General features: G+C 36.4%; 1 protein-coding gene, 1 long non-coding RNA gene and 1 pseudogene across 3 annotated transcripts; 1 reads left to right on the plus strand and 2 right to left on the minus strand.

Moving 5' to 3' along the window:
* Positions 1-12,164: 12,164 nt before the first annotated feature.
* On the plus strand, positions 12,165-19,678 carry LOC18422606 (small ribosomal subunit protein eS25). Its single transcript, XM_006878434.4, has 4 exons — positions 12,165-12,231; positions 12,339-12,413; positions 12,663-12,797; positions 19,360-19,678. Exons 1-4 carry the CDS (start codon positions 12,229-12,231, stop codon positions 19,471-19,473), a joined length of 327 nt encoding a protein of 108 aa, XP_006878496.1. The 5' UTR covers positions 12,165-12,228; the 3' UTR covers positions 19,474-19,678.
* Positions 19,679-26,904: 7,226 nt separating this feature from the next.
* On the minus strand, positions 26,905-27,765 carry LOC148782871 (uncharacterized). Its single transcript, XR_016052500.1, has 2 exons — positions 27,557-27,765; positions 26,905-27,414 (listed from the first exon to the last, which is right to left on the minus strand). It is a non-coding gene; the product is annotated as an uncharacterized LOC148782871 (long non-coding RNA).
* Positions 27,766-61,829: 34,064 nt separating this feature from the next.
* Positions 61,830-65,988, minus strand: LOC105420812 (alpha carbonic anhydrase 7-like; annotated as a pseudogene). Its single transcript, XR_016052501.1, has 7 exons — positions 65,800-65,988; positions 65,414-65,630; positions 64,003-64,112; positions 63,711-63,813; positions 62,377-62,544; positions 62,195-62,254; positions 61,830-62,037 (listed from the first exon to the last, which is right to left on the minus strand). The product of XR_016052501.1 is annotated as an alpha carbonic anhydrase 7-like (transcript).
* Positions 65,989-72,089: the final 6,101 nt, after the last annotated feature.

A 72,089-nucleotide genomic window follows, 5' to 3' on the forward strand; every position in this document is an offset into this window, starting at 1 on the left:
TGGTTGAATTCTGAGTCAATAGGAAACAGTCCCTATACCTTGTGCGGCTCCCCTTGGCCTTTCTGTAGTTCGATTCACGATGACTTTTAGTTTCAATTTCTTTTATCTAGATGAAAAAATTTATTAAGTTTTAACCTTTAGAACAATAGTTTCTTCTAATTACAGTTCACCACTGTAAGCCTATGGCTCTGATACCAACATACAAAGATCATATAAAACTTAAAAATCTAATAAATGCTAACAAATAGACAGATATGAGTTAAGAATTACTGGTACACAAACTTTATAAAGATTAATATTATTAAACATAGAATGCATAAAAGCGGTGAAATATCAATTACAATCCAATTCACATATGAAACTTTCTGACTTTTAAACAAACTATTACTTTATCTTGCATAGTAATGTAAACGGAAAAACTTACATATGCCACTTGCAATAGCTAGAAAAATAATCTCCACTCTTCTGGGCAATAATTAGGTCGATTGTCCCAGTTACAGTCACACATATATCGCACTCACAGTATGATCTGGTTTGCTAGATACACCACCAAATATACATAAGAAAGTAACAGTAAGGAAAGAGTATAGTAATAGTAGAAAGAGGGTAGAGTAGAGAGTGAATAGAGCAACAGTAGAGAGAATAGATTGCAAAGGAATGTAGGGTCTACAGAGCAAAAGAGGTTGCAGAGAAATGGAGACTGAGGGGGAAAACGCGCGGTGCTATGAAATGAGCCCCATCTTCTCTTTTATAGCCAGCGGATGTCAGAAAAATTTCAAGTCCGCTACAGGGTCTGAGGATGTCGGTTGTGCTGGGTGGGTCCCATATATGTCGGTGAAAAGACCGAAAGGTGAATAGTAAAAAGGTGACAAAACAAAATGGTGAACAGTAAAAAAGGTGACGATTTGTTGGCAAGAACTATTTCGTTGGTAGGAACTATTTTGTAGGCTGGAACTATTTTTTTGGTAGGAACTATTTTGTCAGTACTCGTGTACTTGTAAAGTGCAGTCGTCCCGTCCTGGATAGCATTTGGATTGTCCATCCCCTTTGGGATAGTCCAAACTCAATGTTTTCATTTTCTTGTGCGTAGTCTTCTTCATTCTGCGTGGATGTCGACATTGCTTCTTCTTCTTCATCAAACATTTGCACCAATTTTCTTTTGAGTTCTTCTTTTGTAGTAGTAGGATTTTGTTGCCTCAATTTACTGATAGAGGTGGTCATATTAGCTTCTTCTTTTGGAGGTGCCAGTGGTACTTTTATCAGTTTTATATTTTTGGGATTAATAGTCTTATTTTCATATACATGCCACCATTTTACATGTATTTGTCTTCCGAGTTTTGGGATGTATTCCCAATTATTAGTTTAATCTTCTGTTATTTGATAGGACCATTTCATAATCCATGGTACTTGATATAGAGCCATGAAATACATATGAAGGTCTATTCTGGTATCATTATTATTATATTCCATGAATTTTCGTTGAGAAGCTTGGATGTTAAGTGGTAATATTTCTATCGCTGAACCCCATAATCGGAACCAATTTGTAAATCAATTTGGGAATTCTCCTACTATTGGTATATTTATTTGTATGAACCAAGTATATGAGTTATTATTATTTTGAAGGGCAAATACTTTATGCCAGGCTGTAATATATTCAAAGTATTGAAAGTATTTATTAGTAAATCCTTCTGATTGCATTTTTCTTGGTTTTGAAGGTTCCATATCCCTGTCTTTATATGAAAGTATTCTTCGTATTTGAAATTTAGAGTAGGCTATCATATTTGTATTTTTCTTATAGAAGTGGACCAAGGTAATTGATCCTGTTTCTAGGAGGATAACTTCATAGTATTCTCTGGTCTTATCCCCATCATTTGGATGGATATGGTTATTCATATAAATATTTGCTAATTCATATGGATTATTATCTCTATGGATATTTTCTATTACCATAATTGGCATAAAAGAGGTTTCTAAAAACCTACTTTTTTCTTCTATTGATGTTGTTATTGGTACTGGTTCAAGCGAGAATGTTATTTCTTGCGCATGTTTTTTGCGTAATTGTTCATAAAGAATATAATTTCCAGACCCTTGCTTTAATAGACTCTGGAGCAGACTTGACTTGTATAAATGTAGGACTAGTTCCTACTAACTATTCTTATAAGACTACTCAATTCTTAAATACAGTAGATGGTAGCAAGATGATTATAAATTATAAACTTTTAAATGCTGCAGTATGTAATAATGGAAATTCCTTTGCATTCCCCTTTATTATGCTAAAAGGAGGATCTACCAATAGCCAGATTTTAAATCAAATTTAGAAAAAATACAGGCATTTACTAGCCTATGTAGCAGATCTTTTTTATTAGGGATAGGGTACCTAACCCATCTTAATGCTTTATTCAGTGGTTTATAGTTTATTACCAACCGGAGAGCTCCTCTTTCTATTTCAGAAGCTTTTTCTACATAAATGCTGAGCAACTCCATGGGGAAGAACTTTTCCTGATAAGCCTTTTGTGCAATAAGTCAGCAATCTCTTTTTTGCAAATTTCTAAGAGTCGGGGATTCATTTGTATTGGTCTAGCCTTAGTCGGGATTTTATTTTCATGAAAATCAATTTCATAAGGTAAACTGACAATATGCTTCTTTTTATCCCAAAAAGCATTTGGCAGTTCAGCACATATTTCTCTTTCAATATCATTTTTAATATTTTCTGTTATACTCTTATTCTCAGGAAGTAAGAGCTTAGCTTCTATCTGTTTATATTTAATTTCTTCTTTGAGGTAATATAAAAATTTTTCTTTATTAAAAATTGTTTCTATGATATTGTTAATTTCTCGAGTCTTAGGTTTCTCACAAAAAGCAAATTTCACATTATGTCCTTCTATATTGGCTTCAATTCCTGAACTATCAATTTTTATTGAGTATAGCATGTTTAAAAATGGTGTTCCCATGATTATAGATTGGTTTAATTTTTTTACCATAATAAAGGGGAACTCAAAGTAATTTCCATTATTATATACTGCAACATTTGAAAGTTTATAATTTGTAATCATCTTGCTACCATCTGCTGTATTTAAGACTTGAGTAGTCTTACTAAAATATTTAGTAGGAACTAGTCCTTCATTTATACAATTTCTTAGTTTCCAAGCAAATTTTTGTTCGATGGCAAGGTATTCTCTCTTCATTTGAATTTGACATTGAACACATTACCGGAAATACTAATTATCTTCCAGATTTTTTAACACGTGAGTTTTTACATGGGGGAGAGGATAAAAGCAAACACCAGCAAGGGAAAAGGAAAAATGGAAGTAGTCATTGTTCCAAGTAGAGCCCTTATAGCCTCAACCTCACCAATAACACCCAATCAAATAATTAAAAAACAAGCGCAAGAAATAACATTCTCGCTTGAACTAGTACCAATAACAACATCAATAGAAGAAAAAAGTAGGTTTTTAGAAACCTCTTTTATGCCAATTATGGTAATAGAAAATATCCATAGAGATAATAATCCATATGAATTAGCAAATATTTATATGAATAACCATATCCATCCAAATGATGGGGATCAGACCAGAGAATACTATGAAGTTATCCTCCTAGAAACAGGATCAATTACCTTGGTCCACTTCTATAAGAAAAATACAAATATGATAGCCTACTCTAAATTTCAAATACGAAGAATACTTTCATATAAAGACTGGGGTATGGAAGCTTCAAAACCAAGAAAAATGCAATCAGAAGGATTTACTAATAAATACTTTCAATACTTTGAATATATTACAGCCTGGCATAAAGTATTTGCCCTTCCAAATGATAATAACTCACATACTTGGTTCATACAAATAAATATACCAATAGTAGGAGAATTCCCAAATTGATTTACAAATTGGTTCCGATTATGGGGTTCAGCGATAGAAATATTACCACTTAACATCCAAGCTTCTCAAAGAAATTCGTGGAATATAATAATAACGATACTAGAATAGACCTTTATATGTATTTCATGGCTATATGTCAAGTACCCTGGATTATGAAATGATCCTATCCAATAACATAAGATTATATTAATAATTGGGAATACATCCCAGAACTCAGAAGACAAATATGGTGGGATGTATATGAAAATAAGACAATTAATCCCGAGAGTATAAAACTGAAACAAGTACCACTGACACCTCCAAAAGAAGAAGTTAATATGACCACCTATATCAATAAATTGAGGCAACAAAATCCTAATGCTACAAAAGAAGAACTCAAAAGAAAATTGGTGCAAATGTTCGATGAAGAAGAAGAAGTAATGTCTACATCCACGCAGATGAAGAAGACTACGCAAAAGAAAATGAAGACATTGAGTTTGGACTATCCCAAAGGGAATGAACAATCAAAATGCTATCCAGGACGGGACGACTACACTTCACAAGCACACGAGTCTTGACAAAATAGTTCCTGCCGATAAAATAGTTCCTGCCCACAAATTGTCACCTTTTTTACTGTTCACCTTTTTGTCTTGTCACCTTTTTACTATTCACCTTTCGGTCTTTTCACCGACGTATATGGGACCCATCCAGCACCACCGACATCCTCAGACCCTGTAGCGGACTTGAAATTTTTCTTTGACATCCGATGGCTATAAAAGGGAAGATGGGGCTCATTTCACAGCACCGCAAGTTTTCCTCCTCAGTCTCCATTTCTCTGCAACCTCTTTTGCTCTGTAGACCCGACATTCCTTTGCAATCTATTCTCTCTACTGTTGCTCTATTCTCTCTCTACTCTACCCTCTCTCTACTCTACCCTCTTTCTACTATTACTATACTCTTTCCTTACTGTTACTTTCTACTGTATATCTGGTGGTGTATCTAGCTAACCAGATCATACTGTGAGTGCGATATATGTGTGACTGTAACTGGGACAATCGGCCTAATTATTGCCCAGAAGAGTGGAGATTATTTTTCTAGCTATTGCAAATGTCATATGTAAGTTTTTCCGTTTACCTTACTATGCAAGATAAATTAATAGTCTGTTTAAAAGTCAGAAAGTTTCATATGTGAATTGGATTGTAATTGATATTTCACCGCTTTTATGCATTCTATGTTTAATAACATTAACCTTTATAAAGTTTGTGTACCAGTAATTCTTAACTCATATCTGTCTATTTGTTAGAATTTATTATATTTTTAAGTTTTATATGATCTTGGTATGTTGGTATCAGAGCCATAGGCTTACAATGGTGAACTGTAATTAGAAGAAATTATTGTTCTAATGGTTAAAAATTAATAAAATTTTTCATCTAGATAAAAGGAATTGAAACTAAAAGTCATCGTGACCCGAACTACAGAAAGGCCAAGGAGAGCCGCACAAGGTATATGGACTGTTTCCGATTGACTCAGAATTCAACCATTATATTAGATGGCAAATTTTATTAGGACTCTATCCAATAGAACAGCTTGTTCCTCTAATAGTACACTACGAGTAAGAAATAAAGAATAAATAACTATAGACAACATAGAAAAACAAATACAAAATTGGAATATTCCTTAGGTTCCTATTTCTGATATTTATAAAAAATGAACTTTTGAATTCAAATCAGGTTTTACTATTAACACCGTAGAACAAAGCATATATATTACTAGTGAACAAGATAGCTTTCATTTGCTTTCTAATAAAATGATACAAGACCATACAAGTAAGGAGTATAAATATTTACATATAAGACTAAACCAAATTGCAATAAAACTTCTAACTCGATTAGGTTTAAATAACTCCGTCCTATTATGCTTAAGAGATGAGCGCCAAAATAAATTCTCTTACTCGCTTCGAGGAATAGTAGAATCCAGCCTGTGAAACGGACTTATATATTTTAATTGTTTCCCAAATTTTTCAGTTTCCTTGACTGATTTAAACCTCTTGAAGGTTCTTACTCTAAATATAAAAACTCAGGGATTCGATACGAATCCAGGTTCTCAAAATATTGCTTTAATATATAGAATATGCTATAAAGTGATGAACACTTTATGTCCGAATGCGCTCCAGATGGACACCAAAGGACAAACAGTGTTTTTCCAAACCAATATGGAAAAATTAAATACTGTTATACCTAAGTCTATAAATTGGTCTCAGATAACTCTTCCGGATAAGTGGTCTTTACACTGTGAAAATCAATAGTCCAAAACCCTGGTAAATAGAGACCCAGATCAAATAATTGAGTATCCTGATGGGGATATAGAATTACAGTTTAATTCAAATAGATGAACTCGAATAAACCTTTAGAAGGTTCTTTAAGAATACCTTCCAGACACTCTATTTTTTCTATACCACAAACTGAACAAAGAGAGACTTCTACAAGACCTATAATTGATGGGTTAACTAAAACAAACAGTCATATACAACAACCAGTGTATAAGATATATGAACCTAGCTCTCCAGATAAAGAACCCATACCATCTGATTTAGACTTTAATATTCTTACTCTTCAGAAAGAAGAAAAATTCAAATAGATAAAGAAGGAATTAAGAACGACTTCTTGTCTGAAGAAAATAAAGAGATACGAGATTGGTATTTGGCTGAATTTCCCCAAGAATTGTTGGATGCATTTCAATAAAAATTCAATAAATCCATAAAGATAGCTAAACAGATTTTAAAGTTCTTTGACTGGCTAAGATATATCCTAAAAGAAAAAGAAATACCAATTCCAAATTTTGGCCTTAATACCCTAGAAAACCAATATCAAACCTTCCATACAACAAAAGGAGAAGAAGTACATAGTATTCGCCCTCCTGAAAAGAGCCTCCAACTTAAAGGAGCACTAGAAGATAAACCATAAACTAAAGCTTCTCTCTATAAAATTATTCCAAAAGAGATAGAACATCATACTCATAAAATAGATACCTTACCTCATATTATTTAACAAAAAATTTATACCATTCTTTGCCTTTAGACTATTGGAAAGCAAACAACGATAATAGAAAATATTATTACTAAACCTCAAAATAAAACAATCGACACCAAAAAAGAAGCCCTTTTGTTCAAACCTCCTCCAGTGCTCAATAAAAAGCAGCTTAGCCTTTAAGGAATAAAGAAGAAAGATGATAATAAAGAATTGATTGATGAATTAGTAAAAGAACTTGCAAAACTGAGCTAAAAGGGAAAGGAATAGCTACTGATCAAGGAGCCATGGTGCTTCGGGATAAATCTTTATTTAATAATGAAATTCAGTAAATAGAACAGGCTTTTAAAGAAAAAAGCCTTGAAGTAAATAGAATAGACTATAGAAGAAAAGTAAGACCAACTTCTCTAACCAGAATATATTAGACCAACTTCTCTAACCAGAATGTATTATCCTAGGCCTACTCTTGTAGATCTCCAGTTGGAAGAAGATTTGATTACTAGCTCGGTATCCTACTCAGGGAGATCCTTTGTAAATTGGAATATTGATGGAATGTCAGAAAACCAAATACTTAATCTAATGAAGCATGTGACTATGTACGCTACTGCATATAAAATAAGAGGAAATCATGACCAAGAGATAGCCAAAGCCATTATCTGTGGATTTACAGGATGACTAAGGGGATGGTGGGATTTCTAAATGGAAGAAAATACAAAAAATGAAATACTAACTGCTACGAAGCAGTGGGCAGTTAAAAATGAATATGGCTAAAATGTAGTAAACAATGAAAGTGATGCAGTTAATACTCTAATATATAGAATTACTCTCCATTTTGTGGGAAGTACTGCATTACTAGATGCAAGATCAGAAGACCTACTTTATAATCTTAGATGCCCAACACTATCCCTTTACAAGTGATATAAAGATGTATTTTTCTCTAGATTCCTTTCCAGAGAAAAGAGTAAATCAGATCATTGGAAGGAGAAATTTATGGCCGGGTTGCCCTCATCTTTTTGCCGAGAAGGTCAAAACTCGATTGAAAAATAAACATGGAGGATTAATACCCTAATTTTTATATTCACTAGGAGAACTCTTGGTTGAAATTTGTGTAGAAGGCCTTGCTATCTGTACAGATCTAAAGCTGAAAAGGCAGCTAGAGAAACAAAGAATGACTGGAAGAAAAGAATTAAGAGATTTTTGTAAACAGTTTGGATTTAACACCCCGCCTTCTTCAAAAGACTCTGATAAAAGAAAAAATAAAAGTAGAAAATATAGCAATAAACCAGGATCCAATAAAACATCTGTCAAAGACAAGTTTTCTAAGAAATTTTCTCCAAAAAATAATAATTTTAAAAGAACTAGGGGAAAAAGAAGGATACATGTCTATTATAATTGCGGAAAAGTAGGCCATTATAAGAATAAATGCAGAATGAAGAAAAAATAGATGCCCTACAATTAGATGATAATATTAGAGATCAACTGTTTAAAATATTACAAATAAGTAGGGAGTCTTTTGATAGTTCTTCTAGTTCTGAACTAGAAATGTTGATGGGAGAAATTATATATGTATATATATATATAAGTTGTTAGGGTGAGCCCACTAGCTCACAAAATAGTATAAGCCCAAAGGCCCAGATTGAATTTGGGTCGATTTGACAGTCGATAGTATTTTAATTTTAATTTTTTTTCTACAATTCAAATCACTTGAAATGTTAGGTGAATATTCTTCTCATCAATCTGCACCTAATAAAAATATAAAAAAAATAATCTGTAAAATTAAAAATGTCCAAAATACCTCTAAAAATTTACGGGGATATTTTTGTTATTTTTTTTATGTAAAATATTTTTTCAATGATTTTCAAATATTCACCTATTTTTTTATCAATACAAGTATAAAATTTCAAGTGATTTGAATTTGTAGAAAAAAAATTAAAATTCAAACACTTTCGAGTATCCGTGATCGTTAGATCGGCCTAGATTCAATCTGGGCCATTAAGCTCATTTTTTCTTGTGAGCCTATTGGCTCACAAAAACCTTTTCATATATATATATATATATATATGAAGATGCTAGGGTGGGCCCACTAGCTCACATAATAGTATAAGCCTAATGGCTCAAATTGAATCTGGGTCGATCTAATGACCGAGAGTGTTAAAATTTTAATTTTTTTTTCTACGAATCCAAATTGTTTGAAATTTTAGGTGAATATTATTCTCATTAAGCCGCACCTAATAAAAAAAAAAAAAATTAATATGTAAATTAAAATGACCAAAATACCCCTAAAAATTTATGGGGGTATTTAGGTCATTTTTTTCATGCAAAATATTTTTATAATATTCACCTATTTTTTTTATCAATACACATCTAAAATTTCAAGTGATTTGGATCTGTAGAAAAAATATTAAAATTCAAATACTATTGAGCATCCGTGATCGTTAGATCGGCCCAAATTCAATCTGGGCCATTGAAAAAAATGAACAATGATTTTGCCTATAGAAAAAGTCTTCCCAACGCTTATAAAAAAAAATGAACAGTGATTTCGCCTATCTTCATCACCATCCAAAGTTCATCACAAGGTCATGATTCTCCGGTAGCGTTTCATTTTTCATTTTTTTTTATACGAATTGGAATGACTTGAAATTTGGAGCGTATGTTAACACCCAATTCACGTACTACTATAGTAAACGCCCAACGGCCCAGATATATGGGTCGATCCGATGATCACGGTTGTCTGATAGTATTTGAATTTTTTTTTTTTTCTACAAATCCAAACCACTTGAAATTTTAGCCGTGTATTCTAGCGAATCTACTAAAACTATCAAAAAAATATTTTATATGAAAAAATTGACCAAAATACCCTTAAAATGCTTCGAGGGCATTTTGGTCAAATTTGTCTTCACGAATTTTTATTTTTTTATTAGATGCGCCTTGATGAGAAGAACATACACCTAAAATTTTAAGTGATTTGGATTTGTACAAAAAAATTAAAATTCAAACACTACCATTAGATCGGCCCATATTCGATATGGGCCGTTGGGCGTTTATTGTAGCAGTACATACATGGGCATACATGAACTTTTTCATATATATATATATATATATATATATATATATATATATATATATATATATATAGTTTATTTTATTTTGTTTACTCTCTCTTTTATCTTGTTTTTTTTGTCTTTGTAGTCTTTGTTTACTTCTTTTTTTTCTTGGTTTTTTCTTTTTTAATTTGAACAATGATCTAATGCAACAACACTCCTAAAAAACCATGTTTGTGGTATTTGTATGATCCAAAATTTTATACACACACTCTTTTATCTCAATAATCAATCCCCTCCAAAAAAAAAAGTTCAATTTGAACCCTAAATATGGTCAAAATGAGTCCCCTCCAAAAACGAATCCAAACCACTCATTTGGTGAATTTTAAGATCTTGGCATTTATAAACTCAAAATCTTTTTTTTCTTTGTTAACATTATTCATCTAATGATAATAAAACCATCCAAAAAAATTAGAAATGAAAAAATCCTTCTAAGACCTAGATCTAAGCATCTCCCCAAAATGAACGACGTATGTTAATTGGGCTAGAAAAATGCTTTCTAGGTTGTGTTTTCAATTTTTCCTTTTTTTTTATTGTTCATTAGAATGAAAAGAGTGCATAATTCAAAATTTGGATAAAACAAATAGCAATAACATAGCTTTTGAAGATTGTTACATCATATTATTATGCAACCGTTGCATGAAATCATTGCCCTTTTAATTTTTAATTATTTTTGGTTTCCTTACACAGTCTCTTCCTTCCAGGCCCTTATTTTCTTGACCCCCTCCTCTTTCGGTTTACTTTCTTTCGCTTAGCCTTTTCTCTTCTCATCCTTCAAGAGGGAGTAGATGAGTGTGGCTGGGAGAGAGAGTCTCCCCCGACCCCCTCCCCCTCTTCCTTTCTTTTGTTTCATCTCTTCTTTGTGCTTCTTTCACTTTCCTCTCTTTCTGCCTCTAAGCTTTTGTCCATGACCTCCTCCTCCTTTGCTTTTGACATATCTCTATCTTCCCCAACTCTCAACTCTCCAAAGATAAGTTAATGCTTAAAATAAAGTTTACCCTCCTATAAGGGATATGTACCTTGTTGAGGAGTTTCTCGTGCCTACCAAGTTTTCTTTTGGGTCTAGAAGCTCCTTGTATGTTGCCACATTGAGTTAACATCCAAGTTAGGGAGTGCCCTATTAGTGGGCCAGCATGAGCTCTGTCGTGGAGGTTGAAGCTATCTTTTAGACCCTTAGTTTTTTTGGTTTTAATAGTAACTTGGAGAGTTAATTGAGTTGGCACCTCCGTCATTGCTTCTTGGTTTTCCTCTATGTTCACTCATTGTCTTTCTTTAGTCTCCTTTCTCTTTGACTTTTCTCTCTCCCACCTCCCTCCAATCCTTTTTATAAATCGTACATTACGGTCCTTGGTTGGCTATCAATCCCCACTAGGATGCCGCCAAGTTTTTACCGACTTCCTCATGGGCGTCGTCAGAACAATACAGGTTGGTGGGTTACCCCAACCCCGGTTTGCGAGGTTATTGTTTACGGGGAAGGAGATTATTGAGGACTATGGTGTGAGGTTTGTGTCGAGTGGAAAAGGTCCGATAGAAGATGCTTTGTGTGGTATAGTTAGAGTCTTTGGTTAGTATGCGATGTATGCGATGTTTTGTGCGGAACAGTTGGAGTCCTTGGTTTGTATGCGATGTAAGGACTGCTGGGGGTGAGGGATGTTCATATTTTGTTAGTTTAGGATCGTTATCTTTGGAAGTAGAGAACTATATATTTTTTATCTCTACCTCTTTTAAGTATTATAATTTTGGAGCTTTTTTCCTTCATATAAGATAAAGGTAATGTGAACAAAAAAAAATAAAAATATAGTAAGTGATAAAAAATATACTATAAAAAAAGCCTCAATATTGAATGGAGATGGTCAAATTTTTGAAAGGTTAGATCTAAGTATCGCAAACTTCAAAATTTAAAGTTTTTTGAAACTTCCTAATTAGGTTGCCTCATCTACCTTTCCCAATAATTTTATTTGAAACCTTAGAAGTGTCGCAAAAGTTCAAAATTTAAAATTTTTTCTTTTGAAACTTCCTAATTAGGTTGTCTCAACTACCTCTGCCAAAAAAAAAAAAAAACCTTTTTTGGGGAAGGGATAATGTACAGTATGCTCCGTCGGGAGCATATTATACGCGCTTATGTGATGTTTTCCCTTCCTGCTTTAAGAAGCGTAGCGACACCATTCGTTTCCCCCTTTGTAGCTCGCCTCCAAAGCGCAAAACCCTAATTTTGCAGACCGTTCCTCTCAACCTTCCTCTACCATGGTATGTAGCTATGCTCAAATGGGCGGCAAATTTAGGGCAACATTGGCTACGTTTAGGGCCTGATTCGCTTGATTATTTGACGATTTGGGGTTCTTGATTCATTGCAGGCTCCCAAGAAGGAGAAGGCCCCTCCTCCATCCTCCAAGCCAGCTAAATCTGGAGGAGGTAAGCAAAAAAAGAAGGTACTCTCGCTGCTCTCTCTCTCTTTCTTCTCTGAAATAATTGATTTAGGTTTCTAAAGGTTCATTATTCTCTCTCTCTATTTAGTAGAAAGTACCTAAAATGTCTGCTCTCTTGAACATAAATCTAAAGAAAAATCCTTTTTGAGCAAATCTTAACGATTCTACAAAAAAACGATTCATTCTTTGTCTTGTTTGAGCTAATCTATTTGAATGTGTTTGTAAGTTCTGTGGTTTGGCTTTTGGCAACAGAAATGGAGCAAGGGAAAGCAAAAGGAGAAGGTGAATAACATGGTGATTTTTGACAAGGCTACTTATGATAAGCTTCTTTCTGAAGTCCCCAAGTATAAGCTTATCACTCCTTCCATCTTATCAGATAGATTGAGGGTATGTGATGCCTTTTAGCCCTTCCTCTGTATTTCTTCTTTAATTCCTTCAAAAATGTTTCCTTTGCTTTTTATGTTTTTACCAATTTGGGGATTTTCCCCAGTGTGTGTATGATTTTTTATTTTGGTTTTTCTTTTTGAATTTTTTTCATTGTCCAATAGGAGTTATCAACGAATTGGGTATAGTATCTTGTTGTTTTCATCGTCTAAAAATATGTTTATGGTCTTTTTTATTTAGTAGGTTGCTCATTTTGGTTCATGGACATTATCCTACTTTAGATGGTCCTGGATTCCTGAATGCCTTAGTTGATTTGTACTTTTTTCCTTCTGTATTATGTTGTCCCTTAAAATGTTCATAGTATGAAGCCCAACTAAAACTAAAGAGCTTATTATAGGTTAAAAGATATTTATGATTGTCAACTGTTGATTTAGATTCATTAAAAAAGAACCTGTTGATTTACATTTAGATTTAGATTTAGATTTAGTAATCGTTTCTGCTTATTCTATTGTGCAACTTGTCCCCTTTTTCTCTAGTATGGTTCGTTTTGTGCTTTTTTTTTTCCTTCTAATGTGCTAGTTAAAACTAGATTGTGATTAGAGTTGTTTTTTATAATCTCTGCATTGTCCTTACCCATGATATTTAGCAATGGTTTAGAATTCGGCTCATCCTAGAAACTCAGCCACCGTCGCCGAGATACTTGGGTGAGTCTAAGTTGCCTTGTTGAGGCCATGTTAAGCTTGAAAATGGCTAAAAAAAAGCATTAAAAAATGAAAATTCTTTAAAAGTTTGCTGAAACTGGAAAAATTGAAATAAACAATAGAAAACTTCTTAAAGATCTTTTTCTCAAAAAAGAAAAAATATATAAAACATCAGAAAGATATAAAACCCTAAAGAAATCAAATATAAGTCTTTGATAATTATGTACCACGAGGTTGGATAGAACTTGAGCAAGGCCACCTTACAAGCCTGTGTTAATTGGGTGTCTTTGAGTCGACTCACTTGGGTTGTAAAACATTGATGTGTACTAAATCCAGTTCCTTGATTGTTATGTGTTTATTGGTATTGGCATTTGTAGGCCATTAGAGGTTCCCACTTCTTTCATTTTATTTTTATGACGAGTCTGTAATGTCACAGAATGAGAATGGAGTGGTTTCTACTTTTGTTTTTGAAAGGTACTTGCAATGTTAAAAAAGTTGGAGATGGACGCCTAGGCAAGCTTTCAGATAACTAGGCAGCTTGCATAATGGGGGGGCTCCAAACCCTTGTGGACTATTAGATCCTCCCTGTTTTTGTGTTTAGAATATCAAATTTTTTTGGGTTTAATAAACATCGCTTTATAATTGTTGTTTTATTTTATTGGTAAAAATTTTGTTGTATAGAACTACATATCAAACTTAGACATACATGACTTTGAACTGTGAATTGATGACCAGCAAATATCAATTTTTTATTATATTTGTCCTAAAACATGTGATATCCTTCACATCTCACAACAGATAACTGACAAGAAAAAGTCACCATGCACAACTCAAAGGGCATAAACTAGCAAAAGTAGTCTACTAGATGAAAAATATGATGAACTCAATTATGATATTGAGTTTTATCATTGGCAACATCGCGCCTATGTCCACGGCCGTTATCAAATGCACCTGAATCTGAGATGATGCCAAGCCATCATCATCAGAGTCATCCTCTTCATAATGACCTTCATCCCTTGTCTCCTTTGAATCTGCTTCCTCCTCCTCAATTGTCCTCTTCGCCTTCCCCTTTCTCATCACCTTTCCGTTTGCCTTCTCCTTACTCTGAGTTTAAGAGCAAGTAGTTTTCATGGGGCTCGACGCCATACCAGCCACCTCATGTACTTGGATTCATGTCAAACTCTCTTCCTCGAATACAAGTTCATTGCTAGCATCCTTCTTGACCAACCATTCACGTGATTCATACAAATCTTTCACATTTATGGGGTTGAGTATTTGATGCCACTCTAAATGGTGCTCATTCAACTTCTGATTATACTGAATGAAAACAAGGTCGTTCATTCTCTTCTGCTTAAGTCTATTTCTCTTCTTTGTATGTATCTGTTTTCATGATGCATCATTCCACTATTAGAATTTTCTTACTTAAAAAGAAATTTGAGAAAGTTAGTGTGGTGGGAGATGAGGCAAAATGGTAAATTTACCTTTTCGAATATGCTGAAATTGTGCTCGCATTTGGATGATGTGAAAATCAAGCTGAAAATCTTTTGAGCCATCCTTTGCAAGTTAGGGGCACTTTGTCCATCGGATGGCCCGCCATATATAGAGTACATGCATACGAGTAAATTTAGAAAATTAGAAGCCAAGTTAAATTTAAAGTAAGAAGTAAGAACTTAAATAACAAATACATCTTCAACTTACATGGATATATTTTCGTCCTTTTATCTTTTTGCGATGTTTGTCCCAAGTGTCCCCATGGAGATACAATTCAAGTTCCTTAGACAAAGTCGATTCAATAATAAAAAAAGAAGATTTAATTGAATGTCGAAAGACGAGAGTTTAGACCAAAAAAATCTAAGTCAGGGTTGAGCTTGACATTACACTTGTTAATTGCTTCCTTGATACATCCCCTACGCTCTATCCCAAAATCGGTATAGTAATAAGCACGGTTGGAAAGACGAGAGTTTGGACCAAAAAAATCTCAGTCAGGGTTGAGCTTCGCATTACACTTGTTAATTGCTTCCTTGATACAACCCCTACTCTCTACCCCAAAAACAGTATAGTAATAAGCACGCTTGAGATAATACCCTGTTAGGTGTAGGGGCCTCTCCAACTGATTTGTGTGGCTGTAAATGAAAATTGTTCTAGCTTGTGGTTTATCTATTGGGCAAGCTTTCTATGCTTCCCCTACAGCATAAAACTTATATACTTCCCCTCATCCAATCGTCCATTCTGAATGGAGGGCTAAGATTGCCCCAATCACAATGTCAGGTCTTTACTCTATTTTATTTTTAATTTTTTTTCTATAAACCATTTTGACACCAAATTTTGGATGTCCAATCCTCTATCAAACTTGCACTAACAAGAAATATAAAAATAATATTTCCAATAAAATAAAATGACAAAAATACCCCTGAAAGCTTCAAGGGGTATTTTGGTCATTATATTTTATTGAAAAATTATTTTAAATATTTTTTATAGGTGCGCCCCAATGAGAAGATGGCACGGAAGAAATTTCATATTCATATAATTTTTATAAAAAAACTAAAAATAAAATACTTTGAGACATCTTATCTAAGATCAAATGGTGAGTGGCTCTCTTGATCAAAATTAGACGGCTGGATGGTAGGGGAAGCATATAATATGCTGTAGGGGGAAGTATAGAAGCCTTTCCCTTATCTATTATCCCATTCATCACTTTTTTCTTACAAATTGCCTCAAGCATGAGTGGTCAATGCAATGTGTTGTGCAAGGCATCCAAAAAATGAGAGGCCTCCTAAACCCCAACAATCTAGCATCCGCCATATTGGCCTTAGCCATATCAGTGACAACTTGCATGGCATATGCCTTCCCCACCTCCTCAATACACTTATCCACTACTCCAAATATGAAGCATGCATCATGAATCTTTTCGGATTTGTCAATAAACCTAAAAAATGTCCCCATAGAACAAGTAACAAGCACATTCAGAATGCTCCTTGTCCTCTTACATTGGCTTAGCAACATGAAAGATGTAAAGCTTTTGTAGTTTATAATTGGTAGTATGAGGCATTGGGCAGGTTTCAAACTCGAGGGTTGTTGACTGCTTTTAGTGGCAGCAGCTAGAAACACAAAAATCAAGAGAATATGAAGTATAGGACTGATTGAGGAAAATTTGGGGTAAAAAATTGTGTATTATGTAAGGGTAAGGTTTTGGTATGGCGGGGATTGCACGCGGGGGCACCTCAAATCCATTATGGGAATGGTTTGAGGACTTAAAATTTAGCAAATCCATGTGCTGCACCTCCACGGTCATGGATCTAACACAAATGGACCAAAATATGGTCCATCTTCCCATTTTTCTTGACTGTCCATTTCAAAATTTTCTGGTTCCATCTATTCACCATTTCTGAGGCTCCATATTCAGCATTCGGGGGCCAGAAATGGATTTGCAGGTGAATTAGGAGTTTTGGGTCATCAATCCATCTTGAAGATGGAGTTTTGGGCTGCGGTTGCATCCAAACCAGCTGTGCCAAAATATTTTCTGTTATACAATGATATCAAAATATTTACAATTGGATGAGGGAAAACTGGTTAACATAAATGACCCACTTTTTATGAGTCCCCCGACTCGTACTATTCTCGTGTGGGCTCCCTCTAACACCCATTTTAGATATAGATCTTGGATCCAAACTTGTAGAGATCCATGATCTACAACTATGATGATCATGAATATAAAAAATAAAATAAAATAAAATAACATTTTAAAACAATTTTTTTTAAATTTTTTTTCCTATCCATTGCTTGGAAAAATCTTTAGTTGTGGTGTTTGATCTTAAAGATGGACATTTGTGAGTCAGCGGGCCAGTGTGTCCATTGTGAGCCTGCTGACTCACATAACACTTGAAATGATGATTTTTCTGGGTATAAAGTCCTAATCTTTGGATACCTTAATACAGAAGACGTTGCAATTTTTTGCTGTCTTAGACACGTGCTTCATGTTTTCTGTAGTTGCCATGATACCTACTGATATTTGAGGAGTCTTAGATAAATATTAGTAATCACTTTTATACCTTGGAAAAATATGTGGTTCTCTTTGTAGATGACCACCTTCCTCTTTGGAAAAAAAAGTTTATATTCTGTTCGTGCCCTCTAGGTCACCCTCTCACCACATCACATACATTTCACGAAATCTCTCTCTCTCTCTCTCTCTCTCAAGCAGGTCTATCAAAACCAGTGAGATTCATTAGTGGTTTCCTTTTTGAATATGCTAGTTCTCTCCTGGCCTCAATTTGTGTTCGATTTAGAGGTGAATTGTTTTCTTAAAATGCGAATAATACTTGATGTCCCTTTTTTGTCTATGTTGCCTAGACACACCGAAATGGGTCTTGATTTCTGAAACATGCTAGACAACAGGGTTTCAAAATCAAGATTTATGGTCCTGAAACTTCCTTACAAGGGATTAATATAAAAACTGTACACATGATATAGCAAAATTTTTAAAATTATAAAATATGAAATATATAAAAATTATAATTAAATAGTACTATATAATACCTCTGAGAATATTATTCATAATAATTCAATGATTTATCTGACAGATTTTTTATTTAATGACCTTAGTTTTAGTCCTTTCTATTTATTCTTTTGATTATTTGTTTTGTCGTTGTGTTAAAAGATGAAGCTGTTGATGCCCTTGCTAACACGTCCATTTTCTTTATTTATTAGTTGTTAGTACTTATTTTTCTCAATATCGCTACATTGTGACCTACTCGAAATTAGAGCTTAAACAGATACAGAAAATGAAAAGAGAAAAAAAAGGATGATACATTGGATGCTAATGTTATGTTTGACAATATTTATTCTTGGCATATATTCGGATTATGCATAGATTCTCAATATTAATCTATGATAATCTATTATACAAAAGAAAATAAAAGACTCGAGTACTGGTCAAAAGGAAAAAACGGAAAGAGTAAATTAACTTGTAGAAAAATAATTTGTATACAAAGATCTTAAGAAAAAAAATATCTTAGAAGAAAATGAACCAAATGTTACGAAAGATTTCTTATATGGTTAAGTTTTTTTATGTTTTCCTTATGAACTTTATTTTGCAAAATAAATGTTTTCTTAACATATATTAATAATGAGAATTGATCTTATAGGACCCTCCCTCTCCCATGTGTGTAGGACCTCAAATGATCATCATTAAATTTGGCACGGATCTATAGAAAAGTCTAGTCTCACATCCATGCGATAATTTTTTTGGAGATCCGTGTCAACTTTAATGGTGATCCTTTGGGGTCCTACACACATGGGTGAGGGAGGTCCTATAAGACCATTTCTCATTAATAATATAACATTTTTTAATCATATAATTTCTGTTAACTGACAGCTCCTTGGGGCTCTATGCAAGAGAGCTCATGAAGTTGAATCACCAGGTCATTTCATTTTCATGACGTTGAATCCCTTGCAGTACATTTAATTTTCAGGCATTGTTTGTCCAAGTGTCAAAAAAACATGTTCTGTATGTAAACTTCGCCTGGTTTTACATTTGTTTAAAATAGGTTACTAAATCATCTGTCTGCTTATTGATGTGAGTCAGAGTGCTGATTATTAAGATGTCTGGTCTCTCTTATTTCCTATTTGATATTGAATGCATGCCTAACAGTTTCACTTGAGCTTTTTAATGATGTCCTATAGCTCTGGGAAAATTATTGCGTGTGGTGGTGGCTACATGCAGCCATGAGCCCCTGCACTGTCTGATAGAAACGTATCGTGCGTTGATATCATTTCTTGAAGTGGTGTCCATTTGTATCGGGCGGTGCGGTAGCCATGGCCATACCAAAACCACATCCATAATTATAATATGCATGTTTCCTACTCAGATCAATGGGTCCCTTGCCCGAAAGGCGATCAAGGATTTGATGTCAAGAGGTTCAATCAGGATGATTTCTTCTCATGCAAGCCAGCAAATTTACACAAGAGCCACCAACACTTAGAGAGTCAGCTTGTGTTTCTGTTCCGAAATGTGTTTGTGCGAAACTTGGTAGTTTTGATTTTCAGCATTGCAGGGATTAAGAGATTTTGGTTATTAGCGATATTCGAATTTGAGGTTTTTAACTTATTGGCTTTTTCGTATTGCGAGCCAACAAGCTGTGGATTGACTGCGCACTCATATATTTTGGAATTGTTCCTTGTGTGGACTGCTCTCTCTCGTATGCACACATGCTTACACAGGCATATGCTCACATACCATACATACAGTAATTTCTTTTATTTGGGAAGTCCCACACGCAATTCAACAACCAGCAGCCTTGGACAAGAATCCGACTGTTATGGTACGTAGTTACAAGTTCCAATTTTCATGCAAAAAATCCCTCATGGATTTTACTATGCATTTCCGAGCTAAATACCTTTCATTTGGGAAATATATTAGAAGAGCATCTCTTAATTCTCTGTACCCTAAAAAAAAATGCAAAAAATCTCTTCTGGCTTTCTTTTATCTCCACGATCGCGATCTTTATTTGTAGTTGGAAGCTAGCAAGTCTTCCACTAGAGTCTGCTCAACTCAGGGCAATGGTGGGTCTTCTTTTACTCATTTCGCGCATCGTTGTTTATTTTTGCTATGGCTTCAATGCTTTATTCTTCCATCATGGCATTCACTTTCAGTTCTATTATTTCTGAGTTTTTTGCTTTTGGTGGATCAGGATAATTCAAACGTTTTGAAGCATAGAAATTTTTTGGGTTTTTCTTACATTTGGGTAAGAATTTTGGTTTCTTTAGTGACTGGCGGGATGTAGCTTTCACAGCTTTTCATGTCTAGGGAGAAATGGCAGTTGATGTGACTCTTAAATCTAAACAAACAGAAATTTGTTCTGGCTTCACCCTCAAATTAGAGTGAGAAGCCCCCCCATTGTTTCAGGTTCCTTATTTAAAATGGATCCTTATTTAAAATGGAGAGAGAAACCTATACAGATTCAGATTCTTTTTGAAATAGGAGAGAAACCCCCAAACTCGGATTTTAGTTCTCAACTGGAGGGCGGAGTGTGCCTTCAGATTCTGGGAACCAAAATGGAGAGAGAAACCTCTACAGATTCAGATTCTTTTTGAAATAGGAGAGAAATCCTCACACTTGGATGTTAGTTCTCAACTAGAGGGCAAAGTGTGACTTCAGATTCTGGGAACCAAATGGAATCAGGATTTCATAGCCTGGGAATTCACTGGAGTAATCTCCATTGATAGACATTGGTTTTCTTGATCTGTAAAACAAGACCCTTTTGCTTCAGAATCCCCAATGGATGCTTGTCTCTCTTCTCCATTGAAGAAAGAACCCTGCGTACTCTTAAATACAGCAAGTGAACTGGAGAAACCGAAACGGGCTTTTCTCCTTTTCAAAACGTTGCAAGAAATGTCTGTAGATGAGTCTCCCTCTCCTTGTAGATTCATGGATTTGCGTTTCTGTTCAGATATAGAGGAGGAACAGAAAACCAGACTGCTTTCTCAATCAAAGCAGATGCAAAACAACTTGACACTCTTATTCTGATTTAAATTTTTATTTCTCCGTTGAAGTGAAAGAAAGTGATGATGGGTCTTGATAACTACGAGGCACATTCGAGAATTTTTTTGGTAGATTAAATGATACATTCTCAACTCCTTAATATCAATTTTAATAGTCAATAATGATTGTAACCTTTTTGTATAAAAAATAATTACTCTTATTGTATAAATTTACATATATTTATATAGAAGTTACTAAGCAATGTCTATGGGCGAAAATGAATAGTGTATTCATTGAATTGTGTATTCACCCATAGCCTCAACATTGTTTGATTTTTTAGGACGGTGTGGATAAATCAACCGCAATGGATATAACATGTCTGGTGTAGTCGATCTTTCATGCGAAAAACACTGGAAACCGCAACGGCTCTATGAGAGCCATTGCGACTTTTCAGGCAAAACCGCAATGCGAAACACTACTCATTTTCGTCCGATGGTGTTTTTAAAACTTTTCTTATATATATACACACATGTGTATAGGTTATATTAGGGTGCTGAGTAAGTTATCATTGTACTCAACAAATTTGGGCACGGCACTTCTATATCCATATTTTGTACATGAAGTATTTTTTTAATAAATATATCAATTATTGCTTTTGCTTTGTGAATATTTTTTATGTCTCTCCCTATATTTGTATGTATTTATACAAATATATTTATACGTGCAAATTTACTAGTATCCATAGAAAAAAAGTTTCTATAAGGCGTCAGTAAGGTGCACTTCAAAACTTCCCTAAGAAAGGTTGTTTGACCTTGAAACCCGTCAATTGATATCTTGATCTCGATAATATATGGATGTCGAAAGAAACATGATTACCTGTGCGGGAAGTAGTAAATCTTGCAATGTATTATCCATACCCCATTTTTAAGATTTTGAAGTGGTCATAGACTTGATTGATTTAAGATATTTTGAAAGCTTTAAATTTCATAATTATAGATGTTTTTTTTTGAAAAATGTTTTAAATCTATTATTGATCAAAGCGAATCACTTGTGGGATTACATCATTCGAAATGGAAAGAGAAGGTAAGGAGGCCCTAAACTTAGCCAAAGAATTAGCTAATGAATTGGCCTTCCTAAAGAGATGGGAGCAAGAAACATTCATATTTCCAACCAAATCAAGCACTTGCAAGCAAATTCAACTAAGCTTCTAAGGTATTCTCTGCTTGTTTTTGCACCATTTGACGGCGTTCATAGAATCTCCTTCAATCACACAACAACTACCTAGATTTCGACTTTTAAAAATCTTTTGCCATTGAAGAAGAGCAAGCATTTTTGCATGATTTGCAATAGCTACCCAATTGGCCCTGCAAAAGTAAAAATGACATTCCCGTTCCAATCTTGCACGACACCCATTATACCTACCAATCCTAGATTTCCAAGGGAGTTTCCATCAAAGTTAAGTTTCAAGGTTCCTTGTGGAGGTGGGTTCCAAACAATAATAGGGCGACTTCTTACCATTCTCATAGCCATCACATTATGAAAATTACCCATTACATCCACTTTTGATATGCCCCATCCCTCTTTAGAAGCAGTAACCGAACACCATAAGGAGTGTCTTATTTTATCCATGACACTATCAAAAGGCAAACACTCACCATCAACGGTTCTTCTATGTCTTTTCTTCCAAATTTCCCACATCACAATCCCTCTCTCAATCTTCTGAATAGCACTACCAATTTTTGGAAGATGTGGGAGAGAATGCTGGGTGATGATTCCTATAACATTTTAAGGCAGCGACAAGGAAACTCCCATAAGGCCAAAAAACCAGTCCCAAATCCTTGTAGTGAAAAAACAATGCAAAAGTAGTAAGGCCCCAAATTCAGCATCGTTCGTACACATCAAGCAAATATTCAACAAAAATTCAAGAAATTTATTTGCCTTAAGTGTCTTATCTTGTGCTATTAGCCATATGTCGCCATTTCCAGATCTGGGTAACTTGTGGTAAAGACCGCCGTCACCTATCATGGAAAAGTAATTTATATTTTCAGATTGGGGTAACTTGTGGTAAAGATCACCGCCACCAATCATGAAAAGGTAATTTATAACAAAGCTTCATCAAAAACAACCCGTCACATTCTATATCCCAAATAATATCATCTATTGCATCCCGAGGAATATATACCTCTTCCAATAATTTGATCAATTAACCATATTGATCTGCAACCACATTAGCAATTCTGTTGTATGCAAGGTTCACATTCCACAAACTATCATTACTTATCCCCTCTAAAATGTCTGCCACTTTCGCATTTGGATTAACCACACTTTGGAATACTTCTGGAAACAGTAACTTCATAGCATAATCCTCAATCTACTTATGGTGCCACAAAGAGGCATGTTCCCCATTACCAATGTTCCATTTTAAGTTTCTAGCAATTAAATGTCTACAAGAGGCAATAGCTTTCCACCCACTAGATATATTGTTATGTCTTCCATTGCCAATCCACTCCTTTGCTTATCACAATTATATTTAACAATCATAACTTTATACCACAAGAGATCTTTAGAGAAGAAGGTACGCCGCCACGACTTGCTTAATAATGCTTAGTTAACCAACTTAATCTTTCTAATGCCTCAGCCCCTCTCTTTTTTAAGAGAGCACACCCTATCCCATCTCAATTGGCAAAATTTCTAACCTCTCCACTTGAACCCCAAAGGAAATCTTGCATTTTTTTTTTTTTTTGCTATTGATGAAAGAATTTCAATGGACGATAATTGATCAATTGAGAGATTTAACAAATATGACTGAAGAAGAATAACCCTTCCCCTCGATGATAGTTACCTATGCTTCCAAAGCTCTAGTTTGACTTGAACTCTCTGCATTACTATATCCCACACCGAGATAGGCAAACTTCTATCAGAGAGACGCTCGGGCATTGATTACCAATCTGAAAACCCATAAAGTTACCTCTAGGTTCTATATGTTTAATCATGAGAGTAAAGCACTCAACATACAAGGTAAATAGAGAAGGGGACAAAGGGTTACCGCGTCGTAGACCACGTGAGGCTCTAAAAAATCCAGTAGGGCTACCGTTGTACATAACTAAGAAATGCGCTGAAGATTAGCAACCATAAATCCAGTCACGCCACCTGTCACCAAAACCCATCCGTCTCATTATTTCCATCAGAACACCCTATTCCACCATAGCATAAGTCTTTTCCAAATCCAACTTAATAATAACTCTAGGCTCTTGACTTAACAACTTGGAATAGATACATTCTAATGCTACCAAATCACTATCCATAATGAGCCGATCATGAATAAAGGAAGATTGTGGCCTTGAGATAACATGAAGCAATGCTAACGTCAATCTCTCTGCCAAAACCTTAGCTACAATCTTGTAAAGACTGGTAAGCAAGCTAATTGGCCTCATGTCAACAAGTTCTACTATTATTGATTTCTTTGGATTCAGAGTAATATAAGTAGAAGTAACCCTCTTAAAAGCTCACTAGGTTGCAAAAAGCCTCTAACTATCTCTAAAAGTTCTCGTTTAATCAGATTTCAGAACTTTTGGAAGAAGATTAAAGGAAACCATCTGGCTCAGGAGCCTTATCACCCGGAAGAGCAAAAACCACAAGCTTTAACTCCTCCATAGAAACTTCCACTTCCAATTGGTTCTGAAGATTACTTATTATAAGAAAGGAACACCGTTTAATCTGGGTGCGAACTTTACTTTAGAAGTAAAAGCCTTCTGAAAGTGAGAAACCACCGCCGCTCCCATAGCTGAGTAATCTTCAGCATCCACACCCCGAATAACCATATCCGAGGTATCATTAAGCCTTCTTCTAGAACTAGCTATAACATGGAAGTATTTGGTATTACGATCTCCATCTTTCAGCCATTTAGATCTAGATCTTTGCTTCCAGTAAATATCTTCCAAACGACGATAGTTATTGAGAGAGTTAAGATTGTTAAGTCTCTCAGTTTTTATTTCCTCATCACAACCCCACCCTGCTGCATAGATAGATCCATCAACTCAATTTCTAAGAGAATCTCATCAATTTTTGCTTTCACCTGATATCTATTCTCTTTTTTCTAGTTAATAAGTTTGTGCTTAATACTGAGCAACTTCCAATTAAAGATGTTTTTAGTCTATCACAAAGATTTATAGTGCTAAAAAGCATCTTTTGACACCATCTTACTTTGATTGGTTAAAGCGTCAACGTTATACAAACCACACCCATTGCTATATCTGTATCTACACTGCATTATTGAACCACCTAATGGGTATAAGAAGAAACCAAGAACTTTTATGAGAGAGGTTTTTGGAAGCTTGAGAGATGTCAGTTTCTAAAAAGAAATAACGCATGCCAAGGGGAGAAAGAAGCACGAATAGCGAAGGCAAAAAGAGAGATCACTATTCTAATGGAAGGGATTTTTGAGGGTTGAGAGAATATCATATAAATCAATTATTCTACTCTTCTCCTCCAAATCTAATTTGAAAAGAAAAACATCACCATCTTCCGACATCTCCCCGATCACACCCCACATTTAGATGGTATCACTTTCCTTTAAGCATTTCAGTATGAGTTAATATTTAGATAATATTCTAGGGGTGAGGGGGCTTAAAATGAAATTGTAGCACTTTCCTTTGATGATGAGTTTGTTTAGGAAGCGTGACTTTTGGGAGAGATTCTATGTGGGGGAGTGTAAAAATAGAAGTTGTAGCACTTTTATATTTAGGAGGGAGAGAGAGAGAGAGGATATAATAAGAAACTCTCACAATTTAGATAAAGAAAAAGTTTATATAAGGTTGCAATTTTAAAATGTAGAATTAAGATGCACCTAAAAAATCCAAAGGTTGATTTAATATTGAAAAACCCTCTAATTGATCCTCTCGACATTGAGATGTATCAATATGGAAAAAAAAAGAAAAAAGAAAGATTTTGACCCCGCAAAACGTATCTTGCAACACATTATCTGGGCCATCCATTTTCAAAATTTTCATGTGCTTATAGATGTACTTGATTGGAACTATTTTTAGAATTTAAAATTGTAGAACTGAAATAGATTGTCGAGCCATCCTAATAAATTTTTATATCAAAATTATATTTTTGATAAATTAAGAGCTGCGCCTTAATTAGATTGTTTAAGGTTGCAACTTTATCCAAACCACACTCTTAAAAAAAAAAAAAAAAAGAAAAAAAAAAAAAAAAGAAGGAAAAAAAAAGAAAAAAAAAGAGAGGGTACTTTTAGCTCTCTCATTCTCTCCATTGTGCATATTCCTCCTTTTCTTTCTTCTTCTACTTGTTTGCCTCCTCTTCCTCTCTCATCCTCTACATCTTACATATTCTACTCTTTCTTCTTTCCTCCTCTATATATATCATTTCCAGCAACCAGGTTTCTTTAAGCTTGCAATTTCTTGTTTCTGAATGCATAGTTGACTTTTCCTCTCTGTTGCTGCAAGTAGGTATGTCTCTTGGATCTTGCAAGCAGGTATCTTCTTTAATTATACTATGGCTTGCTATGCATGGTCGGTCTTTCCTGTTTTTACTCAACACTTCGTTCATCAACCCATCAATGATGGAAACTTATTATAGATATGTAGAGGCTCACTACAAATATTTATATTAAGAAAATAAAATAAAATTCCAAAATTTGGAAGACATCTCAGCAAGACCACGATGAAGAGTCTGGTTTCAAGAAATACCACAGCTCATAAACTATTGAAAGATAGTCATGAGGAGGCACTTTCCCCCTACAAAGATTGACGCAGGGAGATGTGATGCGCATTAACTTCATGAAAATTCAATAGCCCCACAAAAATCTATAGAGTTCAAAAAAATTCCAATAAGCCCATAAAAATTTATAGAATAAAGCTCGATGAATTTTGCAGACGCCAAGATGAAAGAATTGAGCACAGGGCACTGCTAACGCTCAAGGAAAAATAGTGGATTGAATCACAAATATAGTTAGCAGTTATGCAGACATGAGTCACAAAAAGAGAAAACCTACATTGTTGGTTCAGTTGTCGATTAAATCAACGGAGCTAACAACAGTGCCTGGACCAAGACAAAAGCAACCATAATCGATCGGACTCCCTGAGAACCATGCTTAAAAAAAAAACAAAATTTTAAATCTTCATGGTAATATTGACAAACATATACATAGTTAGAAAGTGACAAACATGTACAGAGTATTCACACATGTTTCTCATTTTCTTTTCTTCTACTTTGGTAGTCATGCTTGAATTCTCAACACCATTCTCACAATTCGCCAAGACTGAAAATGTCACTGAACTCCTGTATCTACTCGTTTTCTTTTCTTCTACTTTGGTAGGGTTCATGCTTGAATTCTCAATACCCTTCTAACACTGAAAATGTCACTAAACTCTTGTATCTATCATTTCAAGAGCTTCCCAGGCCCATGGGCTGCCATAACCTATAGAAAGAAGAAAAATATATGTAAACATTCTAACCAAAAAAAAAAACTATTATTGCAAAAGAAATATCATAATAATTTCTCATAAAATCTTGCAAAGAGTACTACTCAAATCAGGTCAAATAGGACTTGGAAACTAGACTTTGTTGGTAGGATCGAGCGGGACTTGAAAACTACAGTATGGGTGCTTTGGTAGGTTTTTATATGGCGCTCGGCTCAAATGCCGCTTATTGCCTCCCTGCCATCTATCTCTCTTATGTTGAATGGACAATAGAAATTAGGTATTATGCTTAGCAGAGAGAGAGAGAGAGAGAGAAAAAGGAAACAAACTCCCTTTTTCTCGCTCCTCTCTTATTCTCTCCCTCTCTTTATCCTAGAGATCCACCCACTTTTTTTACAGCCTTAAAGATGGAATAAGATGAGCAAAAGAGTCTTATTAAGCTAAAAAAAAATCTTTACCAAGTTTTTTAAATGTCACTTTATCATCTTGTATGCCACTTCGATATGTGCATCTCCTCAAATCATATAATTTAGCACAGATTTTATATCTTCATCTACAAGAATTATATTTGTGGGCGTTATATTTGAATGGAAATCATCTTACTTATGAAGACTGATGAAACACTTCAACATATCTCTGCACACATAAAAAAAAAATTAAAATTAAAATGAAATCTAACATTGCAATCAAACTCAACAATTTAAATAAATTCATAATCCTCTTTTCATTACAATGAATTAGTTGGAAAGACATTTATCGTTTCAAAACAGATGCCAGTTACCATAAATTTTATTGACTTATATTTTTTTTTAATTGTGGTATAAAACAATTGAACTAGTCACAGTTGATGGCCAACAAGATATTATACCATGGACCTTGGAGGTTGATCTTCCAAAAATAATCAAGTGGTCATGTATAAAGTAGTAAATTATCCAATAGGGAGACATCAATTAAACAAATGCATTCAACACAAATCCAACAACATCAACAATTAATAAGGCTAGTCAACTAGCCTCATAATAGGAGATGAAGGCATTTAGAGCATACATTCGGAAGGATAGGTGAGTGGAGATAAATGGGCAAAAGCCCATTTATTTAAAGATAGTGACACTGCACTTATCATCAATGTCCTTGTCAAAAGACATTGATCTTTGATGGAGCTAGAGCAAACATGCATTGCCGATTCCAAACTCATCAAAGTCAGCGGATCATACCCAAATCTATTCTAAACTTTTTAAGGGTCAAACCTTAAACCTGAATTACATTAGCTTATAGGATGGGTAATAGTCTAAATCTAATTTAAAATTTATTGAGTGTTTCTAATATTAAAAATGTATCATTTCAAGTTCAATTCCTAAATGAATTGTCTAAAAAATTAGGAAAAAAGTTTAAGATTGCGACCTTACCTTTACAAGTAAGATTACAGTAATCTACACTATCTATTTTATTTGAATGGTATATGATCAACATTACCTTCAAAGACGTACCACTTTTCGGCACTGTCTTAAAATATGTGTCAAATCTACACTGTCCAACTAAAATAAACAGTATAGAACATTGCAACCGTACTTATAAACTTATGTAAAATGACATAATTTTGGTTGAAGGAAAATAAACAGTTGATCAAACTTGAAATTATTTCTTTAATGTGATATTTTGATGTCGCCTTTTCTGTTCCCTTCTATAACTTGGATAAGTCAAAGTTGGGTGTGGCAAAGTTGCCTTTGCTGTGGTTAGATTGGCAAGGGTACTAGCCCTACAACTATGTTCAATTCATAGATTTTATTACATCCTCTGCAATCAAGATAAGTTTGGTCGGGGCCTGATTTTCTTTAGGGTCCTCGTGCGGGCAGCGAGGAGAAAATCTTCTCTCAAACAACTACGGAGGGCTCGTGCACATGACACGTTTGAGGGTGCGAGTACTCGTGCTCTCCTGAGCATAGATAGGCTACCAACAACGAGAGAGGTTTTGCAACCAGAGAATGTTGAGCTACTTACCTCTTTGTTGTGCGTTCGTGGGGCACACCAGGGCGGTTCGCCCTCTTAGATCAATTACGAAAGCCCTCCGGCTGTCTACCAGCGCGGTTTGACACAGTCTCTCTTCAGTCTTTGAATGACTCCTTTCTTCCCTCTCGTACTTAGATTGAGATGGGTGTTCGATTCATCTTTATCTGAAGTGACTCCCCCCTAGGTGATGTTCACCGGCCGGAAGGCTGATGAATAAAGAGTTAAGCACTCCTTACTATTGGTTCAAGACGGTTCTCCTCGAATAGCTGGATAAGAGGGCGGACGTGCCTTTTGATTTGGTTAGACTATTCGAGGGAAGATTAGCATGGGGGCGTGAGGGTCAAGGCTCTTTGGTTTGTTCACGTTGGCGTGATTTGGCACGGACACCAGATTACACATTAGGAAGAAGAGAGAGAGAGAGAGAGTTTAAGAAAGGTATTTTAGGAGAGAAGGGGTGCGTGCCCACATGCTTAGGGGTATTTTTCTCTCTCCAAAAGTTTTTTCTCTCTTCTTCATGTGGTTTTAGGGTTAGAAGCAAAAAGACGAGCGGATGCAAGCGTAATGCCTCTCCTTTAATGAATGGTAATCCCCATATACAATTGACCTAGCTTGTTTATATAGAGTTCTCACCGAACAGGGGTGGATACTCAAAAATCAAGCTTAAATACAATTAAAATAAATTAAAATAGAATCCCAAAATTGGGTACAATGACCAAAATGCCCTTAAAATATTTTGCGCGAATGATAGAATCATCCCTTTCTGAGAGGCCCACCATCATTGCTAGACTTCGAGAGCTTTTTCGGGTACTTGTAGAGTAGGTCAGACGATCTGTTATCATATTCTTGAAGCTTGTTCGTTTGTGATTATTTTGATATCTTCTGATAGTGCTGCGGCACACTCTTTCGTGGGGAAGAGAGTTTGGCTAGATATGTGAACTCTTCGATAGCCCGTGCTACTCAATCTGAGGTGTTCTGCACTTTTGTTTTGATTGCGAGTTGAAAGGGAAGTCTTCTCAGTCATTTTGCACCTAATTTGGTTTAATTTGGTCTCTGTTTTGTGGTATTTCGAGATTTGAGAGATCACTGGAAAAGGGATTTCGGCGATCGATGAATTCTGCTTTCTTCTGCCACCTTGGGCTACATGCCTTGTTTGACCTTCAATTGAGAGCTGTTGTTGTACTGGTTTAAATCTCTTCGTGGTGCGGTTCTTTTGACTTTGGTTATGCATGACTCTGTTCTCTGCGAGGGTCGAGATGTCCTTCCCTTGAAGACCCCAACTTCTATGGTTTCAGGCTGCCTTTCTTCTCCCCAGGGGAGGTACGACTATAAGTCATGCGATGGTGCATGCTGCATGTCAGAATAATGGGGCTGACGAGACCTTGCCGGCATTTGGAGCTCGGTTATTTTCTAGTTGCGGGCAACGACTTGCTAGGTCGGGTGAACTATCTGCTATGATGAGAAGGGGTGTCCTGTTCTGGCTTTCTTTTGTTGCCACCCCATTTTCACCTTCACTTTGTCGCGAGAAGGAACAAGAGGTTGTTTTCATACTTTTCAAGCCCTTTTTGAATAGAATGAGGCTGCTTCTTGGAGATGACTGCCAGCTTAGAAACTGTCAGCTTCATGGCGTAAGCAAGGGATGAACTTCTTTTTAGGTATTCTAAGCTGTCTCTAGAATGAAGGATCTTTCTCTTGTGGAGTGATGTCTTTGATGCTTTTGGGACTCCATTTCTTTTTAGAAAAGAATGAGCGGTCACAACTGCCTTGAGGAAATGGAAGCAGTTTTCTTTTAGTAAAGAATGGACAATCACATATGCCTTGATGAAGCGAAAGCAGTTTTCTTTTAGTAAAGGGGCTATTTCAGAATGCATTCGTTGTAATATCTCTTTTGTATTCCCTTCATTCATGAAATAAATCCTCTTTCTTTTTGGCTTGAATGCCTTTGTTCAACACATTTCCTCTTTCTTCCTTCCTTACGACCTTCTCGCCTTTCCTTCCTCTTGCGCTCAGTTCTTGTCCCTGCTTGAGGGTGGTGTCCAGGAAATGCTTTTTTTCTTATGGAGGGCATGATATGGCCAGTTTGGACGACTCGAGTGCCCTTTTTGAGTTCATTCAAGCCTTTGGGGCGCCTTTTTTCTTATTTTTTGAGGCATCTTTGTGTGCGTGGATAGCGTAGGGAACATGGTTCCTTCACTTATCTAGATTCATGGTACATGAGTGTGCGAGCGTGTCCTGGGCTCCTGGAGAGGCCTGAAATTTGTGAAGCCCAGAGAGAGAGTGTTGCGTACTTGGGTTGTATTTGACCTGGTTTGAGTGCGACGTCTCAAGGGGAGTCATGCAGGAGGGGTAATGATGATTCGAGTGAGTGGCGGACGTTAGGATTAGCATGGTGCTTTGATTGCTGATAGGCTGTTCTCCCTCGGACGGAGCACGATCTTTCTCGCTCGTGTGGCATTTTATTGTGTGTGCATTAAGTACTTCCGTACCCCCGAACCTCACAACGTTTCGTGCGTGTGATGCTTGGCTCCTGTTTTCACATGGAATTTCACCTTGCGTGCTGTTTAGTGTTCCTTTGCTATTGGGGCACGTGTCACGCGGCCACGTTTGCGCGGTTCCCCTTCTCTGTTCAGTTATAAAAGAGACATGGAGAGGTGTTTTCTTCATTCTTAATCAGAGATTTTCACCCAGGATAGAGGAACTCCCACTCTTCTGGATTCTGTGCTTGCTCCTTCATACAGGGTCTCCTACCGTTGCATGAAGCTCAAAAAGTCCAAGAATAAAAGGAGCTCCCATTGGCCTTCATGGTTTTGGAGACGAGCATTGGTTCGAAACGAGGGGGCTCGTCAGTGGTAACCCCCTCAGTCAAGTGTACGAGAGCTGATACCTGCTCGACTTCGACTCCTCCTCGTGAAGCATCGGTGCCAATTAATGCTGAGGCCATGGACGAGGTTTAGGATATCTACATGGTGAGCCTAGGGGCCTCTGCTCCAGCTTCTTTCGGAGCGGAGTTAAGAGTGGAGATTGACTCAGGGATTCTCCCTTTGGGACCAGGGGTGTCTGTAGGCATGACGGTGCCTTCTTTAGGGGTGCAGGCCGGAACATTCTTGCCAGACGTCCCCACTAAACACCTAGCCCTCTGGATTGGGGGTCCTGTTCTGGACGTTCCCCCTCTCTCTGGAATTAGTTCCCCGACTTTGCCTTCCTCTGGGTTGAGTTTTAAGGAGGTTTCCGTAAGGTGTATGATTCGCTCGGGGCTCCAATGGATCAGAAATTGTGCTCTCTTTGACTTAAAGGGGGAGATTGAGCCCTTGGAGTATTGTGTGGCTAGCTTGTTGGCCGTGCACAATGATGAAGGAGTCTTCAAGCGGTTGAAGGAGTTGCTATGGAATCTTGTGGATTGGGGGGCCGAGGCCCTTTCATGTGAAACTTTAGTGCAGACATCGCTCAGCGCGTGTCATGCTCCTATATGGGAGGAGTTAGCCCGGCAACTGGTTCTTGCGAAGGATTATGAAGGGAAGGAAGGACATCTCACTGCTTGCTACGCTCGCCTAATGGAGGAAGAGGTGAGGTTCTCTCGTTAGATTGTGGAAGCGGAGGACAAGATCGCATCCTTGCAGGTACGCGTGGCCGACTTGAAAGCCTGTCAAAGCCAGCATCGCTAGGGGATAGCCGTGAGAGCTCGAAATTTGGAGCAATTGAGTTCCAAGGCGAATGTGGCCTATAATTCATCTGCAGCGACCTTTAGAAACATCTCCTATTATGAGGAGAAAAATCAAGCTGCGCTGGAGAATGCACAAAAGCTGAAGGCGAGGATGCCTGTAGCCCTCGATCGTTTTTAAGGACTTTTGTTTTATCTTGTACACTCCTTTCAGGGCCTACCAGAATCTTTGTAGCCCCCTTTTTGTTAATGATAAATGAAGACCATTCTATTCCCTTTTATTTTTTTGCTCTCCTTCTCTTTTTTTTTTTTTTTTTTTTTTTGAGAGGCAAGTTTTAGGGTCATTCCTCTTAGACTGTGTTCCATCCCCTTTGAAGTCCGAATAACTCCAACCTTTGCCTAGGGGCAATACATTTTCAAATACCTGCTGTTAATCAGAGGCATGACCTCCTCTCCTTTGTGATGGACTAGCAAGTGGGCCCTGTTGGGGAAGGCCTTCTTTACTATGAACGAGCCTTCCCATTTTGGCTCGAACTTTCCCTTGGTCTGTCCATTAATGGGTCTTCTTACTACTAAGACCAATTCTCCCTTTGTGAATGTTCTTATTTTGATTGACTTGTCGAAGGCCTGTTGCATGCGATTATTGTGGATTTCGAGATTCTACTGTGCTTGTAGCCTCTTTTCATCGAGTGCATCTAATTCTTGGCAGCAAAGAGAAACTCGCTCTTCCTCTGTTATTCAGTAATGGAAGGCTATTCTGAGGGAAGGTAATTGAATTTCTAAGGGTAATATGGTCTCCCCTTCATATATCAGAGAGAAAGGGGTCCACTGAGTCGGGCCTCGAGTCGTGGTGCGGTACGCTCACAAAATCTCTGGCAGTCTTTCGTGCTAGTCTCTTTTAGTGTCGGAGACAGATTTCCTCAGCGCGTCGCAAAGAGTCTTGTTAAAAGCCTCGACAAAACCATTAGCCATCGGGGGGTACATGGTCGAGTATTTTCATGTAAACCCGAATTGTTTGGCTAATTTATCAATTTGGTTACTTCGGAATTGGGGGCCATTATCAGAAATGATTTGATCAGGGACGCTAAATCTATATATGATGTGGTGGCATACGAAGTTAACTACCATAGAACTAGGGACTTTCTTGAGAGGGACCACCTCCGCCCATTTAGAGAAATAATATGTGGCAGCAAGTATAAATACATGCCTCGAGGAAGATGTCAGATCGATGGGACCTACAATGTCCATCCCCCATTCGGCAAAGGGCCAGGATGATACCGTTGGGTGGAGAGGTTTGAGGGGCTAATGAATGAGACTTGAATAAATTTGACAGACAGGGCAACTTTTTGCAAACCTGATGGAGTGGGCGTTCATGGTAGGCCAATAGTAACCTATTCGGAGAATCCTGTTGTAAAGCTTGGGTCCCAATTGTTGCATCCCGCAGACCCCAGCATGAACCTCTTTGAGTACACTCTTTGCCTCTTCTTGATCAATGCATCTGAACTGCATGTCATTATAGGAAATTCAGAACAAGGTGTCGTCTTAGCGCACATATCGTGTGGCTAATCTTCGGATCCTAGTTTGTTCAATAGGATCTTTAGGGAGTTGGTTGTGCTGTAAATACATTTTGATGGGGATGCGCCAATTAGCCACCTATTCTACTTCCACACATAGGCGCTCGAGCAACCTTGTTCCTTCTTCCAACTCTTCTTCTTCATCAAGCACATAGGATCTTGGGGAGGTATTAGGAGTGTCTGTCCCGCCCTGGTTAGGAGGGCATTGCTCAGAAGGTTCCTCTTTTTCCTCTTCTTTGGTCTCTCTGACGAGTTCAGCGGATCTCCATTCCACAACCCATAATGGCGTGGTCCCTTTGAATGCCATCAAGACCGTTGCCCCCAATTTAGCAAGTGCATCATCTTGCACATTAAGCCTCTGGGGTACATGCTCCAAGATGACTTCTATGAATTCGGCAAGTAACGATTTGGCTAGTTCAAAGTAGGGCTTGAGGTTTTCCTTTCTTATGTCGTACATTCCTTTGAGCTGTTTAATGACTAGCTCCGAGTCGCCGTAGACGTTCAAGTACTCTAGGTCCATGTTAGAGGCTATTTCCAGACCTATAGCGAGTGCCTGATACTCCGCTTCATTGTCCGACTCTATCCCTAGGAGAGAGAAGGACACGGGGATGAGACCGTCATGAGGTGTGGAGAATACGATCCCCGCAGCTCCTTTTTCGGATTGAAATGCTCCGTAAAAGTGTATTTTCCATCCCCGTGAGACTTTGACGTGGAAGACCTCCTCGTCAAGGAGATCATCGATCAGATGGGAGCTCGGTGGTAGAGGATGGGCAGCCAGGAAGTCTGCCAAGGCTTGTCCTTTGACGTCTTTTTGCGGTACATACGTGATGTTGAATTCCATGAGGAGTAATGACCATTTTGCGAGCCGTCAAGGCAGGGGCATAACAAGAGGTATTTATCTGATCTGCTCGGGAGATGAGCTGGATCGAGTGCGAAAGCAGGTAATGACCAAGCTTTTGAACTTCGAAGAAGGATCCAACACATTTTTTCTATTGGCGAGTAATTTCTTCCGCCTCTTTCATTCTCTAACTCAAGTAATATAAGGCCGTTTCCTTCCCTTCATCATTGTTTTGGGCAAGTAGAGCTCTGAGCGACTAGTCAAGCGTGGTCACGTATAGAATGAGGGGTCTTCCTAGTATTAGTGCGAAAAGAACTGGGGGTTTGAGCAAATAGCTTTTATTGTCGTCAAAGTCCATTTGACATGCCTCATCCCATAAATATGGCATGTGCTTTTTTAGCAAATGGGAGAAGGGTTGGCATCGTCCCGACATATTAGAGATGAACCTCCTTATGTAGGCTAACTGGCCTTGGAGAGACCTGATCTCTCGTAGGTTTCTGGGCGGTGGCATTTCTTGGATGGCTTTGATCTTGAGGGCTTCGATCTCAAGGTTCTTATATCTGACAATGAATCCCAGGAATTTCCCAGATCGTATACCAAAGGCGCACTTTAGGGGGTTCATCTTGAACTGATGGAGGCGAAGCCTCTCAAAAACTTTCCCCAAGTTTTTTATATGATCGCCCCTGTTGTCAGATTTGATTACGAGGTCATCGACATAACATTCGACTTCCTTATGAAGCATATCTTCGAAGAAGGTGGCCATAGCCCTTTGATAGGTGGCTCCAGCATTTTTGAGGCCATCCTTCGTCTTCGGGGCCATCCTTATTTGGTTATAGCCAGAGTAGCCGTCCATGAAGGAGAACACTTGGCAGTTGGTGGTCGAATCGATCAGCAGCTCTGTGAATAGGAGTGGGAAGTCATCCTTAGGGCAAGCTGAGTTTAAATCTTGGAAGTTGATGCTGACTCTGATCTGTCTGTTCTTCTTTTTGACAGGGACAATGTTAGCTAGCCACTTCGGATATTTGACTTCTCGAATAAACCGTGCCATTTTAAGGTTTACAACTTTTGCTTCAATTTGGATCTCCAATTCTGCTCTGAACCTCCTCAGTTTCTGTTTGACCGGCTTACGCGACGGGTCAATCCCTAGTTTGTGGACGACCACTTGTGGATCGAGACCTGGCATTTCCTCATAAGCCATGCGAACACATCTCGGTTAGCCCTCAAGAATTCGGTATATTCTCACTTTTCTGTGGGCATCATAACAGCGGAGATGAAGGTGGGCCTTGGGTCAATGTTGTTCCCCTATTTATTTCCTCTAAATTTTCGGCCATGGTTTATCCACCGTCTTCTAGGTTTCTGGGGCTTCTTCTATTTCTTCCACATCGGGTAACGATGCGTCATCGACCGGCTCAAGCATTCCAGCCATTGAATTTGCGAGCGGTTTTCCTTTTTCCTCCACCATGCTTGTGGCCTTCACTGTTTCTTGAAGCTCTTGAGTGGGAACTTCTCCAAGGGTAAATTCTTGAGGAGGCGTTAGCGGTTCTTGTGAGAACGTCACATGAGAAACCTGTTCAGCAGGGAAAAGGCCATGGAGGCAAGCTTGGGTATCCTGGGTAGCCGATGCCTTCTTTCTGATGATGTAGAGCATTCTTTCTGATGATGTAGAGCAGCCGTGGCTTCGATAATTGTGAAAGGTGCTAACATCCCCTTGCCATTGTTCAAGCCCTGGTTGCGAGATGGCTCGTAGTCCATTTTTTTATGATTTGATGAGCTTCTGGACTATATAAGTCCCATCTGGGAATGGCTGCAGCCTACAGGAGGGGATTACTTCGCAAGTTTATCCAGATGCCTTTCTCCTGCGTTGCTGAAGTGAATTCGGGCAAGGGTTTGGAAGTAGGCTTCAATAGGGAAATTTCCTCCACTTTAGCCTTCCCTTTCCTTACGGCCTCTGCTTGGTCGCATGAATCTTGTTCGCGCTCCTCTGATGCTGGCGTCGAGGCTTGTATTTTGGGCTCGTATTGATGATCGAAGGTGCTGGCGACGTCACGAGTGGGAGAGGATGGTTTGCTCCCGGTCTCCTGATGAGTGAGCTTCACTTTCGACTGGGAGGTTGGGAAACACAGGGTTTTCTGGGAATTTTGCATTTGGCTTATGGGATTGTCTTCCTTTTTACCCTTTTTGAAGACATGGATAGACATGACTGCACGAATCTGGAGAGTTTTCGGGGAGTTCTACTGTTGTATTGTGGAAGATCATGGTCGATTGTTTTTGCCATTTTCGATGTATAACACATTGAGTTGGTTGGTGGAATGGCCAGGCAAAACATTCCCTTCGCATTTCAATGAAGCCGGGATGCGCAAGACTTTTCGGTTGGACTTTTGCCCAACTCCACCGTCAGAGATTCTTGCGTAGAGGGATTCGGGGTGGGACACCCTCTTCATCTTCTTGCCTTGGTGCATCTTTCGGGGGTTTGGTAAAATTCCCGTCGACTGGTGTTAAAGGGATTACTGTCCCAGATATTTTCTCCACCTGAAAAAGGCAGTCGAGAGACCTTGTCATATCCTCCAGATCCTCGTGAAAGGTGGGGGCATTCTCTCTCAACCTTGGGTTCATGCTTTCCTTTATCGACGACTCGGGCTTCTCAGAGCGTATTGGGCTTGCAAAATAGTATTCCGCGTCAGCATATTGTGATTCGGCAATGGAAAATGACCTCTTATCAGCATAGACCATGTGTTGCTTTCCAGCGCAGTTGTATTTGAAGCACTGATGGAGTGTGGACGGGACCACCCCCTGTTCATGTAGCCAAGGACGACCCAATAGGATGTTATAAGAGGTGTCAATATGAATGACAACAATGTTGTGGCATTCAAGTCCCCAATTTTGAGCTTGTGCCGAATCGTACCAGCTGACTTTTCTCTGGACTGGTTAACCCTTGAACGGTTATGGTCGTTGGTTTGAGTTGGTCCATGCTTAAGCCAAGCTAGTTGAGAATTCTCTGGGGCATTAGATTTACTGCTGATCCCACATCCATCATGATCCGGTTGATCTGACAAGCATGGAGTTCATCCATCACGAAGAGGGGTTGGTTGTGTAGTCTGTGTCCCAGTTGTAGGTCATCGTCTGAGAACGTGATGGCCAAGCAACTGTTGAGTACTGTGGGGTCCACTTCAATCTGCTCAACTTCCTTGTCATACACTTTCGGACTGTAGAGCGCTCGTATAAGGGCCATTCGGAAGTCTCTGGACAACATGAGAGCATCGTAGCTGCTCAGGAGAGCTGGAAGTATTCTCAGATGCTCGATTATGTTGTACTTGATTTTATCGGTCTCAGGAAGGGCAGTCCCCCTGCTTTCTACCGCCCCTGGAGGAGAGGGATTTGTCGTGGCTGCCCAAGAAGTTCTGGCGGCTGTTACACTTTTAGACGGAGGAGGGACACGACCGAGACTGGTGCAAGGTGGGTAAGATGAGATAAGGACTGCGCCAGTGTGGTGGCTTGGGCGCGGCCAGGAGAAGTATTTGGATGTGAGGCCGGGGTAGTCCCAGCTTATTTTAAGCAAGAGGGGGGGTTTATGGAGAAGGGTAGCTGGCTTTGAATAGGGGATTAGTGGCAGCCCTAGATATTTCAGGGTCTTGGACGAGGGGAATCTTCGGCCTGGCTTTAACTTTCTACATGACCGTAACCGCATCTGGTCGACAGAGGTTGCCGTGCATCCTTGATGGAACACCAGCATGTAGTAAGACACCAATTGTGAGGAAGTAGGCCTGCTCAAATCCCTTGATGTTTTTCTAGGAAAAGATTTCTGGGACTTCACTGTTGTGAGGTTTTGCTCTTGAAGGTCTTGGAGCCAACGTCCGGTTGGTCATGATTGCGACAGCCTCGAGGTCGAGTTCATTTTGTTTGCTCATGACGGCCTTGGGATCGCAGGGCAGGACAGGCTCGCCCTTTTGCGTTTCGACGGCGTGACTTTGAGCAACATCGCTGACTCCAGATTCCCCCATGTTTTGTAACGGGGTAGAATCGATTCTTTTCCAGCAGGTTTTCTAGGGTTGGAGTTCTTGCAGTCGTCCTCAACGGCTCAAGCTTACTTGGATGGAGGGCTGTTTGAACAATTTCTTTTGCTCGTGGTCTGCCCCGGGGCCAACCCCTGAGGGATATCCCATGTGTACAACAAGGGTGGAATCGATATGATCGTAGTCGCAGGGAACTTCTTCGAATATCAGGCAGTGGATGGCTTTTGGCCAGCGATTCAGGTATTCGGTGCATCCCCCCTTCCGCTGGTGGGGTGCCTGATCTTGTACTTGTGTGTGCGATTTATAGAAGTGTTCGGGACGGTGCTAGGTCCGTCCCTTCGTGCAGTGCGAGGCTGAGCATTTGGAATGCTTGCCTGGTTGACTTTGTTGGTGGAATAAGACCAATGAGCTAGAAATGCAATCTTTTAAAAAATTTCCATTGTATAAAAACGCAAGGGTTTAAATGCATGAATATCTTAATACAAAACCATAATACATATATTCCAGCCTACAAACATGGTTTATACACATTTGAATAATAAAATTCAACCGTAATAGGTCCCTTGCAAGTCCCTTACTCAAAAATGTAATTAAACTGAATACAATATTCAAATATTCTCAAATATTCACATTGTACATCTCTACAACATATTGCATGACTTACACTCGCAATTCCTCATTATATCAAAATTATATGATAATTTCATCTTCATTCTTCATCCTTGTCATATATCATAATATCTCATACACATAATATGCTTGATCATAATAATTCAATGAGATTTCAATTCGCATAAACAATAATGCATAGCATTAAAAATTATACCGTAAGATTAAAAAACAATCTCAATATTCACACAACATAAGATTAAAAAACAATCTCAATATTCACACAACATACGTAATTTAACAAATCATGAATCAATTTAATAACTGTAAATACATCAAATTAACATGCAAACATACATGGGGGAACCATGGTTCGAACCCCTTGTGCTCGGGCCATGAAAGGGCCTGTAGAGGACTTAATTTTGTCCCACTGTCTAAGGTACGGGTGATATTAATAACTCAAGGAGATTAATCCAATGGGAAGCAAATGATCACATTTATTTCAAGTAATGAAGATTAAATCATAAGAGAGACATGTATCAAAATAGCCCTTGAAAGTTTGAGAGATATACTACACAAAATAAGGAAGTTAGGGTAAAACTGCACCATGTGGTCCATAAGGGACCACACAAACTTTTCAATACTAAAAAGGGAACTCAATAGACTATTTCTTATGCTCAAATTTATTGAAATAAACCTCTCATCAGTTGTATATTCTCAATAAAAATTCTAGAAAAATAAGATCAAGAAATCAAGTTAAAACTACTCAAGATCATGGAGTAAGCAAGCTAGTCTACACATACTATGTGTATGGACTACACTATTACTTTGAGACTCTTCAAATATCAAGTTTTCATGATAAAAAATGAAGAAAGCTACTGTAAATTAAGAATTACAGCAAGCTTTGATAATGGAAATGAGGTAAGAATTAAAAATATGAGAAAAAAATCAATACCTTAATGAAGCAATAATATGGGCTTGATCACATAAATGAAAGCTCAAGGAAGAAGATAGTCTCATGGGTGACCACATTTTTGTCAAGGGCTCTCTCTCTTTGAAGTGACTACTCAAATTAGGGTTATAATTGATCCCATAAGTTACTTTTATACTTAAATCATAAAGATGAATTTGATCTTGATCCTTGATGCCTTAGATCAATGATACATGAGAGGCTTTTATCCAAGCCACTCATCCATATCTTATCACCAAGATCAATGGATGAGGTTTTAACACATTTCACACCTTAAAACCTATGTTTATAGTTATTTTACTTTGAAGCCCTTAGCTCCATGTTTTATTTCCCATTAAGTCCAAATTCATGTTTACACTTATGCCCATGGTTTTTGAATAATTTTTGAGAGATAATAAAATAAAAAGACATGGACATAAAGGTAACCAGGGACATTTACACATGTGAATAAAATGTCTTATGACACCACCAATAGGATTTTAATAACACTAAAGTTTCATATGGGTCAAGCTCATAAGGTGGTGCCACAGAAGATATACTCACATGCTACAAAATCATATGTGGATAATAATATGAATTAAATTAATTATCAAAATTCCATGACTTCACACATGCCAAAACTAGCACATGTGAGCAAAAAAAAAAAACATGCGACTTAAATCAAACTTAAGTTATAACAATATATAAAACTTTAAATAACAAGATAACATGTTATAACATAATACCAACAAAAGAATTAATGACAAATAGGTCCCCACATAGATATGATGTCAACATGTTGTTATCCATGAGTGGGGAGGTGGGGGTGCCACGTGGCATCCCTATGGCCACTTGGGATCCATGTGGCATCCCCATAGAATGTTATTGTTTGGTATTTATGTCAAACAAATTTGAAAATCATATTTTATTGTTTAAAACAAAACCGAAAAAATCTCCAAAAATTCTTTAAATAATTTCTCAATATTATTACACAATTTTTCATCAATATAAAATATTTTATTATCAATTTTAGATTAATATGGGGCTAAAGGTAAATCAGATCTCTAGACTTATAATATTAGTTGGAGTCTTCCATTGGGCTAACCTGAACGACGTTCCACCGGTGTCTCAAGCCCATCCAATGGACCTATGCTCCACATTCTATGACAAGGATACATAATTGGTTATATTAAAGTCGCTGAGCCAAAGCTTCCCGTCACCAGGGGTTCAATGGATTATTGGTGCACCCCTGTGGGACATATTCCTACTCAAATACAAGGGTCCTCTCAAAGTACATGCGCACTAGCTCTTCTAAGTCGGATAATACTATAGAAGAGTGACTTCCCCATACGACTGTAGGTGCACATGCCATGGAACGGTCTCTTGTCAGGATACAGGCTCATGTCCCATGAGCTGACCATTCCATACAGGGCGAATACTCTTTTAAATACTTGGGTTCTATTATTCTCGATTGGATTCTCCAAGTCCTGACTTATCACATCAACTATGAATCATTTTAATCAATATAGTCCTGACTGGGAGGTGACCCTCACACCTCTCTGAGAGTTCACACTCTCAAAACTTATACTCTCAATGCCTCAAATACTCGGGGTATATGAATTTGGGTCTCAGTGCGTCAAGCACCTAGATTCAGTCTCTCTCTGACTCCCATTGAGCGTAAGACTATTGGCTTTAAGGCATTGAAAGGCCACATAGCCAATAGACTTAGTGGGCCTTATGGCCCTCAGCATGCTTATGCATTGGTTTGTGGGGTCTTCGGTAGTCCGAAGACCGTGTGCTCGTTTAACCCTAGCTTTTGGGTTGCCCCGAGCTACTGAATTATCAAGCAATGTGTGGGTAGCCGAGAGGCCACGTGTGATGAGCCTGGGTCTAGGGGGACCCGAAGCAGGTAAAGGGGTTGAGGCAGGCTGTTGCCTATCCTGTCTTGTCACGGCGATGGTTAGGCAATAGGTGGTGACGTAATTGTATGTGCGAAAGGACACGCCCGCGCTGGTGACGCCCTCGCATGACACATGTGGACCCACTTTACGGTTACCTGTAGGGATGGCGGTCTTATTAAGACTCGCCAAGTGAAAAGGAGCAGTGGCGGGAGGCTTGCACTTAAGATTTCGACAAGGCGCCAGCTGATAATATGTGAAGGGGTGGCTACGGCACTGTTGGCAGAGCCGAACTTAGTGGGCCTTCCCCGGATGTTGGACGAGGGTAGAGGAGGGGCATGTGTGCCCGCACTCTGGATTTTCCTAGGTTGAACTAGGATGGAGAGACCAGTCAGCCTGCTCGAGTATGAAAAAGGTGGGACATGATTAGCTAATCCGCCCGTTGAGTAAGGAGTCACGAATATGGGGATGAGAAAATCCCCGATTTGGAGAAGAGAGAAAGAGTGGAAATCCATCGAAAGAGAGGAGAGGAGGGTTTTCATTTGAAAACAGTCCGAGCCAACTACAGGGTGGCGTATCCCCAGTGGAGTCGTCAAGTGGTTGGGGCATGATTTTCTTTAGGGTCATCGCGTGGGCGGCGAGGAAAAAATCCTCTCTCAAACAACCTCGGAGGGCTCACGCACATGATGCGTTTGAGGGCACGAGTATGCGTGCTCTCTTGAGCATGGATAGACTACCAACAAAGAGAGAGATTTTACGATAAGAGAATGTTGAGCTACTTACCTCGTTGTTGCAGGTTCGTGGGACACACCGGGCGGTTCACCCTCATAGATCAATTACGAAAGCCCTCCGGCTGTCTACCAGTGCGATTTGGACACGGACTCTTTTTAGACTCTGAACGACTCCTTTCTTCTCCCTCGTAATCAGATTGCGATGGGTGTTTGATTTCTATTTCTCTAAAGTGACTCCCCCCTAAATGATGTTCATCGGCTGAAAGGCTGGCGACCAAAGAGTTAAGCTCTCCTTACTATTGGTTCATGAGGGTTATCATTGAATAACCGAATAAGAGGGCAGAAGTGCCTCTCGATTTGGTTAGACTATTTGAGGGAAGATTAGCGCGGGCCCGTGTGGGTCGAGACTTTTTGGTTTGTTCACGTCCATGTGATTTGGAACGGATGCCGGATTACACGTTAGGAAGAAGAGAGAGAGAGTTTAAGACATAAGGATTTTAGGAGAGAGGGGTGCTTATCCAAGCGCTTAAGGGTGTTTTCCTCTCTCCAAAAGTTTTCTCTCTCTTCTTCATAGGGTTTTAGGGTTAAGCAAAAAGACGAGCGAAAGCAAGCATAATGCCTCCCTTTTAATGAATGATAATCCCCATTTACAATTGACCTAAGCTTGTTTATATAAAGTTCTCAGCGAACATGGGTGGATACCAAAAAATCAAGCTTAAATACAATAAAAGAAATTAAGATAAAATCTCAAAAATTGGTACAATGACCAAAATGCCCTTAAAATCTTTTGTGCGAATGACACAATCATCCCTTCTTGAGAGGCCCGTCGCCATTGCTAGACTTCGAAAGCTTTTTCGGGTACTTGCGGCGTTGGTTCAGATGATCTGCTATCATATTCCTGAAGCTTGTTCGTTTATGATTATTTTGATATCTTCTGATCGTGCTGTGGCAGACTCCTTGTGGGGAAGAGAGTCCGACCAGATTTGTGAACTCTTCGATGGCCAGTGCTACTCGATTTGAGGTGTTTTACACTTTTGTTTTGATTGCGAGTTGAAGGGGAAGTCTTCTTAGTCATTTTGCACTAGGTTTGGTTTATTTGTGTCTCTGTTTTGTGGTATTTCAGGTTTTGAGAGATCACCGGAAAAGGGATTTCGGCGACCGGGGAATTTTGCTTTCTTCTGTGACCTTGGACTGCTTGCCTTGTTTGATCGTCGATTGAGCGATGTTGTTGTATTGGTTTAAATCTCTTCGTGGAGCGGCTCTTTGACTTCGGTTATGTGCGGCTCTATTCTTTGCGAGGGTCGAGATGTGCTTTCCCTGAAGGCACCAACTTCCATGGTTTCAGGCCGCCTTTCTTCTCCCCAAGGGAGGTCCAATTGTTGGTCACGTGATGGTGCATGCCGCATGTCAGAATAATGGGGTTGACGAGACCTTGTAGGCATTTGGAACTCGGTTGTTCTCTTGTTGCGGTTGAAGACTTTCTAGGTTTTCGAGGAGGAGCCCGGAATCTCCATGGCCGGCAACTGGATCAGTGGGGCCACACGGTGGTAACGTGTCCCTGCCCTATTTTGCTATAACTCGGGCTTAGGGCCTTCTAGGTCGGCCCGGTCTAGCCTGGGGTTGATCCTCAGGGGCTTGCGGCGGTGGCAGCTTGGCGTGATTCTGGAGTCATTAGTACAAGGCAATGATGTAAGGTCCTTTCTTGGAGCACTGGTGCTTTCCCTGGGTCGTCGTTGTTCAAGGCTTATTCCTAGCTACGACCTTGGCTCTGCTGTGTCTTACGTGCCGCTGTGACCAAATTGTAGTTGATTCTCTCTTTCCTTATTTGGGGAGTGAAAGTATATCACAAATGACGTATAACAAAGTTAATAGTTGCTGACATTTTATTGGTTATTTTGTAGTTACCACCTACTTTAATCATTGATTCATTCTAGAAGCTCGATCCTCCGATCCTTGAAAGGAATCTGAAAAATCTTTTAGATATCGCTTCATTTTTTAATGGATCGAGATCCATTAATCATGTGATTGATATCTCTTCTCTAAAGGGATCTAGTACTTGTGTTTTAAGGTTCTCAACCCTGAGAATTGTTGGATCCAGATTGTTTAACATCGTATATGTATGTTGCAACAAGATCCCATCAATTTGGGATTTTGTTTCTATTAAAGCAAATTTCATTTATCGGGAATCACAAATAATGATTATCCAAACTATAATGAATTCTTTTTTTGTCTAGTCTACAGCTTCCTTGACGGCACATTTGGGAGAATACATAAAAAAGTAAACATTTATATGATAATTTAGACATTATGCCATGAACTTGCAATCTTCTCGGTACTGAAGGCATAAAAATGAATCCCCTCCAGCGATATTTTTGGTGGTGGAGGCACCTTTCAGCCCCCTACTTAGGGGCAATATGTTTTTGAATAAACAATGTTAAATAACAATTTATTTTATGTATATATAGTATTGACCTTCATTTCACTAATCTTTCTTTTTTAATGTTAACAAAGTTACATTGAGCTTTGACTTGAATGAAATTACATGATACTCACTAAGGCCTCAAAAAGAAGAAAATTACATCAAAGTGCTAGTGCTAGCCCTAGCTTAGGCCACAAAAGGAAAGAAAAGTACACTATTGTGGTAGTCCTAGCTAATGCATCAACATCTATATTCCTTTCCATATTCACGATGACCTCCGCCTCCTGAAGGTAAAGCATATTTCATCTATAATACCACTCAATTCCTTGGGGGGTTGTTGAAGGATCTTTACACCATTTCACATAGAATTCCCTTCTATGATTTGTCTTTGAAACTGCTATTCAATCTTCACCACACAATTTCTTAGCACTCATAGCTCTACCTCATTGGCCTGGTAATGTGGTGAAGTAACACACAATCTAAATTGCATGTCCTATATGGTCTCGTAACATCCTTCCATAACTTGCCATGCCAGCATGCCCTTCCATTAAAGTTGATCTCAACTCATTGTCGTTGTTGTGGAATCCACCCCTGCTGCTGCTTTACTAATCATGTTTCTCTTAAGATACAATCGATTTTATAAATTGGTTTAAGATGCTCTTTTGTCACACGTCTAGAGTCCTTAGATGGATGTGCCCATCTTGTTATCATTTCACATATGGCCCCTTTATTAATACCAAAGCATATAATTTATCTTTAAAAGTACGACTATTCCTCTCTTTCCATATCTGCCAGTGCAACAACCACTATCCTCTATATTTCGGAAAAGGCATATAACTAAGGTGTATGAGCAGTTACTCAATAGTATAGGGCAACACCCAAACCTGTTTGAGCAACCACTACAATAACTTTGTTGAGAAATGGCAACCAAGGAATGTATGATCATTACATTCAACATCCCCCTTACACAAGATACATTTATTAATGATAATCATCCCTCTCTTTCATCGTTGTTCAATCGATAATGCCTTATCTCTTTCAATTAGCACACAAAAGCTTGCACTCCATGCGGTACTTTGAAATTCCAAACGTTTGTCATGCCTACCCAATTTGTAAATGATCTATCCATGCTAAGTACTGCATAGAGCGACCTGGTCGCAAATGTACCATTCAAAAGTAAGTTCCCAAATCAATTTGTCTGGTATAAGGGAAGATGGAAATAGTTGTACAATATCGTCTTTAGTTCAGAGTATTGGTGCACCGCCCGGGGGTTCACCCTCCTCAGCCTGAGATGAACATTCTAGACAATATTGCAAGCCTCTTCCTCTATAGCATACTTCAGCAAACATGTTTTATTGATCACCAGATTGTGTAAGTCCAGGAACCTGGTTTTTAGTGGGCAGTCTCCAATACCTAGAAGACCAAAACTTAGTCCTCCCTCCATCTCGTACTAGCATCTTTGAATAAGCTAGACATGTAGGCATTTCTTTTTCAATCTCTCTCCATATAGCTCTACTAAACTCGCACCAACAAAAATTATATAACAATATTCCTGATAAAATAAAGTCAGCAAACCAACAAAAAATATATAACAATATTCCTGATAAAATAAAGTCAGCAAAGTACCTAGATCCTAAAAGCGAATGAATGGAAAAAAGAGCATGTTGTATCCATGGATAACTCTACGAATCTTCATTCTTATTTGCTCATACCGGATCTGTACAAAATGTTGTTTTCATTCTTGGAACAAAACCAAATTAATTTACAGTTGGGTCGAGTGAAGAATGCTGGTGCAAGAAAGAGCTCTTTTTTTTTCTTTTTTTAAAATGAATCCTATCTATTCACTATTTTCCATAAGCACATTGAACAACACAAAATCTGAGAGGGTACCACATGAATATTCTATAATAGTATTGAGAAATCAGTACATAAAATTTTAATGAATTTGAAAGAAATTATTTTTAGAAGTGATTTATACAGAACTCGTGATACATTTATCTGTGTTAGGGGTCTTAAATATGTAACTGCTCAAGATATAATTTTTTGTTTCACGAGAAGAGATGGGGAACATGCTCAGTTTCATTTGATTGAATAGTTGCCTTAGCTCCTTATTGTTTGATGAAACCCTCCACTTCAATTGGTCTTTCTTCACGAAAAGCAGGCATGAGATTAACAAATCAAGTGTTTCACTTAGATTTCGAATAGCTGTCCCAAATTCAAGTTGATTGTGTTATGTATTATGACTATATATTGTACAAAGGTATTTTTGGTCATTAAAAGGGGTGTGATGTCATCCATATGGGGTGTGATATTACCCACATAGAGCACACTAGTGGCATTTAATGATCCACGTGGGTGATGTTACATTCCATGTCGATGACATCACACCCTTCTTAATGACAAAAAATACCCTTATTACAAAAATGCTTATATATATATATATATATATATATATATATATATATATATATATATATATATATATATATATATATATATATATATATATATATATATATATTGGTAAATGTGGGGATTAGCCCACTAGCTCATATGAACATATGAGCCCGACGACCCAGATTGAATTTGGGCCGATCTGACGGTTACGACCTTATTTTGTATTTGAATTTTATTTCATTTTTAAAATCTAAATAACTTGAAATGTTAGACGTGCATTTCTCAAAAATAGGAGAATATAACAAAAATATCAAAAAAATAATTTGTAAGAAATAAATTGACCAAAATACCCCTTAAAATTTTTGGGGATATTTTGGTCAATTTATTTTGTGTGAATTATTTTTTAAATATTTTTATTAGGTGTGTCTTGATGAGAAAAATTGACGTCTAAAATTTCAAAATTCAAATACGAAATATAGTCGTGATCGTCAGATTGGCCCAGATTCATTCTAAACCGTGGGGCTCATATGTTCATATGAGCAAGTGGGTTAATCTTAACATTTTTCATATATATATATATATATAAAAGCTAAAGTGTGCAGCCTAGCTTAGATAAGCTAAATGCGCCAACGGCCCATATTGAATCTGGGCGGATCTGACGATCACAGATGTCTGGTAGTGTTTATTTAATTTTTTTTTTTACAAATCCAAATCACTTGAAATTTTAGATGTATGTTCTTCTCATTAAAGAGCACCTAATAAAAATATAAAACCAATTATTCGCAAAAAATAATTGACCAAAATATCCCCTAAACTTTACAGGGGTATTTTGGTTAATTATTTTCATGTAAAATATTTTTTTAATATTTTTCAAATATTCACTTATTTTTTATGAACACACGCCTAAAATTTCATGTGATTTAGATTTGTAGAAAGAAATTAAAATTCAAACATTGCTGGATATCTGTGATCATCAGATCAGCCAAGATTCAGTCTGGACCGTTGGCACATTTAGCTTATCTAAGCTAGGCTGTGCACCCTATATTTTTCGACACACACATACAAACACACACACACACATATATATATATATATATATATATATATATATATATCCTGATATTTGGAGTGGATAGGAATGATGTAGTGTGGATAAAGCATTGAAAATGCCCATGATGGTCCATGGACCATCTAAGGGCGCTCCATGGTTTAAAGGATGGGATGCTTCGGTGTTTCGTAGTCCTGAAGGGTTAAATCAAAGCTTGTTAGGTTGCAAGAACCTAGAAAGTCCAAGATTAGGGTTTGGATATCTAGGGGGCAAAATGGCTACTTCATTAGGGTTTTGGCTTAAATGGACCCTAAAGCAGTGTCCTATTTATAAGTCTAAGGGCCTGCAACTGCTAGTGGTCAAGTGGAGACTCAAATTAAGCGGTACAAGGCCTAACGACGTGACATGCCTTGCTAGAAATGTGGGAGATGTGGGGCCCAATCATGCATTGTGGGGAGATGTGGGCCCGGCCACGGGGCGGTTTCTCTCCACCGATCCTCTTGTGACTGTTTGCAAATAGCCCGTTGGTGGGTGGGGTTTTTTATGGGTTTAGGTGTTTTAATTTGCCTTTTTAATAATTTGATTTATTTTTTAATGCTTTTAAATGGAAGATGGTGATTAGGGTAAATATGTTGTTCAACGGCTGATTAGGGGCCTAATCTAGGCCAGAATCATACTTAGGGTTAAACTCAAATTAGGAAGCTTCTTAAGGGACTCAAGCCTAATTTTAAAGTTTAAGTGGGTCTTAGTTAGACATGGTTTCATAAGGGTCAAGCCTAATTTGGAATGCATAGGCGGAACTAAATGGGTTTGAAGGCTAATTAAGTGGGTTTTCCTAATTTATAGAATTTTTAGATGGTTGTGTTAGGGTACGTGGAGTGTGGGCTAGTCGGGTCCGTAGTGCAATTAGGGTAGCATAGGAGTATTAAGGCGGGATGAAAGCTAGTCTTCAGATTTGAAAGGGTGACTAGATTTAGGCCTTATGGTTTATGCAAAATCTGCTTTTGCAGATCTAAGATACATGACATAGTAGGATGTTTTGATGCCCCCAAATCCAAGTTACGTGTATCTTCATTAGGCCGGATATGCTCATTCCAGCTTGAAATATAATGAGCAAATACAAGCTTTTGGGAAAGCCAGCTTTTACATTGCGACGTTCTCTCCTCATAATGTTGTTATTTTAATATGTATTATATAATATCATCATCATTAATAGCAATAAGATTATAATATCGTATTACAATATTATAATGTAATAATCTAACAGTAACATATGATATTACTATATTTTCATTTTAATATTATGTCAGTATCTTAACATAGTAATATTATATTATATCAATACTAAAATATTTTGTATTTTTCTTATATTATAATATTTATTAATATGATATTATTATATTAACACCAATAAAAAAGATATTATATTATTATATAGCTATAAGAGGTTTATGGTTTAGGGATTTAATTAATGGGTGTGGTTGCAACTTTAAACAATCCAATTAAGGCAAACCTTCAAATTTTATTATAACATATAATTTTGATGTAAAATATTCTTGGGATTATCTCAAAATCTATTTTCATATCTAATTGTAAAGTTTTAAACTCAAAAAATGGTTAAAATCAAAGTAGATTTATAAACATATGAAATCTTAAAAATGGACGGTCTAGATAACGTGTTGTAAGATGCACTATTTTTAGGACTCAAAATGCTTTTGTTTTCATAGTCATATATCTCGATGTTGAGATGATCAATTAGAGTGTTTTTCAACATTATAACAACATTTTTCAATAGATTTTTTAGGCGTATCCGTAGTTCTACATTTTAAGGTTACAACCTTATATAAACTTTTTTCTTAATTAATATCATATAATATTAGTTTTAAAATTCTATTATAATAGTTCATAAATACTCATAAAATGACATTATATTGTTATAATATTATTATATAAGTATCATTATTGTTTTTATTTTGGCTTTTTCTTCTAATTATTAGAATAGTGATTATTTAAATATTTAATTAAATAAATATCTATTAAAAATGATAATATTATGAGTAGAAATATACTTCATTGGTCATGTTACTCATATTTGATATTATTATTGAATACTTACGTATCTAATATAACATTTGAGAGAGAGAGAGAGAGAGAGAGAGAGAGAGAGAGAGAGAGAGAGAGAGAGAGAGAGAGAGAGAGAGGCTGTAAATAAAAAATTGACCACAAAATATTCTACAAAATAAAATAAAATATGAAATGCCTAATTTGTTTGTTATATTATAGATGGCGTACTTTCAATAAATCATTTCAATTAGAGAAATGCGAATTTATAATCATCAAATTATGAATAAATGGCTGGTTTTAAATTTAGATGAGCTATACATGGGATTTGTTATATACTAAGTTAATCCAGAAGATACTCAACGTGTTTCATAAATACTAGAATATGTCAACGTACGTGTTTCATAAATATTAGAATATGTCTCATGATTTGATACATAACTAAGTTTTTTAAATACCATTTTCCAAAGGGTTATGGACACCTAAGAATTACCTTAGCTAAAGTGGGGTATTACAGATTTATTTTTCTAATTTTTTTTAGCAAAGTCAACTGGTACAATACATATCTTGTGAATCTTATACTGAAAAATCAATGAATTCTTAATTTTATTTATTTTTTGAAGGAGAAATGACCTTGATGATACTGGCAATCGATAGTAAGGTCAGGGGAGGTGGAACTCACGCACAAAATTGGAATCATATGATTACAAGTCTACCTGGCTTCAACTACATATTTAAAAAATATATAAAAAACAACCAAACTGCCCCCACAAAAGATATATTAAAAAAGGGCCAATCGTATTTTCTTGAAATTATATGTTTGGTTTTCAAGCTTCATTTCACTCCCTAAAAAAATAAAGGGAGATGTATCAAGTGGCAGCCATGAGATAAACTATTTAATATTTTACTCATTCTTTTAATTTTTAATTTCCAAAATTCCACCAAAGGGCACTAATAATGCATGTTCTCGAAGGGGCACTTTCAAAATTTTCTCCACGTCCAAATTTTAGACATCCAACAGACGTAGGTTTTGATGCTTTTATCTTTTTATTAGTCATCTAAGACATAGGTTTGATGCTTTTATCTTTTTATAAAATCAAATGATTAGTTTGCTTCCGCGTAGATTAACCTCTTAAATATTGGCTAAGGGAATTTCTCGAAACTATTCATAGGGACCGTAACTTCTTAAATTTTGACTAAGGGAATTTCTAGAAACTCATCATAAGGACCATAACAGTACAACAAACGCCAATACACAAATCCATAATCTCCAAAGAATCCTTACAATCAATCCAAATTTAATCAAACCAACCAATATACTAAATCTTATCAAAATCTATCTAAAATTGCTTAGAAACAATATAAAACTTTCGATCACGATCATCGGAACATGTCAGAATTGCACCAGATCACCATCAATGGGTTGGAAAAAAGCTCAGTATCACTTAAATACGGATATATCAGCAAGACAAACAGTGACTTTAAAAATTTCTAAAGATGTGATGATGCAATTTAAGGTTCTTCATTTCACTTTTTTAGAGCTTTCTAGATGCGCTTTGATAATGGATTTGACCGATCTAGAAGCTTTGGAATCCTAATTTTATTATGCCTAGAAGAGGATTATAATACTCCTAATCCTAATAGATCTTGAAGCCAATTGAAGTTTATATAAATCCCCCCTCTTTCATGCATCTTAGAACATAACACATATAACCCTCGGCAATTATAACCCTTGGGCTAGAGAAATCCTAGAAACCCTAGAGATCAAGTCACCCCCAACCTTTGGTCCTTTCAACCATAGAAACCCTAGGTTCTTAAGCCCTAATTCCTTGCAATTCCAGCAACCATGAAACCCTAAAATAGCCATTGAAAACTAAAAACCAAAAACCGTTTGAAAAATATGCCCTTAGCAAACCCTAATATAAAGCCTTAAGAAGAACGTCTCCCGTAAGCAATCAAAACCTTAGGAAAAACATGCTCTAAGTAACTTGTCAAATTCAAATAAATATCTGGGGTCGAAGTTGAAGACACTTCAATTATTGATCTAATCAGGGTTGCTAACTTCGGTTGTTGGGCCTGAGGGAGCATTTCGACTGTTAGTTTAATCTGGGTCACTAACTCCGAGTGTCAGGCCTAGAGGATCAACTTCCAAATAAATAGTTTTCTCTTTACTCTTCCTTTAATTTTCATTTTTTTTTTCTTTGTATGTTTTGCTAGTTTATTTATGGTTTTGATGCAATTACAAGCAGGCCTCATGATGAATGAGGAGAAGTTATGTTCATGTATATCTCTATCATATACTGTAATTCGATGGATCCCACTCCTTTCTACCTAATTTTAATTAATTAAATCTAAAATATAAATAATAAATGATTTCATTAGAGATCTACTGGAATTCAATTTCTGCACAATTGAAGTCTTTGAAAGTGAACTTGGATAAAGAAGTGTTATGTTTGCTTTTGCTGAGGTCTTTGCCTGTTAGTTGGGATACTTTGGTTACCACTGTGACTAATACAATGGGTAACGAGTTTAATTTAAAAGATGTTGTAGCTTCATTATTGAATGAAGATATTAAAAAAGCATCCATACAAATACTTGTCGAATCAAATCAAGCATTGGCAGCAGGAGAGAAAGAGTGAACACAATATAGAGACCAACCCTATGGATTGAATAAGGGCAAATCTCATAGTAAAGGTAGGTTCAAGTCACAGGGAAAGAAGGTTATTTTCTGGTATTGCAAGAAACTTGGTCACACAAGGAAATATTATTCTGCTTTGAAGGATAAACAAAAGGCTAAGGGCAAGGATAGCCACGCCGAAGCAAGTACAGTTTCAGATAGTGAAACTGGGGTCACTTTTAGTGTTACATCCACAACCTTGTCTATTGCAAATACTTGGGTTTTAGACTCTAGCACTTCATTTCATGTTTGCCCAGAAAGATCATATTTTTCATCCTACACAGATGTGGATGGTGGCTTGGTTTATCTTGGTGATGATCGAGCTTGTAATATCTTGGGCATTGGAAATGTTGTTATCAAGCAATTAGATGGAAAGAAGCATACATTGAGAAATGTGAGGCATGTTCCTGAGTTGAAGAAAAATCTCATTTAAGCTAGGCAGTTAGATGACTTTGGTTTCATAGTGACTTTTGAAAATGGGTCATGAAAAATTTCAAGAGGTTGTATGACAATGTTGAAAGGGCAAAAATATGGGAGTCACTCTTTATGGCACAGCTCAAAAGAATGATGCTACAGAGAAGATCGTTCCTGCAACTAATAAGCATGAGGATATGCAGATTTGACATAGCCATTTGAGTCATCTTAGTGAGCATGGTATGAAGGTATTGTAAACTCAAAATTTTATTCCTATTTCTAAGCATTCATTTCTTGATTTTTGTGGTGCCATGGGTAAGAAGCGTATAGTTAGTTTTAAAAGAAATGAATCTCATAGAATAAGTTAAGCATTAGAATTGATTTATTCTGATGTTTGTGGCCCTGTTAATATAAAATCTCCTGATGTAGCTACTTATTTTGTCACTTTTTTAGATAATATTATAGAAAGTGCTGGTTGTATCCTTTGAGATCTAAGGATCAAGTTTTTGAAGTTTTCAAGGTTTTCAAAGTCAAGGTTAAAAAAAAAACAAAGATATTTATAAAATGCTTGCAAACTGATAATGGTGGTGAATATTGCTCGAATACTTTTGATACTTTTGGAATTCGTAGAGTGAGGACTTGTTCTTGGGATACTGCAACAAAATGATATCATTGAGAGGATGAATAAGACCATCATTAAAAGAGTAAGAAGCATGTTATCATAATCTGGTCTTGGTAAGCAAATTTGGCCTGAAGCTGCTAGTACAATTGATTGATTAATAGATCTCCCAGTGTACCCTTGAATGGTGAAATACCTAAAATTCTACGGAGAGGTAAAAATGTGTCATATGAACACTTGAGAACATTTGTGTGTGAAGCTTATGTTCAAGTTCCTAGTGAAAGTAGAGCTAAGTTGGATGCCAAGTCAAGAAGATATGTTTTTCTTGGGTATGATGGTGATGATAGAGGTTATAGGATTTGAGATCCTATTGCAAAGAAGACTAACAGAAGTCAGGATGTTCTTTTTAATGAGAATGTAATGTTTGCTAAAAAGAAGTAGGTAGAGCAAAAATAAGAAAGACTTGTTGTGGATATACAAGAACCAAATCTCATTGTTTCACCTTGGCAAGTGTAAGAGAGTCAAGCTCAAACTCAAGACAATTTTGATGGAGATGATGCTAGTTATGAGGCTGACACTGAATTAATTCAAGATGAAGAATGACTACCAGTTACACTTGAGCCAGAAGTGAGAAGATCCACATGCCCACACAAATGTATTCTCATTCATTATATTATGCTTTGTATACTGATAGTAGTGAACCTAAGTCTTTTCAAGAGGCTATTTATTGTCTTAATGCTGAAAGGTGGCATATGGCAATGGAGGAGGAGATTGATGCTTTGCATAAGAATGATACGTGGGAGTTGGTGGAACTTCCACATGGGAAGAAAGCATTGAAGAATAGGTGGGTATATGCTATTAAGTGGGAGGCAAATGATCTTATGCGATGTAAGGCCAGACTTGTGGTGAAAGGTTATGGGCAAAAACCAGGTGTTAATTTTAATGAAATTTTTTCTCATGTTGTTAAGCATAGTTCTATTAGAGTTGTTTTATCTTTGGTAACTTGAATTTGGACCTAAAAGACCTTGATATGAAAACTGCCTTCTTGTATGGTAATCTTGATGAAGAAATTTATATGTGTCAAACTTGAAGGTTTTGAAAACAAAACCAATCCTAACTTGGTTTGCAAGCTGAAACATGGATTGTATCGTTTGAAACAAGCATCTAGACAATGATATAAGAAATATGACAGTTTTATGCTGGGTAAAGGTTATTTTAGATGTGATTTTGATCATTGTGTGTACTTCAAAGGTTCAACATATGATTCTTTTACTATTTTGTTGCTTTATGTTAATGATATGCTTGTTGCTAACAACGATCTGAGTGAAATCAAACATTTAAAACTTGATATGTCCAAGTATTTTGCCACCAAGGATCTTGGATCAGCTAAAAAGATTTTGGGCGTGCACATCTATAGAGATAAAAAACAAAGTAAGCTTTGTTTAAGTCAATTTGAATATATTTCTAATGTTCTTGAGCACTTCAATATGATTGAGACTATAAAACTGTTTCTATGCCATTAACTGTGCATTTCAAGTTGTCTAAAAATGACTCTCCAATGAATGAGGTAGATAGAAGTAATATGAAGAATGCTCCCTATATTTCTGTAGTGGGTAATTTGATGATGGTTTGTACTAGACCTGACATTGCCTATGCCGTGGGAGTTGTTTCCAGGTTTATGTCTAATCCAGGTTGGGAACATTGGCAAGCAGTTAAGTGGATTCTTCAGTATTTGAAGGGGACACGAAATGTATAACTTTTGTTTTAGAAATTCATCATTGGAAGTTGTTGGTTATGTAGAAGCATATTATGAGGGATGGCGTGATACTAGAACGTCTACCACTAGATACATTTTCAATGTTGGTAGTGGTGCAGTCCACTGGATGTTAATGTTGCAAGATATTATTGCATTGTCATCAACTGAAGTTGAGTATGTGGCATTGACTGAGGCAATGAAGGAAATGATTTGGTTGAGAAGGTTACTTAGCCAGTTTGGGGGTGAAACAAGATAAATATGTTGTGCATTGTGATAACCAAAGTGTTATTCATCTGGCTAAGAATACAGCTTATCACTCTAAGACAAAGCATAGATGTTAGATATCATTTTATTTGGTTGGCCCTCGAGCGTAGAGATTTGCAGGTGGACAAGATTCACATTGAGAATTACCTTGCTGATATGTTAACAAAGGTTGTCTCAACTGAAAAGAATAAGATGTGTAGAAGACTTTTGGAGTTAGAGGCGACTTAACCTTGGGTGGATGGAGAGTGGTGTATTGGTGATTATTTTAGAGACTTTTTGATTTGTCTTTAAGTGAGAGATTGTTACATGTATAAAAACAAATCACACATTTGACTTTTCTCTCTTTTATTTTGGACCATTGGATTGCTTCTAATCCAATGGTTGTAGTGTTGTAGGAACTTTACTCTTTTAAAAGGATTAAAACCCTTTTATTTAGAGAGAGAGAGATAAAAAAGATAGTAAGATTGGGCTGCAATTAAGTTTTCTCTTGAGGGCTTAGTATACTTTGTTTTAGAGAGAGAAAGTGAGCAAAAGACTTGAACTCCATTGTGGATTTGCTATGTGCCCTATTTTAGTGAGAGAAAGTGTTAAAGAGAACCCATTTTTTGTTGTTCTTGGTGCCTTGTTTTTGGGCTCTGTTTAGAGTAAGAAATGACCGCTGGAAATTGATATTTTGAACTCGATTTCACCTTATAAACTTTTCAAATCAGTAAGTAATGTCTCGCGTCATTGTCCCGTGGATGTAGGTTACGATTTGTGACCGAGCCACGTTAAATCTTTGGGCTCTGTGGATTGAATGTGCTGGATTTTTCAATTTTTGTTCTTGTTTTGATATTGTGTAGTTTTTATTGATATGAATGCACAATGGCTATGAATGTTATAAACTTTCGTATACCAATCGATCCCAACACTAAGGGAAATTCACCTTCACAACTCAAATATCATTGGGAGGCAAAACCCTGACATGAGGCAATTCCAAAGAAACCCTAATGTGCATGTTTTATTGTAAAACCTAGCTAGTTAGGGGTACGCCATTTGACCTACTAGGCATGGTCAAGGAAGTACATTGATACTGGCAACCTTGAGCCCGCCGACCCAAATTGGGTTAACCCTGAGTGTTAATCACCATTTAATCTCCTGAACCAAAACTACCCATTAGGAGTAGGGCACATATTCAGCAAACTGACTATGGTCATCACCTTTTAGGTCAAGGAAATGTAGACCCATTAAATTAAAACTTACGCAAGGGCTAGGCTGTTGAGTAGTAGTCATGGGCTTTGCTGTCTCTTTCAGTCTAGCAGCTCAAGAGGGGAAATAATTCCTCATTTTTTTCACCCGATTGAAGTATATAATGATTTTCCCCATAATAAATAACATGTCAAATTATTTCTTGGTTGCCAAAATGATTTTGACCAAATCGTTTTCTAACCCAATCAAGGTTGAGTAGGTCATATCCTTAAATTTGGAATTCTAAAAATACTCTCAAGCTAAGGTTTCGCCTGAGGGAGCAAATGTACATTTGGCTTCCTCCCATAAGAGTCCACCAACCTTTTCAATGGTGGTAGGCACTTGTGATGATATGGATTTACTAGGGTCATACTATATAGAACAGTTTTTACATGCGAGCTGGACCGCATTTGTTCAATACGGTCCGGAAGGTATACTATATATGGTTCATTACCCAAAATAAAGGGTATACTTCTCTTTAGTTGCATGTATATCCATTGTAGCTCAAGTCTAGTCCACGTGACCTTATTATGGAAGAGATTGTAGGGTTGGTGACTTGAAGAGAGAGAGAAATTAAGACAAACCATATAGGCTAAATGGTGCACTCAATATAAGTAAGCATAAAATAAAAAAGAGAAATGATCTTATAGGACCCTCTCCCACCTATGTGTGTAGGATCCCAAAGGATCACTATTAAATTTGGAACAGATCTTTAAAAAAGTCAAGTCTCACATCCATGTGATAACGTTTTTAGAGATCTGTACCAAATTTTATGGTGATCCTTTGGGATCCTACAAACATGGGTGGGGGAGGGTCCTATTGGATCATTTCTCAATAAAAAATTATACAATTGTAGGAGTTTTAGAAGAGAAGCATGACGGATATGGAGTAGGGGTGGCAATGGACCCGATCAGACCTGGGACCCGATGGGTAGTCTCAGGTCTGGGTATGGGTTCAAAGTTTGGACCTGAATACTATGCGAGTCCAGGTCCGAGTCTAACCGGATTCGACTTGTACTGCACCCGAAACTATAGTCATAGGGTATATGATGACAATCATGTTTTGTTAGGTGCAGGTTATATTGTCACAATATTGGCAACATTTACAATAATATTAACAGAAAAAAAAAAAGCTTAGTCATAAAGTATATGATAGTACAAGAAAGAGCCAACAAAAAAAACAAAAACTCATAATCATAAGGTGACAATGGATCCGACAAAACTTAGAACCTGACGAGTTTGGATATGGGTCCAAATATTATACCCAAATACTACTCGGTTCCAGCCGGACCCGACCTATTGCCACCCCTAATCTGGAGGAGAGAGGGAGTAACGTAGGCATAAAATGGAAAAGTGAGAGTAGGAGAGGGGGGAGAGAGAGAGAGAGAATAGAGAGAGAAATTTTCCCAGGCACACACAAACAAAATAATTAGAACCTACTTTTCTCATTATGTTAAGTAGTGAACATTTGGACTAGTGTTCGCAAAATCGAACAGGAACGGTTAACCGGACATGGGGCAAGAAGCGGTTTAACCGGCCTAATCGGTAAACCAGCCGATTCAACTGTTCTAATCAAGAAAGTCCTGGTTGGCCAAACAATTATTGAAAAAAATGAAAAAGATGCAAAAAAAAAAATCTACTAAAATATGAAAAGCATATAAAGAATGATTAAAACAAAACACATTCAAACGAAGTTGAAAATTAATGAAAAATAGATTTTAAAAGTAAGTATTAATGACCAAAACAATTTTTAATATTTATCATAATGCAAAAAATATTAAAAAATATATTATAAATTAAATTCCTTATTTTTTGAATTTTTGAGATTTTTTTTTGAATTTTTTTTTTAAAATACTAACCGACCACTAAAACCACTCGAAACCTAAATTGACAAGAGGCCCGTTCCCATCTAACCAGGCGTTTACCTGTTAGATCGGTGGTTTTTCAAACAACGATCTTGACACAATGTCTCCAGCTTTATAGGTTCCATAAACAAGGTAATTGTCAACACGAGGCTATCAACCAACGGTTTACAGCTTGCACCCTTTTCACCCGCTCCTATCTTCCATAGAAAGTGTGTCTCTAAGTTGTCAAACGTGGCCGTTGTGAATTTGGCCTTATTCGTAGCGAGAGGAGGCAGATAAAATATGAGGAGATTTTGGTGAAAATAAAATGAAAAACCCATTCAAAGGTTTGGTTTTTTTTTTTTTCAATGACATCTGGAACATCGAGGTCTTTTTATACGCAGGTAAAGTTGGTATTTTTTGTGGGATAAGTTAATGAAACTTTGGGAGGGGTTTCAAAGGAAAAGCTTTATATGCTTCTCCTATAACATAGAAGTTTTATCCTCTTTTTTATCCGACTATCTATTCTGAATGGAGGGCTAAGATTGCTTCAATCACAATGTCATGTCTCTACACTATTTTATTTTTATTTTTATTTATATAAATTATTTTGACACCAAATTTTGGATTTCCATTCCACTATTCAACTCTCACTAGCAAAAAATATAAAAAATATTTTCAATCAAATAAAATGACCAAAATGCCCTTGAAAGTTTCAAGAGGTATTTTGGTCATTATATTTTATTGAAAAATGATTTTTAATATTTTTTTATAGGTGAGCCCCAATGAGAAGATGGCACATACCAAATTTTATATTCATACAATTTGTATATAAAAAAATAAAAATAAAATACTTTGAGACGTCGGATCTAAGATCAAACGGTGAGTAGCTTTCTTGATCAAAATTGGACGGCTGGATGGTAGGGGGAGGATAGAACTTCTATGCTTTAGGGGAAACATAGAAACCTTTCCCGATTTCAAAACCCACACTTCTTTGTGAACAATCGTGTTGCAGCCTATTACTTGCATCATTAAATTTAAAAATATTCCACAAGGTAGTGTTATAGGATCGGGTGGTAGCTCCCCATACCTTAGTTATCATGTTGTGGTTTTTATTTCCAGTGATACTATTTCACTAACACCTTTAAAAAAAAACTAATTCTTAAAATATTTAAAAAACGTGTAAGGGCTTGTCTTCCCAATTGAACTATCCAAAAAAAACAAAAAGGCCCACTCACACGAACATGATGGGCTGGGTCATATCCCCATGGCAACCATAAATTTTTTTTTTTGGACAAATCCATGCGAACCACCAATGTTAATTGGTAGTGTCCATTACGCGCCCAGCCATTTGTTTAAATTGCTCCATGAGTACGTTTAGTAGGTTACAAGATTCCTATAGATTGTTACAACTAATAAAGAAGAATTGTAGGGCACCTCTATATTTTTTTTTGTATAATTTAATATAAATTACATGCCCTAAAAGAATAAACAAAAGAAAATTCAAGGGTAGTTCTTCATAGGTTGAAGTCAAAAATGGAGAGCAGTTGAAAGACGCCTTGGAGTGTAGAGATGAACTGCCCGTTGGTTGATGGGCTGCGTGGGCCTCGCGTTCCCCTCAGCTTCCTGTGACACCTCCACATGAGAGAGAATTACTAATAATTATTTCATTGGAATAATAAGAAAACATATACAAATTATTAAATATTAACACCAAAATAGATGGATCACCAAATAAATTATGCATCAATATATATTTTATAATGAAACTCGAAAAGCTTACATCATGAACTCCAGCCCTCAAGAACCTCAGCTGCTCCCTCGAGACCGTCCTCACCTGAATCTAAAATAAAAAAATTGAGACAGATGATGCATGTGCAAACTTTGAACAAAGATGTAGATTTAGAGAGAGGAAGTTGCAATAAAGCATGTTTAAGATGAAGACTTAGAGCGAAAGTTGCAAACCTTTTTTAGTATTGTCTATGCAACGCCTTGTGTGCATGGTGGAGTGGTGAGAGAGCCCGTATATCTATAATACTTTCTACTACCCATCTTTATGTGCCTTGGATCTACCTCCCCTACTTGTACTTCAGCTTCTTTAGAATCCGCAATAGACGATATCTTATTCATGAGCTGAAATGATAAAAGAAAGAGAGAGAACCAAATTTTCAAAAAGAATGAAAATATAGGAAAGAGGTGTATATTTGTGTCACATGTAATTATTCTTGAGAAAATGACAAAGGCGGTGTTCATAAAATCGAACTAGAAATGGGCTTGGAAGCAGTTTAACCAACCTAATCGGTAAACCGGCCGATGCTACAGTTCTAACCAAGCAAATCTTGGGCGGTCAAAAAAATGTTAAAAAAATAAAAAAAGATGTACAAAAAAAATCTTCTAAAATATAAAAAGCACGTAAAAAATGATTAAAACAAAACACATTCAAAAGAAGTTGAAAATTAATGGAAAAAAATGGATTTTAACGAATCCATCTGTGTCTAGGAGTATTTTTAAAATTTTTTGAAAAAAATGAGAAAATATAAAAGTGAGTATTAATAACCAAAACAATTTTTAATCTTTACCATAATGTAAATAATATTAAAAATACATTACAAACCAAATTCCTTATTTTTAAGAATTTATATATATATTTTTTAAATGCCAGTCGATCACCAAAACCGCCCAAAATCGGAACTGGCCAGTGGCCGGTTTCAATCTAACCGGGCCTTAAGATATTAGACTGTCCAGTTTTTCCAATAGTGGGCAGAGGTTTTAAGAACGACTTTGGCACATATGGACGAGAGATATTATTGCCTCAATAGAGAGAGAGTACATGTGTTTAAAGTGTATTAAGCATAACTTTATCGAGGTAGCAGCCCCATATCTTAGTCATCACGTTATCGTTTCCATTTCCACCACTAATACCATCCCACTAATATCTTCAAAAAGTTAACTCCTAATCTACTTGAAAAGAAACATATAGGGGCCTGTTTTCTACACTAAATCACCCAAATTTTTTTTTTATTGAGAGAGCGGTAGATATTCTAGGAACGACTTTGGCACATACGGAAGAGAGAGAATTCAAAAGGTATTGAACAACATTTAGAGATGAATCGACTTTTGTACATGGGAAAGGGGCTGGGTCGTGGTGGTAGCACGTCTATACATTAGTCATTACATTTTGGTTTTCATTCCCACTGACACTATCTTATTATCAACTTCATTAAACTAACACCTAAAGTACCCAAAAAAAAAAGAAAAATTGACTTTTGCACGTATAGAGTGAGAAAAAGCATAATTACATCCATAAGAAAGGTATCAGATCTGCCAATTTTGTAGGTAATCCCAACTACCGCTACCTTCCCTTCTTTGCTCTCGTGGACCAAATGCACCTCTAATGAGTATCTGAATCAAGCAACCCCTATTTTTTTAGTCAATTTGGGACGATATAGAGTGCTTTGCCACAACAAAAAGTTGTAAAAGAGTTAAATTTTGCAGTAATGTCAAAGAAGGAATAGAATGATGGAAATTAATAAATCGAAAGTGTAAAAAGGACAGTAACCCATACATAGCATAATTAATTAATTAATTTACCTTGAACCATTGAAAGTGTGCTCCGAGGGTGAATGCCAATGGCATTGCTTGAGAACATACTCTGTTTCGTTTATTTCAAGTGTTCCAGCTCCACTTTGCCCCCAACTAAGCTGCCACAACAATTTGTATCAAGGTTAACAAAAAAAAAAAAAAATGGATCGGCCACTTCAAAAATTGTGTCAGATTGGTCTCAAAAGTTTTTCAAAAATCACTATAATTTCTCAAAAATCTAGTTTTTTTGAAGTTTCTAAAAAAAATAATAACAATTGCATTAAGGTTTTTTATTATTGTGTGAAACATATGTAAATTTTACGAACCTGACTTATGTTGAGTATTTGATCTATTAAATTTATCTTATAGCCAAAATGAAGTTTAAAACGTAGCTCATGACAATAAAATGAATTTCTATAAATCAATTTATTTTTTTGCTTTTATATTAATTTAGGAGTTTTATTTTTGAAAGAAGCCATATGAAACAAATTTTTGAAAAGAAGCTTCCATTTAATGAAATTTAAATTTCTCTTTCACTCTCTCTTCATAAATAACACTTATTTTTATATTACTCGTGGAGAGAGAAGCTATATGGAACAAATAATCATGGACTCGTAGAGAGATGGATAGCAATGGGAGAGAGAGAGAGAGAGGCCGGGGGGAAGAGGGGTTTTATTTTGTTGGGGCCAAGGGGTTTTATTTTGAAGGGGGTTTAGGAGAGAGAGGTAGGGGGAGGGGGAAATAATCCCAGATCGAACCCACAACTTGTGACAATATAAAAGGATCATGGTCCCTCACGATTGGTGGTATGTGTGACTCACAAGCTTGGGAAGTGGGCTTTCAATAAGCCCACAAGTTTGAATTTAAAATTTCTTTAAATGCGAAGTATAAAAAATTCTTTAAATGCAAAGTATAAAAATCGGAAAAGGCAAACTTATATTGGGAAATTATCGGAAAAGGTCAACTTATATTGGGAAATTATTTTTTTTTAAAATCGGAAAAGGTAAACTTATATTGGGAAATTATTTTTTTTAAAATTGGAAAAGGTAAACTTATATTGGGAAATTATCGGAAAAGGTAAACTTATATTGGGAAATTATTTTTTTTAAAATTGGAAAAGGTAAAACTTATATTGGGAAATTATGATATCCAGTTTTCTAGAACACAACTGGTCTGACTTAGCCACTTTTAAGGAGAATCGGATTCAAATAGCCATCAACAATTTTTGATTTGGATCAAGCGATTTCGATCCAAATCACCGAATTTTCAAACAATAATTTATACACGCACAAACAAGTAGACAGAGAACATCGTCCGATTGGGTTCAAACAACGTGCATAGTATTCATGAAGAGACAATGAGACATATATAAACATCTTGATACATTCAACAAACGGAGAAAGATGAGAGAGAGAGTTACCATTAAATCATGGCCTCTGTTCTTTAGGAATGCTTGAACGGGCTTATATTTTCTCTTTAAGCGCCCCAAATTTGGCAGAACCTTCACCCTCCGGTGAGCAGATCATTGGGAGACTGCATATCCCCATTGCTGCAAGCTGCCCATTCATGATGGAGCTCGCCCCAGTGCTTCGGGCCCTTCTCACTGCCTTCTAAATAATCGAACTCTCTCTCATCCTCTACCACCCATTAAACAAAAACATCATACGAGAGAGAGGACAAAAGAGCGAAAACCGGAAATAAAGTTGTTGAACAAGGAAGAGGAGATCAGAAAATAGGAGAGAAAGAGGGGAAAGACAAAAATTACAGCGCACAAAGAGAGGTAAAAAAATGGGTGGCAGAGATTACCAACTTCCTGAGAACCCGAAGGTGTTATGACGAGAAAAAGAATGAAGCAAAGGCTAGCCCTGCATGCATCCATAGCGATCCTCTCTCTACAAAACCTGCAACTGATTCTTGATTCTCTATTCTTTTTTTTTATTATTATTCTCTCTCTCTATCTAGCTTCGACTCAAAACGAAGGTGTATGTATTTATAGCCTCCCTCCCCGTTGGGCTTCTATTGCACAAAGATTTGATTGTGGGTATCCCCCTTTCCAGGAAGATGAATTGATATCGATAAAATAATAATGAACAATGAAAACGCTTCTCAAAGTCCGTACCAGCTGTGATCATTGCAGTGAACTTTTTTTATTCCCATTTGTTCAACATGTTCATTTCTTTTTTTTTCGAAATTTGCAGTAAGACGGTTCCGGTTTCAAAAAAGACGATCAGCTACTGTGCAACTATGCCACCGAATTTACTCGAATTCATTGGCGAGCCTCTAAATTTAAAGATAATAATATAAAAAACAAAAGGTTGGTTAGTAGGAGGTGCCCGCCGTAAGAGTTCAGGTGATGGAAGCCTTACAATGACTTGAAATTTTATATTTGAAAATTTATATTTAATCGAGATTGAAAATTTTAAAAATAATGCAGAATCGAGCTGATCTATAAACATTTAAAAATCTTAAAAATAAATTGTCGACATAACTTATTACAAGATACAATATTTTTAAGACTTGAAATATTTTTTTTTTTATATCCATATATCTCAAGATCAAGATGACAAATTAGATAGTTTTTTAACTTCAGAACACTACTTTCTACTGGATTTTTGAGGTACACCTTAAGTGAACTTGTGTAATAAGATGAGACACTAATGCCCTAATTTTGCGTAATTAAGTCCGCCAACAAATGTTTTGTTTTAAAACCTCGATAAGTGGGGAGGACTTTTCACCAACATATTTGTATCGCATTGTTGGACCGATGATCCAAATCGGGTTTCGATTGGCTGAGTCGGGGATCTAAAAAATAGATAAAAAAAAAATTAATATGGTGATTTATGTGATGGGATTTAAAAGGCACTTAAAAAAATTATTTGATAAGCTTCAAAAAAAGAAAAAAAAATATAGGGGGTTTCGAGGGGAAATATGAGTGGAACCAATTTGGTCCTAACCAATTCTTATCTAAGTCAATAATCCATATCAGAAATCGCCAGACTTTAAAACACTATTACCAAAAAAGGAGCTTTATGTTTTCGTTGGTCAACTAGTTTGCTAACTACAACGTTATAAGAGTTTTTTTTATCATTTATCTTTTGTATATGGAGGCTACAATCAATTTCTTAATTTTTAAAATGTGTGGTTGTAAGAGTGTCATTGAATAGACAAAAACTTTCAACGAAAAAGTTCTCCGACTTCGTGACTCATCTTAAGCCATTCAATTTGACATCTAATGTGTGGGAATGATTGTGACCTCTATATACAACAGATAAATGGTCTTTTTGTAGACAATCTCTTTATTCATTTAGTGAAAAGTAAAGAAGTATAAAACTCGACCGAAAGCCACCTTCTAAAATTTTTCAAATGAAATGTTACATAAAATTTCACAATATGTTGTTTGGAGATTTAGGAGTCTTTGAAAATAATCTCGGGTTTTAAAAACTAGATTGGTGGGATAAACCGAGTCACCTATCTGTTCTGAATTGACTATCCAAAGAGTTATTTTGTGTTGCAAAAATTAAAAACCAAAAAAGAACCAGTGAGAGATTGCATGTACCCAGAAAATTGTTGAGTTTTGGCTCAGGATCAGACCCCACTACAATAAGTCTGCTTTGGTGGTTTTGAATCAGGGTCAGCAATTGTCTAAAGGAATTTTTTTTTTTTTTTAACAACCCTTAAAATCAGTTTTTGTGAGTCAAACCTTCAAACATCGATCTTTAAGAAAAAGGCACACCTAAAATACATGGCACAAAAAAATATTTGTTTTGTTGAAGTTTAGAATTTGTGTTTCCTCTTTTTCATCTTCAAGATCACCATCACCATGCCCTAGGTCATAGATGTCTAAAAATTTGGGTCCAAACTCCAAAATGGACTTTAGATGGGAGACACACATGCACATATGAGTCAGCCGAGTAATAGAAAACTCATCCTTCTTATATTTGGCTTTCTTATTTGCTTGTTTATTTATTATTTATATCGAAATGACAAGGACTGTCTCCAGATTCTTTTAATTGATTTTATAGAAATAAATTGATTATATGAACATTTTTAAATGACTTCAGGTCTCTGAGTTACCATTAAATAATGGTGACAGTGAGCATACAGCCAAGCCCGCACATTTAGAAATGTGGGTAGGGCAATAAATATATTTATGGTGTGGTTTCCATAAGGTTGTAATATTAAACAATCCACTTAAGGCGCACTTTTAAATTTTATCATTATATGTAATTTTGATGTAAAATATTCTTAAGATTATCTCAAAATCTGTTTTCAATTCTAATTAAAAAATTTTAAATTCCAAAAATGATTAAAATCAAGTAAATTTATAAACGTGTCATAATTTTGAAAATGAATGGTCTAGATAATGTATTATAAGATGCATTATTTCTAAGACTCAAAATCCTTTTTTTTTTTTTTTCAGAGTCATACATCTCGATGTCAAGATGATCAATTAGAGGGCTTTTCAAAATTAGAAAAACCTTTACCTATGGATTTTTGAGGTGCATCCGTAGTTCTACATTTTAAAGTTGTAACCTTATATAAATTTTTCCTATATATTTTTAAATATAATTTAATCCTATTTTTCAGAGAATATACAATCTTTTACATGGAAATTTTGAATATAAAAAAAAAAAAATTGAAAACTAAAAATAATAATTGTATTAAAAAATATTACACATATTTTAAAATATGCCACCTATTTGCATCCTGGACCGCATATTGTACCGCATATTGTAGAAATGCGATCCGGCCCGCATGAAACAATTGTTCTTTAATAATAATAGGGAAATCTAATATGATCGGTAATCTCTCCTCTAAATATAGGGGCCGGCGGCTCAAATTAAGAATCAAATGTTTACGAAAGCAGTATACGACTGCGCCGCCTATTTCGTTTCAAACAAAATAATACAACAAAATTTGTTTGATACGACGTGGTCGTTGAACGTGAAAACAACGTGTCTTAACAATTATTTTTCTAGAAGGCTCTAGAAACCAAATATTTCATGTAGGCAGGTGGGAGCCTATAACTAGCAAGTTGGGAATTATCAATAAATAGGTTCACCATAAAATTAAAAATAAATTTTTTTTATTTTAAAAAATTAGATAAAAAAATCGGGTAAAAAGTACGGATCGACAAAAATACTTCATATGTTAATATATCGGATTAAGCTAAAAAAATCGGAGTAAAAATATCTGATAAATTTATAATATTCGAATTTTTGAAATTTAAAAAATAAAAATTATGTCAAACCATCAATAACTAATTAATTTATAAAAACTTTACTAGACTAATATAATTAAGTCAATTAATTTAGATGCCTCGTGACTCTGATACAATCATCTAATAATAAATACATAATTAACTAGTATATACCAAAACAATTGTATCATATAAATCTACCCATTATATACCAGAAACAAATATACTATATAAATTTATTCATTAATTATTATAACTATAGTATGGTGACAAATATACTATATCAATTTATTCATTGAATACTTAAACATCACACGTACTTTGCAAGTACAAAAAACAAATACATGATTTTTGTTGTCTCATTACAAGGATTTAACTATAGTATGGTGACTATGGTCACACTATAACTATGGTTAAAGTTTTATGAATTTCTTTATTTGAAAAGAGGCCTGTAGAAATTTGGGTTTCACAGTTGTGTTTACGGTTTAGAGAGCGGAGGAAGAAGGAAGAGAGAGAAAAAAGGTTATGGCTCATTGAGAGAAGGAGGAAGAAAGAAAAGACGAAAATAGGGCTGGGCTCAGCCATTTATAGAGAAAAGAAGGAAGAAGGAAGAGGTCATGACTTCACAAACCGTAATGGAAGAAGCCCTAACTGATTTTTAGAAAGAAAAAAAGAAGATGAGATGTTGATTTGGGATAGTTTGAAGAAGGCTTTTCTCTCTGATTTGAGATGTTATTTGAGAAAAAGCCTTAACTGACTTTTAGATAGAGAAAAGGAGGAGGGTTTTCCATTTTCTTGGGGAAACAACAAGCAAAGTGGAAGGATTAGGTTCAGGGACACATCCTATATGTACAAGTGCTTGCTCCTGTAAGTTTACACAATGACACTGAAATCTGCATCTATTTGTTTAAATTTTTATATAAAGGGCAAAAAAATTCATACGTTCAATCGGCAATTGTGGCTTTGAAGAACATAATGGGGATAAAAATTTTTGTTTTAAGTTTTTTTTGAAATAATTTTTTTTTTTTCAAAAGCATGAAAGTACCAATGGCCGCAATACACATAAAGGGAAAAAAAAAAATCTTTTAAAAAAATTATAGGTAAAAAGAGATGCAATTTTTTGGGCAGATTTAAATCGTGTTATGAAAAAACGTGTTTTAAACGTTTTTAAGAAAACTACACAACTTTTTTTCGATCTTTTCAAAAAGTCACCGTTTAAAACTGTTTCCATAAAAAAGCATATTGTTTGAAAAAAGCGCCGATTAAACGACCATTAGCTAACTATGAGTGGGAGTCGTGCCAACGTAAAGCTTGATATCATTCGCAAACAAAAAACAAAGCATTTGAAGAATTCACGATGTTAGTTAGCAAGTCAGGGACTATCGATAAATCAGCTTACCATAATATCAGAAACAAATTTTTTTTATTTTAAAAAATTGGATGAAAAAATCGGGTAAAAAATAAGGATCGGCAAAAATACTTCATATAAAAATATTGTTAATATATCAGATTAGGCTCAAAAAATCGGAGTAAAAAAATAAGATAAATTTATAATATTATAAATTTTAAAATTCTAAAAATAAAAATTATGTCAAAGCCATCAACAACTAATTTATCTATAAAAACTTTACTAGACTAATATAATTAAGTCAATTAATTTAGATGCTTTGTGACTTTGATGCAATTCTCCAATATTAAATACATAATTTACTAGTATATACCAAAAAAAATTGTACCATATAAATCTACCCATTACATACCAAAAACAAATATACTATAAAAATTTATTCATTAAATACTTTAACATCACACTTATTTGGCAGGTACAAAAAAAATATACAATTTTTGTTTTCTCATTACAAGCATTTAACTATAGTATGGTCATTATGGTCACACCATAGCTATAGTTAAAGTTTTATGAATTTCTGTCCTTGAAAAGAGGCCCATAGAAATTTGGATTTCACAGTTACCTGTTTACAATTTAGAGAGAGGAGGAAGAAGGAAGAGAGAGAAGGTTACAGTTTAGAGAGAGGAGGAAGAAGGAAGAGTGAGAAGGTTACAGTTTAGAGAGAGGATGAAGAAGGAAGAGATGAAAATCAGCTGGGCTCATAGCTAGGGTTTATAGAGACAGAAGAAGGAAGAAAGAAGAGGTCATGAGCTTCACACACCCTAATGGAAGAAGCCCTAACTGATTTTTAGAAAGAGAAAAGAAAGATAGGATGTTGATTTGGGATAGTTTGAAGATGGTTTTTCTCTTTGGGATGTTGTTTGAGAGAACGCCTAACTACATTGATTTGTCAAGAGGCTTTAACTGATTTTTAGAAAGAGAAAAAGACAAAGGTTTTCTATTTTATTTGGAAACAACAGGCAGAGCTAAAGGATTAAGTTTGAGGACTAATCCTATATGCAGAATTGCTTGCTCCTGTAAGTTTACAATTTACACTATCTTGTTTATCTTTGTTGTCACATAATCAAAAGCAAAATATTGATTACTTTGTCATGTAGTCACACTCTCTGCTTCTCATTCATTAGTAAAAGACTATGTTTTGAGCTCTAATTTGTGCCATTAACAATATTTCAATAAAAACAATTATCACAAATAATCACATAAATATGCATGTATATGATTTTCGTTACACAATGATTTACTTTACAAAATGATTTGCTGTAGACAGTATTTCATTTACACAATAATTTTCCATAATAACACTGATATCTGCATCTATTTGTTTAAGTTTTTTTAAAAAAAGGGAAAAAAAAATCATACATTCAATCTGCAACTGTGGTTTTGAAGAACATAATGGGGATAAAAATTTCTATTTTAGGTTTATTTTTAAATAATATTTTGTTTTCAAAAGCATGAAAGTAGCCATGGTTGCAATACACAAAACAGGAA

Source organism: Amborella trichopoda, chromosome 3 (genome assembly GCF_054954075.1).
Source record: "Amborella trichopoda isolate Santa Cruz 75 chromosome 3, AtrichopodaSantaCruz75HAP2 v2.0, whole genome shotgun sequence".
Lineage (NCBI taxonomy): Eukaryota > Viridiplantae > Streptophyta > Magnoliopsida > Amborellales > Amborellaceae > Amborella > Amborella trichopoda.

Bases quoted from the DNA above. Each gene is read 5' to 3' on its own strand.
- LOC18422606 (XM_006878434.4), top strand. The intron at 12,414-12,662 runs GTACTCTCGCTG...TTTTGGCAACAG, and splicing joins GAGGTAAGCAAAAAAAGAAG to AAATGGAGCAAGGGAAAGCA. The intron at 12,798-19,359 runs GTATGTGATGCC...TTTCCTACTCAG, and splicing joins TCTTATCAGATAGATTGAGG to ATCAATGGGTCCCTTGCCCG.